This window comes from Nerophis ophidion, linkage group LG02, assembly GCF_033978795.1.
Source record: "Nerophis ophidion isolate RoL-2023_Sa linkage group LG02, RoL_Noph_v1.0, whole genome shotgun sequence".
NCBI lineage: Eukaryota > Metazoa > Chordata > Actinopteri > Syngnathiformes > Syngnathidae > Nerophis > Nerophis ophidion.
Window position 1 is genome coordinate 11373182 of NC_084612.1, and position 72089 is coordinate 11445270.

At 39.4% G+C, this 72089-nt stretch overlaps 1 protein-coding gene across 2 annotated transcripts; it reads left to right on the forward strand.

Moving 5' to 3' along the window:
• The first annotated feature begins 4659 nt into the window (after positions 1-4659).
• irx6a (iroquois homeobox 6a) lies at positions 4660-19312 on the forward strand. 2 transcript variants are annotated; one of them, XM_061877245.1, is made up of 7 exons: positions 4660-5152; positions 5719-6039; positions 10489-10598; positions 10805-11100; positions 16055-16681; positions 16762-16876; positions 18779-19312. In XM_061877245.1, exons 1-6 carry the CDS (start codon positions 5087-5089, stop codon positions 16869-16871), a joined length of 1530 nt encoding a protein of 509 aa, XP_061733229.1. In that variant the 5' UTR covers positions 4660-5086; the 3' UTR covers positions 16872-16876; positions 18779-19312. The 2 variants fall into 2 exon arrangements, with proteins under 2 accessions (XP_061733229.1, XP_061733234.1); XM_061877250.1 differs by having other exon boundaries at positions 4661-5152; positions 5769-6039.
• The last annotated feature ends 52777 nt before the right edge of the window (positions 19313-72089 follow it).

Sequence of the window (72089 nt, forward strand, 5' to 3'; positions counted from 1 at the left end):
GCCATGTACAATAAGACCGCCCACAAAACGGCGTATCCTGAAGCGACTGTCAGAAAGCGGCTTAAAGATGATCTGTAAAACATAATCTATGCAACATTTTGACCAAAGAACCACCATTACATGTTATGTAGGACCACAAGGAAGTGTTTCACATTTAGAAAATATATTATATTAATATGACTCCTTTTAATGCGACCTATAATCCAGTGTGCCTTATATATGAAAAAAGATAAAAAATAGACCATTTCTCTGCAGTGCACCTTATAATTCGGTGCGCCCTGCGGCCCAGAAAATACGTGATTAATCACGGGATTAATCATGATTCATCACAGGTGATTACTTGTTTGCATGACTAAAATGTGCTTTATAAAAAATCCCCAATATTAGTACATAAATGCAGTTTTATTGTCAGAATGTCATGGAGGAACATTTTTTTTCAAAAAGACGGAGGAAAAATATAATTTTGTTATAATAGGGTTTCTGAAGGACAAACATGACACAAACCTCCCTAATTGTTAAAAATCCCACTGTTTATATTAAACATGATTCTCTGATGAGAGTATTTGGCGAGCGCCGTTTTGTGTTACTAATTTTACTAAGTCTGTTTACATGTATACATTTCTTCAATGATACTATAGAAATACATATTTTTTGTCACTTCTTTTTTGTCTCATTTTGTCCACCAATCTTTTTATGCTGTGCGTTATGCTGTGGCATTTTGAGCTCTTTTAATTTCCTATGTCCTCCGTGTATTTCATTTATATCTGCGCTTCCCATGACACATTATCGGTACGTAATATTGCCTGCATTTCTGATAGTTGTTTGTGTGCCATGTTGTTCCAGACCACAGCAAACGTAACCCAGCTTGCATAGATTTTTATAAATCCATTCGAAGAAGACAGCCCGCCGTTTCCTTTAACTTGAACACACACATCTATACCTTTGGCCTTTATAAGCCAGTAATTCAGAGGAGTTATTTCCCCCTCTGAGAAGCCTACGTTATACTAATGTTTTCCAATGTTGTAAAAACGTGTAAAATAAATATTAAATTTCAACATGTCTGTCATTGAAGATTTGCTGCAGCCTGCAGCTGCAGTCATTTTGATACTAGGCTAATACAGCTAATATAGACACTTACATCATGTGTTGCCTTCATTATAATACTTTTAAAGTAATTTTGATAGTAGGCTAACATAGCTAATATAGAAACTTACATCATGTGTTGACTTCATTATAAGACTAAGACTTATACAAGACTTTTAAAGTCCTTTTGATAGTAGGATAATATAGCTAATATAGACATTTACATCATGTGTTGCCTTCATTATAAAACTTATATAAGGCTTTTAATTTTTTGCGGCTCCAGACAGATTTTTTTTTTATGTGTGTATTTCTGGTCCAATATGGCTCTTTCAACGTTTTGGGTTGCCGACCCTTGGGTTAAGGTAAAAGTGGTCAAAATAAAATGCACGATCAATCTAAGTGTGTACATGATTAATGTGATATTTTTTGTGATGAATCACACTCGTTAACTCGTTCATTTTGACAGCCGTAATTAAAATACATGCATTACTAAAATCCGCTACATATCTTTCTCTTTTTATTGGAGAGAAATTTTTCAACTTTAGCAGCAAAATAACCTATTTAGTGGCCTAGGGCAGCGGTTCTCAAATGGGGGTACGCGTACCCCTGTGGGTACTTGAAGGTAGGCCAAGGGGTCCATGAGATTTTTCAAAAATATTCTAAAAATAGCAACAATTAAAAAATCCCTTATAAATATATTTATTGAATAATACTTCAAGAAAATATGAATGTAAGTTCATAAACTGTGAAAATAAATGCAGCAATGTAATATTCAGTGTTGACAGCTAGATTTTTTGTGGACATGTTCCATAAATATTGATGTTAAAGATTTTTTTTTTTGTGAAGATATTTTTAGAATGATGTTCATGAATCCAGATGGATTTCTATTACAATCCCCAAAGAGGGCACTTTAAGTTGATGATTACTTCTGTGTGTAGAAATCTTTATTTAGAATTGAATCACTTGTTTATTTTTCAAAAAGTTTTTTGTTATTTTTATATCTTTTTTTCCAAATAGTTCAAGAAAGACCACTACAAATGAGCAATATTTTAATTGTTATACAATTTAATAAATCAGAAACTGATGACATAGTGCTGTATTTTACTTCTTTATCTCTTTTTTTCAACCAAAAATGCTTTGCTCTGATTAGGGGGTACTTGAATTAAATAAAATTTCACAGGGGGTACATCACTGAAAAAAAGGCTGAGAACCACTGGCCTACGGGTTAGAGTGTCCGCCCTGAGATCGGTAGGTTGTGAGTTCAAACCCCAGCCGAGTCATACTAAAGATTATAAAAATGGGACCCATTACCGCTTAGCATCAAAGACTGGAATTGGGGGGTTAGATCAACGGGCGCTGCCACCGCTACTGCCCACTGCTCCCCTCACCTCCCAGGGGGTAATCAATTGTGATGGTTCAAATGCAGGGAATAATTTCGCCACACCTGGTGTGTGTGTGTGACAATCATTGGTACTTTTTAACTTTAAAAGTCCCATATACACTGCCTGTTATGTGACTTTGAACTTGGGTCCTAAAATGCTAAATCCGACCTCGTATACGTACGAGATCAGCTCAATTATAAAAACCGTACAATAATAATAAACACAGCTCTTACTGTGGCACACTGCAGTAAGCCATGCAAACACAAACAGACTGGACAAGTTGGTAGAGAAGGCCAGTAACGTGGTGGGAGTGGAGCTGGACTCTCTGGTGGTGGTGTCAGAGAGGAAAAGTCCAGCAAAACTCCTAAGCATTATGGATAACACCTCCCACCCACAACACTCGCACCTTGCGGAGAGAATGAGCACAGTCAGTGGAAGGCTCGGACTCCCTAAATGCAACACGGAACGACACAGGAGGTCCTTCATACCGACAGCCATCAGACTGTATAATGTATATGTTCCTTGACTGCACTTAAATGTAGAATATATGTAGAATATATTTATACTATTCATATATTATATATTACATATTTAATATGTGCTATATATTATTTATTATTATTATTATTGTCTATTGTGAGCGAACTGTGGTGCTGAATTTCCCCCAGGGATCAAAAAAGTACTTTCTATTCTATTGTATTCTATTGTATTCTAAACTACAATCACAACAATTCACATTTTGCTCAATTAGTACCCTTCAGACACTGTCAATCAAAAACAAGCATTATTTTCATTACTGAGTCAAACCAATAGATCGGGGGTCGGGAACTTTTTTGGCTGAGAGAGCAAAGAAGCCAAATATTTTAAAAGGTATTTACGTAAGAGCCATATAATATATTTTTAACACTGAACACAACTAAAACTGGGCATTTTTAATTAAGACCAACATTTCTAAAGTATAATAGGTCTTTCATTCTTTGTAATAACGTTGTTATTCTGAAGCTAACTTAGGAGGGGGCGTGGCCTGCGGGTCTGCAGCGAAGCGGGGTGTTGCCAGGACCGGCCTCGAAATCAGCGACAGGTGTGTAAATTGCCCACCTGGGCCTTGTTGAAGAACCCCCAAGAGGGCTAGCCCTACCCTAACCAATAATAAATAAATTATTTCTTACCCTTAAGGCAACTTCTTGAACTGGTGCGGTAGAAAAAAGGATGAATGGATTCAAATGCATGAGCATTTTTATATTTTTAATGTTATTTTTAACACTGTGATTACAAGTGGAATTATTCATTACTTTTTGTGTTAAGTAGTGTCAGCTCAGATTTATCTGAGAGCCAGATGCAGTCATCAAAAGAGCCACATCTGGCTCGCGAGCCATAGGTTCCCTACCCCTGCAATAGATGGACTTGATTTTGCAAGATGTACCTAATGACGTGTCCCTAGGAGTCTTCTTATCTGACAGGGATCTCTCTCTCTCTCTTTCTCCCCTTCTTTCCTGTTAGACGTGACTCTTTAGCGCCCCCCGAAGAGAGAGACTATAACTGCAGGTGCGTCTCCAGGGACTAGGGGGGAGGAGGGTAAATAACACCATTCTTGACCTGAAGAATCAGCCAAGTCCACCTGTTTTATTGTTGGTTTTTTTGGACAAGTATCTGGGTCACGTGATTGCATCTAATGATTAAAAAGCCATATAAGAAGAAAAAAAATGTTTACTGGTGATTTAATAAAGCTTCATTTCACTTTGCCATCCTTCCAACTGAGCATCATTCAATTAAAAAGCAATCCTCACCTCCCCCACTCATCCACTCTAATATTTAATTACTGCATTTTTTTTTTTTTTCAGATTTCACCTCCCAGGCATATTTTCACTCGGCTCCTGCAAGTTAAACACGGGGCGTGGAGCATTCGTTAATTGACACAATTACGCACAGGCGCGTCGTGGTCACGCAGGTCCCCAGAGAGACATCAATCACTGCGTTACTGGCCTGCCAAAAAACAAAAACAAAAAAACAAAAAAAAAACATTCCTGTTCTCATCATTAATACATATCAATAACTTGAACATGAAAATAAAACATTTTGTATCCAATGACATTGTTTTTTTCCCCTAATTTTAGTGCCCTAGCCTCACTATCTGTGCATCTTTAAAAAATAAATAAAAAACCTTGTATTAGACATGATTGGCAAAAAGACTTTATCCCATCACTGGGATTACAGTGACGTCACGCAGCTCCCCTTGCATGGATGCATGCTAAAGAACTATTGAGGCACAAATAATAGCACAAGCACAGTCCATATCTTGCAAGTCTTTCGTTATCCTTTAAGCCTCCTTCCACAACAACATTTTTTTCCCCTTTAATGACGCTTAATTTCAGATCCTTAGAAGAGGAGGGGGATTATTCATTCATATAAAACAATCTGCAGCATGGTGCCAGTCTTCAAGTCCTATTCCCTCCTATATGTGGCGAAAGTCATGTATTATTAAGAGAGAAAGGGGGTGGAAAAAAAAAGAAAGGCCGTGTGGAAACGCGTGTATGCCCGTGGATTTGAGGTGGATTTTTTTTTTTTTTTTTTGTGGGGGGGAAGCAATCGATCTATCCGAGGCTTGAGGAGGAATATTGCTGATGGTTACAAAAGAAGGCGAGATGTCTTTCTCTCAATTTGGATATCCTTACAATGCAACCTCACAGGTAAGTCTCTTTTATAACTTTTTTTTCTTCTTCTTTAACTTAGATCGGTGTGTGTTCCTCCCCTCTCCACGCGTGATGTTGTCGTGCCGAATATTGACACACACACGCACCCCGTGTCCAATAACGCTGAATTATGAATGAACTTTTTTTCTCCCCCCTTGGTGACAATAGTGATGAATGTCACCTATTGCGCGCCGTGCGTAATTACGCACCACGCACTAATCTGGCGCGCAATCAAATCTCTACATTTTAGTTTTAAGGTACATGTTTTGCTGAGGTTAAAGTCTGAGCACTTTCTTTTAATAAAAAAAAAGAAAACAAGCATTATATATTCCATCCATCTTTCCATTTTTCTACCGCTTGTCCCGTTCAGAACTCGAAAATTCAAAATCCCCCCCAAACTTTGTCCCATTTCAGGAATTGTTACAAAAGTTACTTACCTCAATAAAATGTTTTTATTTTTTTATTTTTTTTAAAAAAGCTCCAAACTAACTGTCAAGTTTTTTTTTTGTTGTTGTTTTTTTTTTTCAATCTAAAATCTCCACCATTTATTTTTCTCTGTGCAGTTTTTCGTGTCGGCAAACCCCAGTACGACTTGCTGCGATTCGATTTCCAGGTCGGTACCGGACGGGTCCACGGCGGGGGCGCAGAACTCCACCTCCGCCGCGGCCGCGGCAGCAGCCGCCGCTGCCGCTGCCGCCGCCGCCGCCTCCTTCTGTTGCCCGCCTTACGAGAACCGGCTGCTGACGGGGAGTCGCTCGGAGCTCAACGCGGCTCTGGGCGTGTACGCCGGATCCCCCTACGCGGCGGCGGCTGCAGCCAGCCAGAACTACGCCAACTACTTCCCCTATGGAGCAGACCCTTCCGCCGCTATCTACTCCTCTCTGGTGGGCTGCACTCAAGAAGGGGGGAGGGAGTGGATCTGGATCAATTAATCCATTTTTTTTACACAGTGCAAACTTTCAAAAAGCCCCATTTGTTTGTATAAAAAAAACAAGAAAAAAAAAACATGCAAAAATATGCATAAAGCCTACTGTATATTTTATTATTTATTTGTAAAAATAATATTTATTAATTAATTTGATAGGGAAATTATAATACAAGTACTGAGAAAACAGACCCCTTTCTGTCCCTTCACCCCAAAAATACATTTTTTTTTACAAAAATACAAAAAAAAAATACAAAATTACAGAAAAATATTATGAGTAAAATAACAACACCTCCCCCCCCCCCCCCCCCCCCCCGTCCTACATTTCAGTCATAGTGGGTAGCAATGTACTGCCCTCCTCTTCACCCACCACAAGTATATAGAAAATAACATTAACTAAGTAAAAGGGGGAAAAAAAGTAACAACAAAAACAAAACAGAGAAGTGTCACTGAATAAAAACAACAACAACAAAGGGAAAAAAAGAGTTGAGGTAAGTGAAAAAGTTAATTGTCAACAGTGAGTGTCACGTTTATCGTATAGTGTCTTTAATTTAGCTATGTAACTAGTTAAGCAGCCTCAGGTCGAGTCAAATTTTTCTGGTGTACCCCTCAGATTATATCTAATTTTCTCTAAATCAGAAGTCACCAACCTTTTTGAAACCAAGAGCCACTTCTTGGGTACTGATTAATGCGAAGGGCAACCAGTTTGATACACACTTAAATAAATTGCCAGAAATAGCCAATTTGCTCAATTTACCTTTAATAAATAAATCTATATATGTAAAAAATGGGTATTTCTGTCTGTCATTCCGTCGTAATTTTTTCCTTTTACGGAAGGTTTTTTGTAGAGTTGAGGTAAGTGAAAAAGGTAATTGTCAACAGTGAGTGTCACGTTTATCATATAGTGTCTTTAATTTAGCTATTTAAGTTGTTATGCAGCCCCAAGTCAAGTCAAAGTGTTTTGGTGTACCCCTCAGATTATATTTAGTTTTCTCTAAATCAGGGGTCACCAACCTTTTTGAAACCAAGAGCTACTTCTTGGGTACTGAATAATGCGAAGGGCTACCAGTTTGATACACACTTAAATAAATTGCCAGAAATAGCCAATTTGCTAAATTTACCTTTAATAAATAAATCTATATATAAAAAAAAATGGGTATTTCTGTCTGTCATTCCGCCGTACATTTTTTTTCCTTTTACGGAAGGTTTTTTGTAGAGTTGAGGTAAGTGAAAAAGTTAATTGTCAACAGTGAGTGTCACGTTTATCGTATAGTGTCTTTAATTTAGCTATGTAACTAGTTAAGCAGCCTCAGGTCGAGGCAAATTTTTCTGGTGTACCCCTCAGATTATATTTAATTTTCTCTAAATCAGAAGTCACCAACCTTTTTGAAACCAAGAGCCACTTCTTGGGTACTGATTAATGCGAAGGGCTACCAGTTTGATACACACTTAAATAAATTGCCAGAAATAGCCAATTTGCTCAATTTACCTTTAATAAATAAATCTATATATGTAAAAAATGGGTATTTCTGTCTGTCATTCCGTCGTACATTTTTTTTCCTTTTACGGAAGGTTTTTTGTAGAGTTGAGGTAAGTGAAAAAGGTCATTGTCAACAGTGAGTGTCACGTTTATCATATAGTGTCTTTAATTTAGCTATTTAACTAGTTATGCAGCCCCAAGTCAAGTCAAAGTGTTTTGGTGTACCCCTCAGATTATATTTAATTTTCTCTAAATCAGGGGTCACCAACCTTTTTGAAACCAAGAGCTACTTCTTGGGTACTGAATAATGCGAAGGGCTACCAGTTTGATACACACTTAAATAAATTGCCAGAAATAGCCAATTTGCTAAATTTACCTTTAATAAATAAATCTATATATATAAAAAAATGGGTATTTCTGTCTGTCATTCCGCCGTACATTTTTTTTCCTTTTACGGAAGGTTTTTTGTAGAGAATAAATGATGAAAAAAACACTTAATTGAACGGTTTAAAAGAGGAGAAAACACGAAAAAATGAAAATTAAAATTTTAAACAGTTTATCTTCAATTTTGACTCTTTAAAATTCAAAATTAAACTGAAAAAAAGAAGAGAAAAACTAGCTGATTCGAATCTTTTTGAAAAAATTAAAAAAATAATTTATGGAACATCATTAGTAATTTTTCCTGATTAAGATTAATTTTAGAATTTTGATGACATGTTTTAAATAGGTTAAAATCCAATCTGCACTTTGTTAGAATATATAACAAATTGGACCAAGCTATATTTCTAACAAAGACAAATCATTATTTCTTCTAGATTTTCCAGAACAATTTTTTTTAAAGAAATTCAAAAGACTTTAAAATAAGATTTTAATTTGATTCTACAGATTTTCTGGATTTGCCAGAATATTTTTATTTTTATTTTAATCATAAGTTTGAAGACATATTTCACTAATATTGTTTGTCGAAAAAACAGAAGCTAAAATGAAGAATTAAATTAAAATGTACTTATTATTCTTTACCAAAAAAAAAATAAAAAAAATTGAACATTGATTTAAACTGTCAGGAAAGAAGAGGAAGGAATTCAAAAGGTAAAAAGGTATATGTGTTTAAAAATCCTAAAATCATTTTTAGGTTGTATTTTTTCTCTAAAATTGTCTTTCTGAAAGTTATAAGAAGCAAAGTAAATAAATAAATGAAATTATTTAAAAAAGTGAAGACCAAGTCTTTAAAACATTTTCTTGGATTTTCAGACTCTGTTTGAATTTTGTCTCTTTTAGAATTAAAAATGTCGAGCAAAGCGAGACCAGCTTGCTAGAAAATAAATACAATTTAAAAAATAGAGGCAGCTCACTGGTAAGTGCTGCTATTTGAGCTATTTTTAGAACAGGCCAGCGGGCGACTCATCGGGTCCTTACGGGCTACCTGGTGCCCGCGGGCACCACGTTGGTGACCCCTGTCTATCTATCTATCTATCTATCTATCTATCTATCTATCTATCTATCTATCTATCTATCTATCTATCTATCTATCTATCTATCTAACCATCTATCTATCTATCTATCTATCTATCTATCTATCTGTCTATCTATCTATCTAGCAAACGCTTGTTTGCAGAATTGGTATCAATTTTAAAAAGGACCCCAAATTTATTTTATCCTCAGGATGTCCCATCTAAAAATGACTTTACACCAGGGGTCACCAACGTGGTGCCCGTAAGGACCAGATGAGTCGCCCGCTAGCTTGTTCTAAAAATATCTTAAATAGCAGCACTTACCAATGAGCTGCCTCTATTTTTTAAATCTGATTTATTTACTAGCGAGCTGGTCTCGCTTTGCTCGACATTTTTAATTCTAAGAAAGACAAAACTAAAATAGAATTTGAAAATCCAAGAAAATATTTTAAAGACTTGGTCTTCACTTGTTTAAATAAACTCATTTATTTTTTACTTTGCTTCTTATAACTTTCAGAAAGACAATTTTAGAGAAAAAATACAACCTAAAAATGATTTTAAGATTATACCTGTATACCTTTTGACCTTTTAAAATTCCTTCCTCTTCTTTCCTGACAATTTAAATGCTCAAGTAAATTTATTTTTTTATTTTAAAGAATAATGACAAATTTTAATTAAATTTTTCATTTTAGCTTCTGTTTTTTCGATGAAGAATATTTGTGAAATATTTCTTCAAACTTATTTTGATTAAAAGCCCCCCCAAAATTCTGTCAAATCTAGAAAATCTGTAGAATCAAATTTGAATCTTATTTCAAAGTCTTTTGAATTTCTTTAAAAAAAATAATTCTGGAAAATCTAGAAGAAATAATGATTTGTCTTTGTTAGAAATATAGCTTGGTCCAATTTGTTATATATTCTAACAAAGTGCAGATTGGATTTTAACCTATTTAAAACATGTCATCAAAAATATATATTTATTGTGAGAAATCATTAAGATGATCAGTGTTTCCACAACGATAAATATAATTGATTATTTATAATAACATAGAGTTAAAGGTAAATTGAGCAGATTGGCTATTTCTGGCAATTTATTTAAGTGTGTATCAAACTGGTAGCCCTTCGCATTAATCAGTACCCAAGAATTAGCTCTTGGTTTCAAAAAGGTTGGTGACCCCTGCTTTACACCGTCATTTATTTGTCAAAAAACTAAAATCTGTTTTAAAGTGATATGCAATAACCTCCTCCAACTTTCATGTTCGCTCAAATTAAACTGGATGATTAATCTGCGTTGATACACGATTAATGGATAATATTTTGTGATTAATCACATCCGTTAACTCATTTAATTTGACAGTGCCAGCAATCTTTATTACTTTTTATGAACCAAAACGCTAAACCCCCCTTAATTTTGTATTGCTATAATTTTGCGTATAAAATGTTGCATAAAAATTAATGTTGTTTTTTTTTTCCCTGGCAGAATCCGCAATACGACATGAAGGAGAGCACGGGCACTTTGCACTCGGGCATCAGTCAGACAGCAGCCTACTATCCCTATGATCCCTCCCTGGGCCAGTATCAGTATGACAGGTGAGATTTATGTTCCGATTTTTTTTCGGTCCACTTTGTGTAATTTAAGCCCGGGCGAGCGTCGCTTGCCAAAAACCCTTTCCACTTTTCATTAGTGTGCCGTGTTCCTGTCAAAGGTCAGGGCGTTAGCTGCGTTTTAGGTGTATATCGAGCGGTCAGACACGGGCGCTCTTGTGACGCTCTACGGTCTACCTTTCCTGTGTCAGATACGGGACGGTGGACTTCAACAGCACGGCCAGACGGAAGAACGCCACCCGGGAAACCACCAGCACCTTGAAAACCTGGCTGTACGAGCACCGCAAGAACCCCTACCCCACCAAGGGCGAGAAGATCATGCTGGCCATCATCACCAAGATGACCCTCACCCAGGTCTCCACCTGGTTCGCCAACGCCCGCCGGAGGCTGAAGAAGGAGAACAAGATGACGTGGTCGCCCAAGAACAAGGCCAACGACGACAGGAAGGACGACATCGGCAAGGGCGACCAGGACTGTCTCACCAAAGGTAGGAACTGCACATTTTGAGACATATCCGGTATCATTTAGTTGTGCATGGGCAGAATAATAGGCAATTCCATTTTGGTGCATATCAAAACATTTATAAAGCACACACCCAATTTTTGGACTAACTTAATTCTGTACATATTTTAAAGACCTACTGAAACCCACTACTTCCGACCACGCAGTCTGATAGTTTATATATAAATAATGAAATATCAACATTGCAACACATGCCAATACGGCCGGTTTAATTTACTAAATTACAATTTTAAATTTCCCGCTGAGTTTCCTGGGCTTCACGGTGGCAGAGGGGTTAGTGCGTCTGCCTCACAATACGAAGTTCCTGCAGTCCTGGGTTCAAATCCACGCTCGGGATCTTTCTGTGTGGAGTTTGCATGTTCTCCCCGTGAATGCGTGAGTTCCCTCCGGGTACTCCGGCTTCCTCCCACCTCCAAAGACATGCACCTGGGGATAGGTTGATTGGCAACACTAAATTGGTCCCTAGTGTGTGAATGTGAGTGTGAATGTTGTCTGTCTATCTGTGTTGGCCCTGCGATGAGGTGGCGACTTGTCCAGAGTGTACCCCGCCTTCCGCCCGATTGTAGCTGAGATAGGCGCCAGCGCCCCCCGCGACCCCGAAAGGGAATAAGCGGTAGGAAATGGATGGATGGATCAGTTTCCTGTTGAAAACGTCGCGGTATGATGACGCTTGTTTGTGACGTTATTGGTTGTAGAGGACATATTAGCTAGCACCACTTGCGGCTCAAAGTCGTCTCTTTTCAACGCGCAATTACACAGTATTTTGGACAACTGTGTTGCTGAATCTTTTGCAATTTGTTCAATCAATAATGGAGAAGTTAAAGTAGAAAGATGTAGGTTGGAAGCTTTAGCCTTTAGCCACACAAACACACGGCGATTCCTTGTTTAAAATTCCCGGAGGTGAAGCTTTACTATGGATCAGAGCGGTCAAGCGAACATGGATCCCAACCACTTGTCAACCGGCAGGTTTCGGTGAGAAAATTGTGGTAAAAAGTCGCCTCTTACCGGAGATCAGCGGATCTTGCGCCGTCCATGCAGCTGCTGTAATTTCTCTTAGAAACTGGCGTCAACACACCCGTGGACACACCCCTCCGACTATCAGGTACTATTTAACTCACTAAAACACTAGCAACACAATAGAAAGATAAGGGACTTCCCAGAATTATCCTATTAAATGTGTCTAAAAACATCTGAATCACTCCCAATGCAATCGCCTTTTTTTAAAAAACTTTATTTATTTATTTTTTCTAGTCCTTCACTATCAATATCCTCATCCACAAATCTTTCATCCTCGCTCAAATTAATGGGGAAATTGTCGCTTTCTCGGTCCAAATAGCCCTTGATGCTGGAGACTCCCATTATAAACAATGTGAGGATGTGAGGAGCCCTCCCACCGGTGACGTCATCGTCTGCGACTTCCGATAAAGGCAAGGCTTTTTTATTAGCGACCAAAAGTTGCGAACTTTAATCGTCGATGTTCTCTACTAAATCCTTTCAGCAAAAATATGGCAATATCGCGAAATGATCAAGTATGACACATAGAATGACCTGCTATCCCTGTTTAAATAAGAACATCTAATTTCAGTAGGCCTTTAACCACTGAAAATACTTCAATGGTACATACCACCTAACGCTAACTAACATCCGTCCATTCGTACGTCATCCCTGATTGATTAGAAAGAATCCTGCTAATTAACCAACAACATTTCAGTTCGGCTCAGTTTTTATTTGTTGTGCCTTTTGTTTGAGGTATGGATGTGTTACGGGTGTCGGCTTTTAAACTTCATTTTATGACGCTTTGAGGGGCTTTAAGATCATCGCTAGCGCAGCTCAACTTAACTCTCAATAAGTGCAGAATTTTCCTTTCAAGGGCTAAAACATTGTTACCTTACTGTAGCAAAAAAAACTAATACATTTTTATGCCGATCAAATCATTTATTTTCATTCTTTACCGTTTGATTCTTTAAGGTTTCAATTGTGCAGTTGTACCAGGAATGAAGTAGCCTGCTATTTACTGAACAAAAGCGTGACCAAGCTTAACCTAATACAACTTTTTATTTGCTTGATACGTGAATCCCGACATAAAATTGGTATTGTCTTTCAATTTTAATTTTTCACCCCTTATGAGCCAGAATGTACCTAGCTAACAAACTTATTTTTATTCGACTCCCTCATTCTAATAACATTTTGTGTCATCCTTCATGAACCAGGAAGTACCAAGCTAACTAAATCACTCTTATTTTAATAACGTTCAGAGTCGTTCTTCACGAACCAGAAGGTACCGAGCTAACTAACTCACTTTTATTTTAATAATGTTTTGTGTCGTCCTTTATGAACCAGAAAGTACCTAGCGAACTTACTCACTTTTATTTTAATAATTTTTAGCGTTGTCCTTCATGAACCAGGAAGTACCTTGCTAACTAACTCACGCTTATTTTGATAACGTTTAGCATCATCCTTCATGACCCAGGAAGTATCTAGCAACTACCTCACTGTTATTATAAAAATGTTGTGTATTGTCTTTCATTACCAGAAAGTACCTAGTGAACTAACTCACTTTTACTATGAAATATTGAGCGTCATCCTTCATGAACCAGGAAGTACCTAGCTAACTAATTGACTTTTTATATAAAAATGTTTTGTGTCATGCTTCATGACCCAGGAAGTATCTAGCAAACTAACTCACTTTTATTATAAAAAATATTTTGTGTCGTCCTTCATGAATCAGAGAGTACCTAGCTAACTAACTCACTTTTATTTTGATAATGTTTAGCATCGTCCTTCATTAACCAAAAAGTACCTAGCTAACTAACTCACTTTTATTTTAATAATGTTTTGTGTCATGCTTTATGACCCAGAAAATATCTAGCGAACTAACTAATTTTTACTATAAAATATTTAGCGTCATCCTTTATGAACCAGGAAGTACCTACCTAACTAATTGACTTTTAATATAAAAATGTTTTGTATCGTTCTTCATGAACCAGAAAGTACCTAGCGAAGTAACTCACTTTTATTTTGATGACTTATAACTTTTAGCGTCGTCCTTCATAAATCGGGAAGTACCTAGCTAACTAACTCACTTTTCTTATAAAAATGCTTTGTTTCATTCTTCATGAACCAGGACGTACTCAGCTAACTAACTCACTTTTACTCTAATAATGTTTAGCGTCGTCCTTCATAAATGAGGAAGTACCTAGCTAACTAACTCACTTTTATTATAAAAATGCTTTGTTTCATTCTTCATGAACCAGGAAGTACTCAGCTAACTAACTCACTTTTATTCTAATAATGTTTAGCGTCGTCCTTCATGAACCAGGAAGTACCGAGCGAACTAACTCATTTTTATTATAATAATTTTTTTGTTTCATTCTTCGTGAACCAGAAAGTACGTTGCTAACTAACTCACTTTTATTTTAATGTTTTGTTTCGTCTTTCATGAACCAAGAAGTATCTCGCTAACTAACTCACTTTATTATAAAAAAATGTGTCGCTTCATTCTTCATCAACAAGGAAGTGACGAGCTAACTAACCCCGTTTAAAAAAAACAAAAAAAAACATTTATCGTCGTCCTTCATGAACCAGGAAATATCCAGCGAAAGAACTCACTTTAATTGTAAAAATATTTTGTGTCTGTAATATTCATAGCCAATGAAGACCCTATGTTGGATGAGTGGCATTTTAATCAGAAATCTGTTTAGGCAACTACATGCTCAAGGTGGCCAGGGAGGGGTCCTAGCTTGGATACAGGAAGTCAGTAGGAGAGACAGTTATTGGTAGAGAAGTTGGATGTAGATGACCTGTTGGAATAAAAACACAACTCAAAGCCTGAAGAAATCGTCCTGCAGTTTATTCAGTACATGGGAATATTACAGTGTCGTCTTTCATGAACCAGGAAGTATTTAGCTAACTAACTCCCTTTTATTTTTGATAACATTTAGCATCATCCTTCATGTACTAGGAAGTATCTAACTAACTAACTTACTTTTATTATAAAAATGCTATGTATCGTTCTTCATGAACCAGGAAGTGCCAAGCTAACTAATTCACTTTTGTTATAAAAATGATTTGTTGCATCCTTCGTGAACCAGGAAGTATCGAGTGAACTAACTCCCCTCTGTTTAAAACATGTTTTGTATCGTCCTTCATGAACCAGGAAGTACGTAGCTAACTAACTCACTTTTATTTCAATAATGTTTAGCGTCATTCTTCATGAATCAATAAGTACCGAGCGAACTAACTCACTTTTATTTTGTTGATGTTTTGTGTCATGCTTCATGAACCAGGAAGTAACTAGGGAACTAACCAGATTTTATTATAAACTTGTTTTGTATCGTTCTTCATGAACCAGAAAGTACCTAGCTAACTAACTCATTTTTATTTCGATAATGTTTAACGTTGTCCTTCATGAACCAGGAAGTAACTAGGGAACTAACCAGATTTTATTATAAACATGTTTTGTATCGTTCTTCATGAACCAGAAAGTACCTAGCTAACTAACTCATTTTTATTTCGATAATGTTTAACGTTGTCCTTCATGAACCAGGAAGTAACAAGGGAACTAACCAAATTATATTATAAAAAATGTTTTGTATCGTTCTTCATGAACCAGAAAGTACCTAGCTAACCAACTCATTTTTTTTCAATAATGTTTAACGTCGTCCTTCATGAACCAGGAAGTACCTAACTCAGTTTTCTTTCAAAAACATTTTGTGTTGTCCTTCATGAACCAAGAATTAGCCTGCGAACAATTACACCAACTAAATACTTAACACTTATTTATTTTCTTTCTAAAACTGTTCTCCCCACCTGGAAAGGTTGTTCATTATTCTACCAACAATTAGAACCAGGAAGTAACCTGCTGTTGTTCGTAGTCCTTATCCTGCTTCCGAGCTCACAGTTGTCTTCACATTCCGCAGATTCCAGCGACTGCAAGGAAGAAAAGGACTTGCACTTGAGCGATTTGGACGACATGGACGAGGACGACTGCGACAAGCTGGAAAGCGAATGTGAAAAGGTGGTCTCGGACGAGCGGGACCTTCATAGGTCCCTACCTGGCTCGCCCCCAAAGAGAGACTGTTCCTCGGAGCTTCACCTCAACGTGGTCAACAGCTTCCACCACGCCTTCCCCTGCGCCGTCAAACCCGGCCTCCCTTCCCTTCCGCCCGACTTCTTGGATCCGTCGAAGACCGCTTCCACCACAGGGACATTGACCCTGTCTCACTTTGAAGCTTCAGACAAACCGAGGATTTGGTCTCTGGCTCGTACGGCGGCTTCGGGTGTCATCCTGAGCCCCCAGCACGTACCCGAGCTGAGGAACTCCAGCGGGGACTGCCAGCTCCAGCGGTTGGCTGGCGCTCCTGGCGGACAATGCGGGCTCATGAGAGGCCTCCAGGATGTCCCCGGTGCTGTGAACCCCTTTCCCGAGAGCCCCTCTTTGCACTCCAAAGTCTACGGCCCTGGCAGCTACAATCACAAGGGCCTGCAACTGCACTGTCCGTCCTACGCTGCGCTCCCTGACGCATGCCAGTACTCCACCTCGGAAGGTACGTCCGCTTTAGTTGTCACTTTTTCAAATTGTTGGTCTTTCCAAGACTGTATTTGATTTTCTTCCGCGCCTGCGTAGGATTCTCCAGCAAGGCGGCAGACACATCCCAATCATCAGAACTCAGTGACGCCTGTGCGAGCATGCATGAAGACAAGGCTGCGGCATTCAGACCTGCGATGAAGAGGTGAAGCAGGTGGGTGTCGCCCTGAAACTAATCCTTCGGAATCAAGAAGGACCTATCATTAGGTACACCTCAACTGTCTAAGGCAGGAGTCGGCAACCCAAAATGTTGAAAGAGCCATATTGGACCAAATATACAAAAATAAGCCTTTCATAAGTGTTGTAAAGAAGACAACATATGATGTAAGTGTCTATGATTATCGGCAGTCACTCGAAGGAGTATGACGATCCTTCTGGTAGGGGTGTATCCCTTTATGGAGGATGCCTGTGTATGACTTAGTTCTACGTGGGGAGACTGGTGCACAGACAGTCACCACACGATCCTTGACAGAAACGGGTCAGGGTCCAGTGGCATGGAGTCCAAGATGACTGGGGACCCTTTTCTGCTGCAGCCTTCTTCCGCCATTGCAGCCGTTGTGGTAGTCCTTAAATCTACCATCTTCAGCCTGCTCCGCCGTTGAGGTCTTCACCATATCCCTGGCTAGGGGGCAGTCAGGTACTAGGCCTTTGCCGAGGGCCACCTGGGGTAACGGTAGTAAAGGGGTTTACTTCCTAGTACCCCAAGACCCCATGGAGGAGCCTCCACTGCTGGATATATAAGTGTCTATATCAGCCTACTATCAAAATAACTATGTGTCGCAGGCTGAAGAAAATCCTCATTGACAGAAATGTTCAAATGTAATATTTATTCTACACATTTTTACAAAATTAAAAACATTACTAAAACGGAGGCTTTTCAGAGAGTGCGATAACTCCTGGAAATGACTGGCTTAGAATGATCAGAGGGTAAAAGATGTGTGTGTTCAAGTTGAAGGAAACGGAAACTGCAAATAAAATGAGCTCAAATATAGCTACAAATGAGGCATAATGATGCATTATGTACATACCGTTAGCATAAATATAAAGTTAGCATCGATTAGCTTGCAGTCATGCAGTGACCAAATATGTCTGATTAATAATGTCAACAAAGCTCACCTTTGTGCATTCATGCACAGTAGGGCTGCGAATCTTTGGGTGTCCAACGATTCGATTCAATATCGATTTTTGGGGTCACGATTCGATAATATATCGATTTTTTCGATTCGACGCAATTCTCGATTAAAAAACGATATTTTTCCGATTCAAAACGATTCCGTATTCATTCAATAGGATTTCAGCGGGATCTACCCCAGTCTGCTGACATGCAAGCAGAGTAGTAGATTTTTAAAGAAAAGCTTTTATAATTGTAAAGGACAATGTTTTATCAACTGATTGCAATAATGTAATCTGGTTTAAACTATTAAAAAAAACAAAAATTTGACTTATTTTATCTTTGTGAAAATATTGGACACAGTGTGTTGTCAAGCTTATGAGATGCGATGCAAGTGTAAGCCACTGTGACACTATTGTTCTTTTTTTAATATTTTTATAAATGTCTAATGATAATGTCAATAAGGGATTTTTTAATCACTTCTATGCTGAAATTATAACTAATATTGATACTGTTGTTGATATTATTTAATTTTGTTTCAGTACTTTTGGTTTGTTCTGTGTCGTGTTTGTGTCTCCTTTCAATTGCTCTGTTTATTGCAGTTCTGAGTGTTGCTGGGTCAGGTTTGGTTTTGGAATTGGATTGCATTGTTAAGGTATTGCTGTGTATTGTTTTGTTGGATTGATTAAGAAAAAAAAAAAAAATTCTTTTCAAAATGAGAATCAATTAGTGTTCGAATCGATTTTTTCCCACACCCCTAACGCACAGTATAAAATGTTTATTGATAGATTATTATCAAGGCAAACAATGATACATACTAGATCTGATTAGTAATGTTGTGGCCAGTCACTCAAATAAAACAACATGATCATACTTTAAGGAAACTTTTTATTGTTTTTTTTGTCAATTTAACATCCTATTTCTTCTTTTTGTTATCCCCTCTAGATGAACGGAAGACATCCCACGATAACAAACTAGGGAAGTTAATTATGCACTAATGGACATACTGGTCTCAGTGGGACATTTGCAGTGTGGAACATTTTGCACAACTTTTTTTTTTTTTTTTACATATACGGTATTGAGGACTTTATGCAAAAACCATACAAAGGTATGAGAAATGTGTGTGGCAATCGCTTATTTGTGTATTTATTTTATTTATTGTGGAAATGTTTGTTGAGTGACTTTGTGTCTCCTCTAAGTGTTCTGTTCAAAAAGTGTATTGTTGTGCATTTGTCTTCAAAAAGAGACAAAAATGGCCACTTATTCAGTTCAATGTGTTGTGTTATTGTGTAAAAATGTGAACAAATTCTGTGTGTTTTTTTGTTTTGTTATTTTTTTTTCTAAAAATACATGTTTTTTTTCCAAGACTTTTCTGTGTCATGGCTATTTAAAGACCTGAGGGGGCGCGCTTTCAAAGACCGGAAGAAGTAGAGTTGATCAAAGTTGATCGTCTCCACTTTGACGCGCGTGAGCCGAATCCACGAGTTGCAGAAGAAAGGCGTCCCGGTCTCCGCGCTGACATCCTCTAATCGCTAGCGGCGCCGAGCGCTTTGTAGCCGGGACGCCGGAACACATGCTTGAATGATGGCGCGTCCCCGGTGTGCTGCACTAACTTGGCATTGTGTTCATTAAAAGGTCATTTGTAGCATCAAACCATTCACACGCTCCATCAAAGTTGCTTTGATTCGCCTCGTTTGCCAACAGCCCATCTCGTTACAACTAATGACGCGCTCCAAGTTGATTACTAAAAAGACGATCGTAAAACTTTTTTCACTGCAGAAGATTGAACAAATGATCAATAACCCGTTCCAGTGTGAAACTGGACTTGTCTTGAAACTTTTACAGAAAATTTCGAAATAAGATTTGTAGATTCTACAGAATTGGTTTTCAAACTCCTTTTATTCGAGTACGACCTAAGAAAAATCGTGGCTCTCCGAGTACCATTATCATTACCAAAGTACAGTAGCGTAGTAGGCCCAAGTATTCAATAAAACAAGACAGATGTTTAATTTAACAAGCATAGTCAATACTTGTGGCCACTGTAACAATACACACACTTTGATTGATTGATTAATTGATACTTTTATTCGTAGATCGCACAGTTCAGTACATATACCGTACAATTGACCACTAAATGGTAACACCCGAATACGTTTTTCAACTTGTTTAAGTCGGGGTCCACGTTAATCAATTCATGGTACAAATATGTACTATCAGCATAATACAGTCTTCACACAGGTTAATCATCATAGTATATACATTGAATTATTTCCTTTTTTTCCATTTTGGAGGTTGGGATGAGGAGCCTTGGTTGATATCAGTACTTCAGTCATCAACAATTGCATCAACAGAGAAATGGACATTGAAACAGTGTAGGTCTTACTTAGTAGGATATGTACAGCCAGCAGAGAACATAGTGAGTTCAGATAGCATAAGAAAAAGTATATACATTAGAAATACATTTGATTATTTACATTAGGTTATTTACAATCCGGGGAGATGGGATGTGAATGGAGGAGGGTATTAGTAATGGGTTGAAGTTACCTGGAGGTTTTGTTTTAGAGCGGTTTTGAAGGAATATAGAGATGCACTTACTTTTAACACATTTGAACACTAACACTGTGTTGGGATATAAGAAAAAAAGCCATTTTAAGTGTGAAAACACGAATAGCCTAAATGTAAATAATACAGTTCCTTTAATTGGTGCGAAGAAAAATGATGCATGAAGAATTTTATTTAAAAAACTGCCTCCCCAAAACATATTGTCACCCTTTTTTTGTGTGTGTAAAACAATGTTTATACTACTTGAATTTACAAACTTGAATTTACAAACTTGAATGCACGATTGAGACTAAAAACAAGGGGAAATTAGTTATTTAATATTTTCTGGCACAACATTGCTAATCCATAACTTAAATTAGGGTAAGGCACATTCAATGCTGTGGAAGGTAACGGTGAGGTGGAACATTTTTAGGGGTGCACAAAAAAATACATAATTTTTTGGTGTTCCCCTGCAAAATGAGCTAAAAAAAGTTAGCGTACTAATAATGTCATGATTACAGTCACCACGAGTAAAAATGTAAATATTTTAAATCTGATGTGAATACCAGCATGTTAACATTATCATGCTGGCAAGATAGTAGCAAACTATTTAATTTGTAGGTGTATATCTGCAAAATGAGCTAAAAAAAGTTAGCATACTAATGTTAGTATGATGACAGTTAGCACAAGCAAAAAATAAATATTTGACTCTGATGTATATACCAGCATATTAACAATAACATGCTTGCAAGATAGAGTTCAGTAGCAAATTATTTGATCTGTATGCAAAATTAACCAAAAAAAAGTTAGCATATTAATGTTAGCATGATAACAGTTAGCACAAATAACAAAGAAAATATTCGACTCTGAGGCGTATACTTGCAAAATTAATTCCAAGACCAGCATATTAACATTAGCATGCAGGCAAGATAGAGTCCAGTAGCAAAATATATCATTTTTTGGTGTATATCTGCAAAATGAGCTAAAAAAAAAAAAAAGTTACCATACTAATGTTAGCATGATAACGGTTAGCTCAAGCAAAAAACTCAATATTTGACTCTGATGTGAATACCAGCATGTTAACATTAACATGCAGGAAAGATAGAGTCCAGTATCAAACTATTTAATTTGTAGGTGTATATCTGCAAAATGAGCAAAAAAAAAAAAATGCTAGCGTATTAATGTTAGCATGATAACAGTTAGCACAAATAACAAATAAAATATCCGACTCTGAGGCGTATACTTGCAAAATTAGTTCCAAGGCCAGCATGTTAACGTTAGCATGCAGGCAAGATAGAGTCCATTGTCAAACTATATCATTTGTTGGTGTATATCTGCAAAATTAGTTAAAAAAAAAAGAGGTTAGCCTACTAATGTTAGCATGATAACAGTTAGCTTAAGCAAAAAACTAAATATTTGACTATGATGTGAATACCATCATGTTAACATTAACATGCTAGCAAGATAGAGTTCAGTAGTCAACTATTTAATACGTACACTGTAGGTGTACTATATCTGCAAAATGAGTGAAAAAAAAAGTTAGCATATTAATGTTAGCATGATAACAGTTAACACAAGTAACAAATACAATATATGACTCCGAGGCGAATACCTGCAAAATGAGTTCCGAGGCCAGCATGTTAACATTAGCATGCAGGCAAAGATAGAGTCCATTGTCAAACTATTTAATTAGTAATTGTAGATCTGCAAAATGAGCAAAACAAAGTTAGCATATTAATGTTAGCATGATAACAGTTAGAACAAGTAAAAAATAAAATATCAGACTCTGATGTGAATACCACCAGCATGTTAACATTAACATGCAGGCAAGATAGAGTCCAGTAGCAAAATATATAATTTTTTGGTGTATATCTGCAAAATGAGCTAAAAAAAAAAAAGTTACCATACTAATGTTAGCATGATAACGGTTATCTCAAGCAAAAAACTAAATATTTGACTCTGATGAGAATACCAGCATGTAAACGTTAGCATGCAGGCAAGATAGAGTCCATTGTCAAACTATATCATTTGTTGGTGTATATCTGCAAAATTAGTTAAAAAAAAAAAGAGGTTAGCCTACTAATGTTAGCATGATAACAGTTAGCTTAAGCAAAAAACTAAATATTTGACTCTGATGTGAATACCATCATGTTAACATTAACATGCTAGCAAGATAGAGTTAAGTAGCCAACTATTTAATACGTACACTGTAGGAGTACTATATCTGCAAAATGAGTGAAAAAAAAAGTTAGCATATTAATGTTAGCATGATAACAGTTAACACAAGTAACAAATACAATATATGACTCCGAGGCGTATACCTGCAAAATGAGTTCCGAGGCCAGCATGTTAACATTAGCATGCAGGCAAAGATAGAGTCCATTGTCAAACTATTTAATTAGTAATTGTAGATCTGCAAAATGAGAAAAACAAAGTTAGCATATTAATGTTAGCATGATAACAGTTAGAACAAGTAAAAAATAAAATATCAGACTCTGATGTGAATACCACCAGCATGTTAACATTAACATGCAGGCAAGATAGAGTCCAGTAGCAAAATATATCATTTTTTGGTGTATATCTGCAAAATGAGCTAAAAAAAAAAAGTTACCATACTAATGTTAGCATGATAACGGTTATCTCAAGCAAAAAACTAAATATTTGACTCTGATGTGAATACCAGCATGTTAACGTTAGCATGCAGGCAAGATAGAGTCCATTGTCAAACTATATCATTTGTTGGTGTATATCTGCAAAATTAGTTAAAAAAAAAAAGAGGTTAGCCTACTAATGTTAGCATGATAACAGTTAGCTTAAGCAAAAAACTAAATATTTGACTCTGATGTGAATACCATCATGTTAACATTAACATGCTAGCAAGATAGAGTTAAGTAGCCAACTATTTAATACGTACACTGTAGGTGTACTATATCTGCAAAATGAGTGAAAAAAAAGTTAGCATATTAATGTTAGCATGATAACAGTTAACACAAGTAACAAATACAATATATGACTCCGAGGCGTATACCTGCAAAATGAGTTCCGAGGCCAGCATGTTAACATTAGCATGCAGGCAAAGATAGAGTCCATTGTCAAACTATTTAATTAGTAATTGTAGATCTGCAAAATGAGAAAAACAAAGTTAGCATATTAATGTTAGCATGATAACAGTTAGAACAAGTAAAAAATAAAATATCAGACTCTGATGTGAATACCACCAGCATGTTAACATTAACATGCAGGAAAGATAGAGTCCAATAACAAACTCTATAATTTGTAGGTCTAGATCTGCAAAATGAGCAAAAAAAGTTTGCATATCAATGTTAGCATGATAAAAGTAAAAAACTAAATATTTGACTATGAAGTGTATACCTGCAAAAAAAGTTCTAAGGCCAGCATGTTAACATTAGCATGCAGGCAAGATGGTGTCCAGTTGCTAACTATATCATTTGTAAGTGCAGACCTGCAAAATGAACACAATTTTTTTTAGCATACTAATGTTAGCATGATAAGTGCTAGCATAGGTAAAATAACTAAATATTTGACAGTGAGGTGAGAAGATAACGGTGAGGTGGGAAATTTGTAGGGGTGCACAAAAAACTTGATATCCGAATCCTAGTTTGTATTAATCACGATTCTAAATCGATTCATAATTTTCAAAAATCATTTGATACAATCAAAATAAGAATCTGTTTTTTCAAATGTGTTTTTAGACCATCTCCATGCGGCCAAAAGGATCTTTTCTAACCTGTAACCCGTTTTGAAAAAGTTTCATTAATTTATTTTACTGGACTCTAACTTACCAGCATGCTAATGTTTACATGCAGGTATACACCCCAGAGTCAAATATTTTGTTTTTACTTCTGCTAACTGTTATCATGCTACCTTTAGCATTCACACTTATTCTTATTCTTATTTAATACGAATAAGTGGATTCTAGCTTGCCAGCATGCTAATGTTTATGTGCTGGTGTACACCCCAAAGTCAATTAGTTAGTGTTTTACTTGTGGTAACTGTTGTCATGCTAACATTAGTATGCTAACTTTTTTTTAGCTGATTTTGCAGATATACACCTACAAATTAAATAGTTTTCTACTGGACTCTATCTTGCCAGCATGCTAATGCTTACATGCTGGTATTCACCTCAAAGTACAATATTTAGTTATTTTACCTTTGGTAACTGTTATCATGCTAACATTAGCATGCTAGGTTTTTTTTTAGCTCAATTTCCAGGTGTACACCAACAAAATAGATAATTAGTTACTGGACTTTATCTTGCCAGCCTGCAAATGCTTACATTCTGGTATTCACCTCAAAGTCAAATATTTAGTTATTTTACCTTTGCTAACTGTTATCATGCTAAAATTAGCATGCAAACTTTTTTTTAGCTCATTTTCCAAGTGTACACCAACAAAATATATAGTTAGCTCCTGGACTTTATCTTGCCAGCCTGCAAATGCTTACATGCTGGTATTCACCTCAAAGTACAATATTTAGTGATTTTACCTTTGCTAACTGTTATCATGCTAACAATAGCCTGCTAACTTTTTTTTAGCTCATTTTCCAGGTGTACACCAACAAAATATATAGTTATCTACTGGACTTTATCTTACCAGCTTGCTAATATTTACATGCTGGTATTCACCTCAAAGTCATATATTGTGTATTTTACCTTTGCTAACTCTTATCATGCTAACATTAGTATGCTAACTTTTTTTTTTTTTTAGATAATTTTGCAGGTGTACACTTACAAATTATATAGTTTGCTACTGGACTCTATCTTGCCTGCATGCTAATGTTAACATTCTGGCCTTTGAGATAATTTTGCAGGTGTACACCTCAGAGTCAACTATTTTGTTTTTTACTTGTGCCAACTGTTATCATGCTAACATTACTATGCTAACTTTTTTTTTTAATTTAATTTAGCAGGTGTACACTTACAAATTATATAGTTTGCTACTGGACTCTATCTTGCCTGCATGCTGATGTTAACATACTGGCCTTTAAGATAATTTTACAGGTGTTCACCTCAGAGTCCAATATTTTGTTATTTTACTTGTGCTAACTGTTATCACGCTAACAACTGTAGGCCAACTTCTTTTCTTTCTTTTTTTTTGCTAATTTTTCATATATGCACCTAAACATTATATAGTATGCTACAGAACTCTTGCTAGCAATCTAATGTGAGCATGCTAGCTTTTGAGTCAATTTTGCAGGTGCACATCTCAGAGTCAAAGGTTTGATTTCACACATGCTAACGTTAGCATGCTAGCTTTTTCTGCTAATTCGACCGGTATACACACCTAAGAGTCACATTTTTTGGTAATTGACGCTAACTGTTAGCATTTCAATTAAACTTTTCTGAATTCTCGTGCAATTTCTACTGAAATTGTTTTTTTTTTGTTAGCATTTAAGCTACAATTCTTCATGTTTTTTCCCCCTTAATATAACTTTGCAGTCACTATTATCGAATAAAATAAAACAAACTTCCCAGACACACTTGCTTTATATTAAAACATTATAAAAACACATGACGTGTGTGCTATATATCTTTTGAGGCAAAACAAAAGATCTTAAACAGAATATTGAGATTTGGCAGAGGAGGGCGTGGGGCGGGTGGTCCACTTTTTTTGTGCGACATGTCTAATCTGAGGTCAGACATGAAATCTGCGGTTAACTTCCATGTTTGCCAATAATAATGCTAAATTTCTTTACGCGGCCTCCACTAAATCGCCCTAATACACTTCATCTTGCCAAATTACATTTTTCACGAGAGAGGGGAGGGGGGAAGAGGACGCATCATGGCTGCGTTTAAGAGAGGGGTGGGGGCTGCATGCCCACCAGTGTAATCCAAAACAGATTTGAGATAATCTGAGAATAAAGCAGAAAAATATACATACACACACGCACAAAAAAACAGGACATGAATATTTAAACGGAAATAATTAAAAATCTGTCATGAAGTGTGATGATGACCTCCTTCATCAAGCCGAGGTCACGCTTGTTGATCTTTTCCAGTGAGGAGGCCAAGAGGCTGACGTTAATCATACTTATTCTCTCAGATTAAGCGGCTTCTAAACACGCCACATTAAGTGTCTTCCCACCTTGATTTGTTCACCATTGCCAACATTTAAACATTATTTTGTGACATTACTTTTAAACAAACAGCATTAATAAACCCTTAAACTCCACTTATTAGACATATGATGGAATTTTACAAATTTATCAGTTACCAAATAACCATTTTTTAAAATTATTTTCACTGTCCATAAAGATGGGATTTTATCGTATTTCATTTTTATTAATTATTCTATTCACATTATTTACATATATTTTTACACGACTTAAACACGCACCAAAACACTGCATATCAGTTTATTATTTATTAATATAGTAATTTGTTTGACATAATATAAACATACTTGAAAACTCAGCTATTACGTAGGATTAAAAATTATTCGTTCTCGAGAAAAAAATTGCGATATTTTATGAGTGATGATACAGAAAAAACAGATAAATATCATCATCAACATACAAAACAACACAAGTGACATGCAGGAAAATTGTGCTCAGTTTGTTGGACATTAATTTATCACTGTGCTGAATATTGCTTTTTTTTTTAAGTCATTAAATTTTATTCCTTATATTAATTGATTTAAAATCAAAACTAATTACTAATAATTCATAAAAATAAAAAAATAAAAAATAAAATAAAATAAAAAATATATATATACATACCTACATACAGATACATATATACATACATATATATATATATATATACACATACACATATACATACTTACATACACGTATATACATACATATATATACACATACACGTAAACATATATATATATATATATATATATATATATATATATATATATATATATATATATATACACACACACACTTGTCCAGGGTGTACTCTGCCTTCCGCCCAAATGCAGCTGAAGTCGTGAGTACATTATTATTTTACTTCATTAAACGTTCATACTATTTTGTTATTTTGTTATATTGTTAATATTACATATATGTTATATTTTATTATGCTACTATGGTAATTTTTTTGGTCTACTTTATACCTGCATTATCCTTTCCATCCTTACCCTTTTCGTCCTTTGTAACTGCGCTACTGTGTGGAACAATTTCCCCTGTGGATCAATATAGTTTGTCTAAGTCGAAGTATATTATCTGATGAAATAGATTATTGAAAATATGATTTTTGAAATATATACAAACATAAATATGTTAACATTATTATGTATATTTTTTATGTTATCATGAATATTCTATATTATTTTTAGATATTGGGGGGAGATTTTTGTGTTAAAAAAAATAAGGCAAAAATAATGTTTTAATTGGTTTAAATACATTCAAAAATATTTTAGGAATACAACAAATAATTTAATATAAAAAAAGTCAAATAATAAAGTGGTATCAATTGACGTTTTTTTCCTACAGTTTTTGTTCTATATTGCAGAAAAACAAAGCCAATTTGTCTCGAAGTGAAATCCATCTCCAGGTTGTGAGCGTAATGTGGGAACACGGAGGGTTCGATGAAAAGTTTGACAAAGAGTGTTTCCACCGTGCGCTCCTTCATCCGTCTCTTCCACGACGGCCTAACTTGTGACAAAGTGCATCCTGATTGCGGCTTAATGAGCCGGCCATGGCCCGCCTTGTAAAAAGAATCGCAGTTATTGTGACGCGACAGCGGCCGGCCTCTCGCTCTAAATAGGAAGCACGGCAGAAACAACAACAACAAGGAGAAGAACACAAACAATCGTTTGGGCCGCAGGCGGACAAAGGAAGCATCATGGAGGTGCCGTCGGATGTGTCCCACGCTGGCCGGCTCAGGGTTCAGAGCCGGGGGACAATAAACACACTTCATTACGTCTCGTCAATGCCTTGGCCACGCCGCATTGTTTGGGTGCATGTCTACCGCCATGGAATTCCTAATTGGCGATGTTCGCTACAAGGTCCCCGCTAATGAGTTTTGTCAAAGACAATCAAGAGCTCCCTGGAACTTCCAGCAGAAGGGATGAAAAGATGGCTTTATGTTCCGGGGCCTCCTCTTCTAGCCCGTCTTTGACCCGCTCTTCGTGTCCCAAAACATCCGGGCCCATGTTCCCGAATCAGCACCGCGCTCTGATCCGATCCAACGTGAGTGGCGCAAATTAACGCCAGTGTGTCGCCGTTTCCCAGGGCCTTGTTTGCATTTGGACCTCGGTCCTCGTATAGCCTGTGGGGATATACTGCTGTCCCCCCCCCCCCCCCTCTGGCCCCGGTTCAGATCAGGTCTTGACTATGGTTGTACGGGACACCAATACAGGTACAGAGGGGCAAAAAATTATGTAGTCAGCCCCCGATTGTGCAAGTGCTCCCACTTAAAATGTTGACAGAGGTCTGTAATTTTCATCATTGGTACACTTCAACTGTGAAAGACAGAATATGAAAAAAAAATCCAGGAATTCACATTGTAAGAATTTTAAAGAATTTATTTATAAATTATGGTGGAAAATAAGTATTTGGTCAACCATTCTCACTGATGGAAGAAGGTTTTGGCTCAAAATCTCACGATACATGGCCCCAATCATTATTTCTTTAACACGGATCAATCGTCCTGTCCCTTTAGCAGAAAAACAGCCCCAAAGCATGATGTTTCTACCCCCATGCTTCACAGTAGGTCTGGTGTTCTTGGGATGCAACTCAGTATTCTTCTTCCTCCAAACACGGCAGGTTGAGTTTATACCAAAATGGATACATGGATGATACAGCAGAGGATTGGGAGAATGTCATGTGGTCAGATGAAACCAAAATAGAAATTTTTGGTATAAACTCAACTCGTCGTGTTTGGAGGAAGAAGAATACTGAGTTGCATCCCAAGAACACCAAACCTACTGTGAAGCATGGGGGTTGAAACATCATGCTTTGGGGCTGTATTTCTGCTAAGGGGACAGGACGATTGATCCGTGTTAAGGAAAGAATGAATGGGGCCATGTATCGTGAAATTTTTAGCCAAAACCTCCTTCCTTCAGTGAGAGCTTTGAATGGTTGACCAAATACTTATTTTCCACCATAATTTACAAATAAATTCTTTAAAATTCCTACAATGTGAATTCCTGGATTTTTTTTCACATTCTGTTTCTCACAGTTGAAGTGTACCTATGATGAAAATTACAGACCTCTGTCATCATTTTAAGTGGGAGAACTTGCACAATCAGTGGCGGACTAAATACTTTCTTGCCCCACTGTATAGAAGCACGGTACTCATTTGGTTCGGGACCCTTTGGGACTGTGCGACAAGGGGGGGCACTTTCGTGACTTCTGCGGTGCTTTCTTTGTGAACTTCTGGATCTACCTACCGGGAGCCTTTTGGCCACGGAGACCAGCTGCTGGGTTTTTGCCACACCCATAGTTGCCAACCCTCCCGGATTTTCCGGGAGACTCCCGAAATTCAGCGCCTCTCCCAAAAACCTCCCGGGACACGTTTTCTCCCGAAAATCTCCCGAAATTCAGGCGTAGCTGGGGGCCACGCCCCCTCCAGCTCCATGCAGACCTGTTTTCACGTCCCCTTTCCCACAATATAAACAGCGTGCCAGACGTGCCTGCCCAATGACGTTATAACTGTAGAATGATCGAGGGCGAGTTCTTGGTTTCTTATGTGGGTTTATTGTTAGGCAGTTTCATTAACGTCCTCCCAGCACGGTAACAACACACAACAACAGCAGTCACATTTTCGTCTACCGTAAAGCAGTTTGTTTGCCGTAAATAGCAATTTTGTGACACTCTTGAACAGGACAATACTGCCATCTACTGTACATGCATATGTGACAATAGCATCTAAGGCTTTTAGATAGTGCAGTGCTCAACTGCGCACATAACAAGGGAACGAAGCGGAAGAACGAGGAAGATACAGCACGTTCAGCATGGTTAGAAAATAATGACAGAGAATAGAACAAGGATGGACAATTCAACCCTTAACTCAACAATGAGTAGATGAGTGTTATGTGTTTGTATATGTGTAAATAAATGAACACTAAAATTCAAGTATTTCTCTTAAATATATATATATATATATATATATATAATAAATATGTATATATATATATATATATATAGGTAGAATTCACTGAAAGTCAAGTATTTTTTATGTAAATATACTCCTCCCCTCTTAACCACGCCCCCTACGACGCCCCCCCACCTCTCGAAATCGGAGGTCTCAAGGTTGAAGAGACTTGAAGAGATGCGGATGAAGAGACAGGGTGCCGGGACGGACAAGCTTCACAGTGTCTTGGCTGAATGAGCAGGTATTGGACGCCTCAATCTCTTTGGACGTACTGGGACGGCGTGGCACAGTTGGGAGAGTGGCTGTGCCAGCAACCTGAGGGTTCCTGGTTCAATCCCCACCTTCTACCATCCTAGTCACGTCCATTGTGTCCTTGAGCAAGACACTTTACCCTTGCTCCTGATGGGTCCTGGTTAGCGCCTTGCATGGCAGCTCCCGCCATCAGTGTGTGAATGTGTATGTGAAAGGGTGAATGTGGAAATAGTGTCAAAGCGCTTTGAGTTCCTTAAAAAGGTAGAAAATCGCTATACAAGTATAAACCATTAACCATTTTTACCATCCTCGCTCATCCATGCGGACTAGGACTGGACACTGGCTGACAGTTGGTGGGCGGCCGAGGGTGGAGTCGGCTCTCTTGGTTGCTTTGTTGGGTCTGCTCCTGTCTCTGGTCATGCTCACCCCACCCCAGCAGACGATGGCATGGAACACCGCAGATGCCACCACAGTGTATGTTTTTGTTGTTGTTGTTGTTTTACTGTTGTGACTGGGTGTAGAAGTGGCACTGCTGGAGTGGCAGCTGGTTGCATCAGCCCTGTTTTTCTAATGTCTTTAATGTCCTTCAAGTTCTTTGATGTTTGCCTCTTACACACATGTTTATGTGTGCTTTGGCTATGAGGTTTTTTCCCCTTGGCCTCAGTCTGGATCCCCTCTCCAGGGGCCCATGCTTAGACTGAATACCCACCCCCCTACTCCCGCCCTCGGGGATGAATAAAGTTGATTAAAAACGGTGCTATGCTCTGTTTGAAAAGTACAGGTTCCAAAGAATGACGTGGCTGGTTTTGCGAGAAGATGAGCATGTTCGGCAGTGCACAATCACAGAGTGCTTACAAGCAGACACAGTGTGTTGTCAGAAAAGGGGGAATAACTATTCTAACAATTAGACTTGGACTTCCATTTATTGTCATTCTAATTTGAACTTTACAGTACAGTATAACAACAAAATGTTGTTAAATTAGGTTGTTGTAGTGCAGGGTAAAGGAACAATAAAGTGTAGATATAAATAAATAGATTTACTGTACAGATGAATATATAGCACTTTTGCATATGCATGCACGTTTATGGATGTATGTTAAATTGTCTTTATATTCCAGCGAGTTCCACCCTTTTCCGGGCGAGAACCATGGACTCTGACCCGGCCAACTCCGGGTTGGGGAGGAGACCCTGCCCCAAGTGGAGGAGTTCAAGTACCTTGGAGTCTTATTCACGAGTGAGGGAAGATTGAATCGTGAGATCGATAGGCGGATCGGGGCGGCGTCTTCAGTAATGCGGACGCTGTATCGTTCCTTTGCGGTGAAGAAGGAGCTGAGCCGGAAGGCAAAGCTCTCAATTTACCGGTCGATCTACGTTCCCATCCTCACCTATGGTCATGAGCTTTGGGTTATGACCAAAAGGACAAGATCACAGGTACAACCGGCCGAAATGAGTTTCCTCCGCCGAGTGGCGGGTCTCTCCCTTAGAGATAGGGTGAGAAGCTCTGTCATCCGGGAGGAACTCAAAGTAAAGCCACTGCTCCTTCACATCGAGAGGAGCCAGATGAGGTGGTTCGAGCATCTGGTCAGGATGCCACGCGAACGCCTCCCTAGGAAGATGTTTAGGGCACGTCCAACCGGTAGGAGGCCACGGGGAAGACCCAGGACATGTTGGGAAGACTATGTCTCCCAGCTGGCCTGGGAACGCCTCGGGATCCCCCGGGAACAGCTGGACGAAGTGGCTTGGGTGAGGAAAGTCTGGGCTTCCCTGCTTAGGCTGCTGCCCCCGTGACCCGACCTCGGACAAGCGGAAGAAGATGGATGGATGGATTCCAGCGAGTTAATCTGTTTTTGGGGGATTATGATGATAATGTAACTAAATAATTCAAAATTCAACTGTCGGAAAGTAAAATGAAATATTTCAGCACATTATGATTATATAAAACTACTGTAAGAATAATAATAACAAGTAAGAAACTATTAATAAAAAAGGCCAATCAGCAAAGCAGCAGTTTTATCAGAAGATTGTCTACTTGTCAAACCAATGCTACTCTGTGTTGTTTCTAAGTATTTACTGGTAGATTTTCATTGGTTTCATTTTCAGAAACACTTGCAGCTATGCTGTCCATGATTGCTTTCTAGCCGTGCAGAGTCAGTGTATTCTGCAAATTGTTAGTGAAATTCAGCGAGGGTTCATTTTCCGCGCTTGGACTCTGACTGTGTAGCTAACTGGAAGGACTTGCAAATGGTCCTCTGGGGACGCCGGCAGTTTGGATTGCCGTGTTTTCTCAGAAAACACACTCGGGGCGGCTCGGAGACTGGAGTCAAACACAGCTCAGATCATTTCGAGCTTATGAAAATATCGTTTGTTCCCCCCGCAGCTTCTAACAGGATTCATATTCAAGACTTCACTTTAGGAAATATAGACGGCTGATTTACCTTTTTTTAAAGCCTCCATGTAAGCTTTCCTGAGGACCTGATGAAAAGGTCAAAAAACGCCTTAAAGAACCAACTGAAATGTCCCCAAATATGCTTTTCCATGACCCTACAGTGCTCCGCGACACACCTAGTCAACTAAATCATTCCACTGCATAGTCAAAGATCCTATAGACAGGAGCTCTTTGATGTTTTTAAAGACCAAATGGAAAAGGCTGGTCTAAGATCCTTTATGTAATAGGGAGAATTCGGCTGTTTTGAGGTACCTGCAACAAAAATGCTTGTCAAAGATCCTTTGTATGACAGGATAAATCTGATGGTTTTAAAGACCTCATGCAAAAACACCAGCAAAAGATCCTCTATAATACAGGGAGCACTTTACTGTTTTTAAGGACCTACTGGAAAATGCTAGTCAAAGATCCTGCATGGGACAAAGCAAATGCTGCAGTTTTGAAATACAGTGGAACTTCGATTTACAAACCTAATTGGTTTCTGAACATGGTTCCCCATAAGAAACAATGTAAACATGAGCTTTGACAGAAGTCTCTATTTAATAATCATTTTAAATAAAGCACACTTTCAACAAACTAATACAAGGTGTCAAATGTACGGCCTGAGTGTGCCAAGCATACAAATCTAACTGAAATTTTTGAATGAAGGAAAAATCAGTTCTAAATGTGTCCACTGGATGTCACAATAGCAATTCTTTGTACAAAATAAGTCAAGGAAAATGATCAAACTACATAAATATCGTACTGTAATCGGATTTTGATATCATTTTGATATATTGAGTTGTCCATCTGTGTTGGCCCTGCGATGAGGTGGCGACTTGTCCAGGGTGTACGCCGCCTTCCGCCCGAAATAACATCAAATAAAGATAGAATACTATTAACTGAACATTTAAGAGTTAAAAAAAACAACGACATTGTGATTTGTACAATTCCAGAATGCGCTATTTTTAGACAAAGAAAATAATCTGTAGTTGTCTTTATTTTTAAGTTGTCGTCCCGTGATTTTACCAGTCTGGCCCACTTGGGGGTACATTTTTCTCATATTCGTTCTGTTGTTGTTGTTTCCATCTAAAATGAGTTTGACACCCTTGAACTGATATATACTGTATTCCGCCCGAATGCAGCTGAGAGAGGCACCAGCACCCCCGCGACCCCAAAAAAGGGAGAAACGGTAGAAAATGGATTTATATATATATATATATATATATATATATATATATATATATATATATATATATATATATATATATATTTATCCATATTTATATATACACATACACACACACACAAACACATATATATATATATATCTATATATATATATCTTCCCACAGGAAATTTTTTTAACGACCCGCGGCAAACTATAAAAATATTATTTCAGAAAAACAAAATCATATTTAAGTATAGTTAAAGGGCATACAGATGAATTGTTTCGAGAAATAAAGTTAAGAATTAATTGCTAAAAAAAAAAAAGAATGGATCAAATTCTATGTTGTTATGAATTATTGCCTTATGGAAGGCTCCAACTACTTCACATCAAATATTCCACTTTGAAATATTTTTTGGGGGGAAAATATTGCCTATTTTGTGTGTTTGCCATAAAAAATCTAAGTTTTTCTATGACAAAAGGGCATTAAACAAGCCAACAAAAATCATTAAAAAAACAACAAAAACCTTTACAAAATAACGAAGAGATAGATCTAAAGTTGATTTTGAACACTTGAGTGGGGCCTTTCGGATCCCTGGGAATTTTAGTCAAACACATACATACATACATACATACACATATATATATATATATATATATATATATATATATTTATATATATATATATATATATATATATATATATATATATATATATATATATGTGTGTGTCTTGATTGGATTATCCAGAGAATAGTGCTCGATACCGTGGTAGAGCGCAATATGTAGGTGTGGGAAAAATCACAAGACTACTTCATCTCTACAGAACTGTTTCATGAGGGGTTCCCTCAAAATCTCCTGATGATTGAGGGAACCCCTCATGAAACAGTTCTGTAGAGATGAAGTAGTCTTGTGATTTTTCCCACACCTACATATATATATATATATATATATATATATATATATATATATATATATATATATATATATATATATATATATATATGTATACACACACACGCACGCACACACACACACACACACACACACACACACACATATGTATATGTTGTTTTTTAACTTTATATGGACAGAGAGCTCTGAAGTAGATCTAGAGATTTAAGCTTTAAAAAAAAATAATTATTATACATGACTTACTTTTAACATTTTTATGACTGAGACCCTTTTGGGTCCCTGTAACCAAACTTGGGGGAGCCCTGAAGGTTAAGAAAAACACTTATGTATTGCATTGGTTTTGAAAATCTAAAATAACAAAATGGCCCCAAGATGTTTTGATTTTTCAGTGTGCGGCCCTCAGTGGAAAAAGTTTGGACTCCCATGGTCAATGCTGAAAGGGAACTTTCTGATGCTTTGAGGTACCTGCAACAAACGTTTTAGTCAAAGTTCCTTTATATGACAGGATAAATCTGGTGGTTTTAATGAACTATGTCAAAACCACTAGACAATTATCTTCTATATTTCACTTTTGTGAAAAAACAAGTCAAAGATCCTTTATATGCTAGTCTGTTGTTCTGCAAAAACACAGATCAAAGATCCTCTAAATAACAGGACAGCTGTTATTAACTACATTTCTGAATGTTCCTTCTTTACATGATGAAATCCAGTGTATGGTTCCTGAATGTGATTTAACTCCTTGGTGGAGGTAACCAAACAGGTAAAGAAGGCAAGTCTTGCTCAGTAAAGGACAAAACATACAACATCTGCGCATGAAAAGATCTTTGCTGAATATTTTGTTTGTAGCACAATTGTGTTAAAGGAAGTTCCTTTTTTTGTTCTTATCGTGTTTGTTGTGTTATGTTTTTCTTTTTTGTCCTGCTTGTTGACCTCTGAGGATGGCGTCAACATAATCTTCTGTGTCATTTTAATACTTTGGAATAATACCAGAATCTCATCTTTAATCCCGCTCGCTCCTTCTGTTTTTCTTCCCCGTTCTGCTGTGGCTTGTGTTGACCTTTTTGTTTGCTCTTTGCATTCCTACAGTACGTCTTTGCATGCTGTTAGCATTTGTACGTCTATGTATGCTGTTGGTAATTGGAGCCTGAAAAAGGTCATTAATTCCTAACAAGATTGATTTTGATTCATTATTAACTTTTCAACAGTGACAGTTTGAAAAAAAATCAGACTAAAATACCCAGATTACTGAAAGGCCCCACTCAAGTATTAAAAATCAACTTGAGATATATCTCTTTGTTATTTGGTAAAGGTTTTTATTGTATTTTTTTGTAGTTTTTTAATGATTTTTATGTCTTTTGATCTCCAATTTTAATTTTACATATATGGAAATATGTCATACCTTAACCATGTGTTAACCAGTGACTTGCGGTGAGGTTCATGGCTGGTGAGGCACAGACTTCATCACAGTCAAATTTATAAACATATGAGCCCTATAGAGCAGTGGATTTCAACATTTTTTCAGTGATGTACCGCCTGTGAACATTTTTTTAATTGAAGTACCCCCTAATCAGAGCAAAGCATTTTTGGTTGAAAAAAGAGATAAAGAAGTAAAATACAGCACTATGTCATCAGTTTCTGATTTATTAAATTGTATAACAGTGCAAAATATTGATCATTTGTAGTGGTCTTTCTTGAACTATTTGGAAAAAACTTGTTGAAAAATAAATAAGTGATTCAATTATAAATAAAGATTACTACCCATAGAAGTAATCATCAACTTAAAGTGCCCTCTTTGGGGATTGTAATAGAGATCCACCTGGATTCATGAACTTAATTCTAAACATTTCTTCACAAAATCTTTAACATCAATATTTATGGAACATGTCCACAAAAAAATCTAGCTGTCAACACTGAATTTTGCATTGTTGTATTTCTTTTCACAGTTTATGAACTTACATTCATATTTTGTTGAAGTATTATTCAATAAATATATTTGTAAAGGATGAATTGTCGCTATTTTTTAGAATATTTAAAAAAAATCTCACGTACCCCTTGGCATACCTTCAAGTACCCAAAGGGGTACACGTACCCCCATTTGAGAACCACTGCTATAGAGTATCTTATTCACCATTTGATTGGCAGTAGTTAACGGGTTATGTTTAAAATCTCATACCAGCATTCTTCCCTGCTTGGCACTCAGCATCAAAGGGTTGGAATTGGGAGTTAAATCACCAAAAATGATTCCTGGCCGCTACTGCTCACTGCTCCCCTCACCTCCCAGGGGGTGAACAAGGGGATGGGTCAAATGCAGAGGACACATTTCACCACACCTGTGTGTGTGTGTGTGACAATTAGTGGTACTTTTACTTAATGTAACAGGTACTTTAGCTAGTATAGTAGAAGTTCTCAATATTTGGGCTAATCAGAAGTCTAGATTACGACTCGGAGAGAGTAGGACGGACACAATTAAATACTTTAAATCAGTGGTCCCCAACCTTTTTGTATCCGCGGACCGGTCAACGCTTAATAATTTGTCCCGCGGCCCGGGGGTGGGGATCTTTTTTTTTTTTTTTTTCTTGTCATGAAAAAGGGACGTTTTTGTCATGAAAAAGGGAGGTTTTTGTGGTTGGTGCACTAATTGTAACTAACTGCTTTAAATGATACTGGTGTTATTTAAACATGTACGGTGCAACAACTAGTGGACAGGCATTAATAGGAATGGCCATTCAAAACAAAAGAAAAACACAGAAAGGAATCTCAACAAACAATGTTGGTTTAGTTCAGATAATTCATAAAAAGTAATATCAAAAGTTCTTCAAGTTTATAGGAGCCATATGAGACTGATCACAGTCCATTTTTGCATTCGCAGTTCATAAAGCCACACGGGTTCGGGTTGTGGATATGGCAGTTTGTAGTGAAAGTTTAGTTTATGGGCAGGTTGTACTGTAGCAGGGGGCACCAACCTTTTTGAAAACAAGAGCTAGTTCTCGGGTACTGAGTAATGCGTAGGGCTACCAGTTTGATACACACCTAAATAAATTGCCAGAAATAGCCAATTTGCTCAATTTACCTTTAATAAATATATGTATATATATAAAAAAAATGTGTATTTCTGTCCGTCATTCCGTTGTACCTTTTTTTTCCTTTTACGGAAGGTTTTTTGTAGAAAATAAATGATGAAAAAACACTCAATTGAACGGTTTAAAAGAAGAGAAAACACAAAAAAAATTTAAATTAAATTTTGAAACAGAGTTTATCTTCAATTTCGACTCTTTAAAATTCAAAATTCAACCGAAAAAAATTAAGTGAAAAACTAGCTAATTTGAATATTTAATTTATTATAATAAATATTAAATTATATATAAATTATAATAAATTTATAATAAATAATTATAATAAATAATTTATGGAACATCATTAGTAATTTTTTCCTGATTAAGATTAATTTTAGAATTTTGATGACATGTTTTGAATAGGTTAAAATCCAATTTGCACTTTGTTATAATATATAACACATTGGACCAAACTATATTTCTAACAAAGACAAATCATTATTTCTTCTAGATTTTCCAGAACAAAAATTTTAAAATAAATTCAAAAGACTTTGAAATACGATTTAAATTTGATTCTAAGTATTTTCTAGATTTGCCAGAATATTTTTGGGGAATCTTAATCGTAATAAGTGTGAAGAAATATTTCACAAATATTCTTCGTCAAAAAACAGAAGCTAGAATGAAGAATTAAATTAAAATGTATTTATTATTCTTTACAATAAAAAAAAATACATTTACTTGAACATTGATTTAAATTGTCAGGAAAGAAGAGGAAGGAATTTAAAATGTAAAAAGGTAAATGTGTTTAAAAATCCTAAAATCATTTTTAAGGTTGTATTTTTTCTCTAAAATTGTCTTTCTGAAAGTTATAAGAAGCAAAATAAAAAAAATAAATTAAATTGTTTGAACAAGTGAAGACCAAGTCTTTAAAATATTTTCTTGGATTTTCAAATTCTATCTGAGTTTTGTCTCTCTTAGAATTAAAAATGTCGAGCAAAGCGAAACCAGCTTGCTACTAAATAAATAAAATGTTAAAAATAGAGGCAGCTCACTGGTAAGTGCTGCTATTTGAGCTATTTTTAGAACAGGCCAGCGGGCGACTCATCGGGTCCTTACGGGCTACCTGGTGCCCGTGGGCACCGCGTTGGTGACCCCTGTACTGTAGCATAAAAAATGCAGATGGCCTTAAAACTTCACAATACTCAGTCACCATATTTAAGTACCCAAAATAAAGACTCGACATACATAAAAATTCAATCAGATCAGAAACATTGGAGGAAACAGGATTAAAACCCGATGCTAACCGCCCATAGAAAATACATGGGTACGGCTAGTAGCTACGATTAGCAAACAAATTCACTTACCAACATCGACACACTCTTTCGTCGCAACTCGGCCCTGATGGTCGGCACCTATAAGTTTACAATCAGTTGTAAAATGTTGCACGGTTGTTTTCACGATATGCAGGCAAACGACAACTTTAAAACATACCGGCTTCAGATGTCCCAAGCCTAGTCGAGTAGTGCAAGAATGATCTGTGGGATCACTAGCGCCCTCTACCACCAGGAGGCCGGAGAACAGGTGCCTCACATAGTCCGTCTTCGCAGCCGTTTTATGATTGCCCAGCACAAGAAATACGTTACACACATACAGTTGTTGACAAAATACACTGTACATTATATACTTCAGCTAACTAAACCATGGAAATGTATAATATAATTCATACAGCAATACGGTCTCACTGCACAGCAGCCAGCAGTTAGCCGAGTCATTGCGCAATCCATGGTGACGGTGAGGCTCAACTGGCTGTGACTCACCGCAAGTCTCTGCTCAGTATTTGAACGGCAAATGTGAAAATTCAGCGATTTTGAATAAAAATAATCCACAATTGGTGAAGTTAAATGGAAAATAACTTTATAGTATAATCACTGGATACCATCCATCTTCTACCGCTTATTCCCTTTTGGGGTCGCGGGGGACGCTGGCGCCTATCTCAGCTACAATCGGGCGGAAGGCGGGCTACACCCTGGACAAGTCGCCACCTCATCGCAGGGCCAACACAGATAGACAGACAACATTCACACTCACATTCACACACTAGGGCCAATTTAGTGTTGCCAATCAACCTATCCCCAGGTGCATGTCTTTGGAAGTGGGAGGAAGCCGGAGTAGCATACATATAACAATATAATTATTATTTTTTTCTTTTAAATTTGTTTTCCTTTCCATGATGGCAGGTGAGGCCCCGCTTCACCTGCCTCCCCTGACTGCACGTCACTGGTGTTAATGTAGTAAAACAAATACATTTGAGTGTGTAACTGTCGTGTGACCACCAGTTGCTAGGCAGAACTCGCGGTGTTTATAACAATAAAAAATAATGCAAAATCAACAGTTAATGTGATTGTTGTCATCGTTATAAAATCGTCCATTTGGAAAAAAAAGAGCCGCAATTGTCTCCAATTTACCGAGCGTGTGCCGACAGGGGTGCAACGTTTGACGGATGCAGAGTCCCCCCCCTGTCCCGCCCGGCCCCCTCCTCCATTTCCAAAGAGAGTGGCAGTGGCACCTTTAATGAAGTGCATGCTCTGCACCACCTGGACACTCGCTACTCCCACTGCATTAGTTTCTCAGGCTGTGGAAAGCAGGCTTAAGATGGAACGTTGTGGCGGCGACAGACCTTTTCTGCACTGTTTTGGGCCTCCTCAGTCAAACTGTGAATGACTCTAATGGATTCTCCACACCTGCTGCGGAAGCGGCACAGTCATCATTTTGAAATATCACAGTGTTTATCGTAAATTCAGAACTATAAGCCGCTACTTTTTTCCAACGCTTTGAACCCCGCAGCTTATAAAATTAGATCCGGTGGCCATGAATGACGTACTGGCTGTCCAGAGTCGGGACCCAGGATGAACCGCTCGTCCAGAGTCGGGACCCAGGATGAACCGCTCGTCCAGAGTCGGGACCCAGGATGGACCACTCGTCCGGAGTCGGAACCCAGGATGGACCGCTCGCCTGTGTATCGGCTTGGGACATCCCTGCGCTGCTGATCCACCTCCGCTTGGGATGGTTTCCTGCTGGCTCGCTGCTGTGTTGGATCCGCTTTGGACTGGACTCTCGCGGCTGTGTTGGATCCATTATGGATTGAACTTTCACAGTATCATGTTAGACCCGCTCGACATCCATTGCTTTCGTCCTCTCCAAGGTTCTCATAGTCATCGGTTCTTCCGAGGATGTTGTAGTCGTAATGATTTGTGCAGTCCTTTGAGACATTTGTGATTTGGGGCTATATAAATAAACATTGATTGATTGATTGATCATTGTCACCGACGTCCCACTGGGTGTGAGTTTTCCTTGCCCTTATGTGGGCCTACGAAGGATGTTGTAGTGGTTTGTGCAGCCCTTTGAGACACTAGTGATTTAGGGCTATATAAATAAACATTGATTGACTGATTGATGCAGCTAGGGGCCATAATGATTTGTGTTTAATAGCTTTCATTAAACCCAAGCAGACACTCAAATTATGTAGTTTTGTTTGAAGGGTGTTGGGGTGTTGAAAATGTTCTTCTGCTTTAATACCTTAAACCGGAGGTAAAACCGTCCATTGTGAATCTCACTTCTCTTCTAAAGGATTCTTCATTTAGCTCTCCAAGCAGCATTTGTAAATTTTACAATATAACTAAAACAATTCATACTCACTAAACCGTCCCATGTGCGATGTCTGTAGGAGTTTTTTCATGCTTGTTTGTACGCGCTATCGTAGTGTAACGAAGCAGTGTTAGCAATGGCAAATATGCTAACACGTTTACGTGTGTCTGTGTTAGGATTATCAACGTACAACGGCATTCTTTTTGTATTGTTGCAGTTTCACAAATTCCTCGGTAAATTCACCAAAAGGTCACCAATGAGTTTTTGAGTGTGTTTAGCTGATTGGAGAGCAAGCTTCTGCAGCTATTGGGGCCTGAGGATGATTTCTGTTTTGTTTGATCAGCCGTTTTACTGCCGTGTTGCATAGGTACCATTTGGAAACAATTAAAGTACGTAAATAAACATTTACTAAATCTTTCTGTGTAAATGACTCATTTCACAAGATATATATCTGTGGCTTATAGTCTGATGCTGCTAATATATGGAAAAAATATATTTTTCTTCTAACATGTAATTGTGGAGGGGGGCATGGCCTGCGGGACTGCCACAAAACGGGGTGTGCCTGACCTGACAGGTGCGCAGATTGCCCAGGTGGGCCTTGTTATCTAATCACCTGTCGCCTTTATTAGCAGCAGCCGGTTTGAGACACGTTGTTGGAGCTGGAGAGAGAGCGATAGAGAGAGAGAGCGAGAGACGAACTGAGAAAAACATTTTTGCTGGAAAGCAGAACACTTGCACCTTGTGATAAAAAAATAAAACAGTGTTGTAACCCTGATCCGGGCTCTTGTCGCAAAGCAAAATATGTCCTGGGCCAAAAATCACTTTATATTCTCTACTGCTCGCTAGTGTTACCATATCTGAGTTATTGTGCAGAAATATGGGGAAACAACTACAAATGTGCGCTACATTCGTTAACTGTTACAAAAAAGATCGATTAGAATAATACACAATGTTGGATATAGAGAACATACAAACCCTTTATTTATTGAGTCAAAAATATTAAAGCTCGATGACTTGATAAAATTCCAAACAGCTAAATTGATGTGCAAAGTAAATTATAACCTGCTACCTAAGAATGTACAACAATTCTTCTCAACTAAAGAGGAGAAATATAACCTTAGAGGAAAATCTAACTTAAAACATTTGTATGCACGTACAACACTTAAAACTTTTAGCATATCAGTATGTGGAATTAAATTATGGAATGGATTAAATAAAGAAGTTAAACATTGTACTGATATGACCCAGTTTAAGAGGATGTTTAAATTAATAGTGCTTAAAAAGTACAAAGAAGAAGTATTATGAGAGACACTTTCAAACTTTTTGAAAATAAGATATTCTTCATCTTAGTATGTTAATGACTGAAATAATTAAGTACATGTTAGAAAACTGCTGTGTTACTCACTCACAGATGTCATTTTGCTATTTGATATTTTGCTGTAAAGAAGGTCAGTGAATGAATGTATATATTTGTGGGCGCTCTGAAGTGGAAAAGGGGTAGGATTAAATAAGCTTTGCTTCTTCCTCCTCCTTTTCGGACATGATGTATTGTGAAATGATGAAATGATGAAATTACCTGATGTATAATGTTGTATGTATGTCATATTCGAAATAAACTAAGAAAAGAAAAGAAAAGAAAATGTTGGGTGGTCCAAGGAACCTACTGGAGGGCAACCTCCACAGTAATATATATATATATATATATTTGCATTATGCATTCCTTAGGTAAAATTATTTTCTTTTGTTCATGTTTAAAATTGGTTTAACTTACTTTTACACTATAAAAACATTCTTAGGCACATTTGGTTAAGCTTTTTTTGAGGGGGCGACAGACTGTACCAATTGTGTTGTTCCGGATCACAGGAAATTGGAGCCTAACCCAGCTGGCAACACCCTGGATTGTGTTCAATTCAACAATAACACCATTGGCTAGCTTATGTTACCATTAGTGGAGTAACAAAACATATATGTGTTAAAATTGTCTATATTTGTCACAATTACTAATTTATTTTTTTTATCGGATCGAATAAAACGATCGACATTCACTCACCCTGTCTCGTCAACACGTACGCGCAGTTGTGATAGAATATACATTCAACGATAGCTACTGCTAACTCTCCGAATCGGTTTCATTAGCTAACAACACCCGCAGCTATTGTACGTGAATGTGTTAAGTACGTACGTAGTTACGTCACAGAAGCCGGAATTAATGGGAAAGTTAGCGCCCTTTCGGTATCTGCGTAAATGTTGCAAACGGCGCGTTTAAATAAGAACTGATGACTAAAAATACCTCAAGTTTTTTACTTGCGTCTGAAAACAAGAATTACGACCAAGCCTCAAGTCGGGTTTCGGGAATGTGACACTCGCTGACGTGAGAAAAAGATTACAAGATTTTGGCGGTAACGCAGACGAGCTAACACGTTAGCATTGCGCTGTGGACGTCCCAGCATGCACCGGGAGTGTAGAGCATCACACAGAGGACACCATTTCAGATGCTTGTAAAACACAATCCCCTATTTTTGTTTGTCTTTTTCATGGCCTATTATCATCTTTTTATTGGCCTTCTTACTCCAGCGAGAAAGTGACACCTTGTATTTACAGCCCTGGACAGAAGTCACTTTTAATCTCATGTAACCCCCGCCAACCCCCCTACTGTGACCTGTTCCTGCGGCAACCTGAACCCTTATATCTCATCCTGGTAATAAATGATCCTTCAAAAAGCCTGCCGTGCTTCTCTAAATATAATAACGGAGACATTTATTTGGGGAGACACGCAGGGAAAGACATAGGAGTGCCAATCAATGACCTCCCTCTGCTGGCTATAGGCGGGACTACATCAACAATCAATTCAAATAAATATGACTTTTGGTCAATTTTGTTGCAACTGAAGTTTAAAAAAAAATAGTAAAATCATGTGGATGTATTTTTAAATCTCCAATAATAGATGTTTTTCATAAAAATGCAATTTTACACACACCCAGAAAAATAAAGCAATATTATCATATTCATTTTTATTTCATATTATACAACAATATTTTTTCATCAGATTTTTTAAATCAGATTAAAAATTCTAAAAAAATCTATTTTAGATTTTTAAAAAATATATCTGAACAAAAAAAATAATTTTACTGATACAATCTAACAAATATATATTATATGCTGGGCAGCACGGTGGTAGAGGGGTTACTGCATGTGCCTCACAATACAAAGGTCCTGAATAGTCCAGAGTTCAATCACGGGCTCGGGATCTCTCTGTGTGAAGTTTGCATGTTCTCCCCGTGACTGCGTGGGTTCCATCTGGGTACTCCGGCTTCCTCTACCCTCCAAAAACATGCACCTGGTGATAGGTTGATTAGCAACACTAAATTGGCCCTAGTGTGTGAATGTGAGTGTGAATGTTGTCTGTCTATCTGTGTTGGTCCTGCAATGAGGTGGCGACTTGTCCAGGGTGTAACCCTCCTTCCGCCCTATTGTAGCTGAGATAGATACCAGCGCCCCCCGCAACCCCAAAGTGCATACTTGCCAACCTTCCCGGATTTTCTGAGGGACTCCCGAAATTTAGCACCTCTCCCGAAAACCTCCCAGGACAAAATTTCTCCCGAAAATCGCCCGAAATTCAGGCGGAGCTGGAGGCCACGCCCCCCTCCAGCTCCATGCGGACCTGACTCAGCAATGTTGTGACCCTCTTAAACAGGACAATACTGCCTTCTACTGTACATAGAATAGAATAGAATGTACTTTATTGATCCTTGGGGGAAATTCAGCACCACAGTTAATAAATGATATAATATATATATAATATATTATATATATAATATATGAATAATATAAATATATTCTGCATATATTCTACATTTAAGTGCAGTCAAAGAACACATGCATTAGGGAGTCTGTTCTGAAGCCCACAGTAAAGAGATGTAACTTCATCACGTCGCCTGGTTATTGACTCCAACCCAATATATTACACCGTCGACGAGCAAAATGAAGAAATACACTTGCAAGTTCCAAAACGAATGAAAACAAGAATTTCAGTTCATCCAGGAGAGTTCAAAGGGGAAGGGGTATGTTGCCTGTAAATTTTGTACAACAGACTTCTCCATTGAACACGGCGGCCGAACGGATAGTCAGTCAGGAACGGTCGGCGAAGCACAAAGCGTCCGCAGCGCAGCATCGTTCACAACCCAGTATTATGGCCCACCTCGAAAATGGAGACCCGATGGTGTATCTTATGCTGAGACAAAAATGGCTATGCTGATAGCTGGAAGCAACATCCCGTTCTCATTTGCGGATGTCTACAACAAATCCGTGAAGGATATGTTCCCGGATCGCTCGCCAGTAACAAAGGTTACTGAAATAGTGAAAGGTAAGTGTTGTTGTTGTATTTTAGTAACCAGCAAGCACAGTACACTTAGTAGAACTACTGTGTTTTTATTACTGTGTATTTGATAGGTGCCGTCGGAAATTCAACTATTTATTTTATTTATTAATATAATAAAATAAATATATATAGCTAGAATTCACTGAAAGTCAAGTATTTCATTCATATATATATATATATATATATATATATATATATATATATATATATATATATATATATATATATATATATATATTTATATTTATATATATGAAATACTCAAGTTGGTGAACTATACTCCTCCCCTCTTAACCACGCCCCCGACCACACCCCCAACACTCCACCTCCCGAAAGCAGAGGTCTCAAGGTTGGCAAGTATGCCAAAGGGAATAAGCGGTAGGAAATGGATGGATGGATATTTACATTGTAGATTGTCACTGAAGGCATCACAACTATGAATGAACACGCCCAGTTATGTACTTAACAAAAAAAGGGATAAATAACTGAAAACATGTTTTATTTTGGAGTTTCTTCAAAATAGGCATCCTTTACTCAGATTACTGCATTGCACACTCTTGGAATTCTCTCAATGAGTTTCAAGCACACCTGTGGAGTGAACACCATTTCAGCGAGAGAATGCCAAGAGTGTGCAAACATGTAACAAAAGCAAGGGTGGCAATTTTGAAGAAACTAGAATATAAAACATGTTTTCGGTTATTTAAACTTTTTGTGTTAAGTACATAACTCCACATGTGTTCATTCATAGTTGTGATGCCTTCAGTGACAATCTACAATGTAAATAGTCATGAAAATAAAGAAAACGAATTGAATGAGAAGGTGTGTCCAAACTTTTGGTCTGTTCTGCGTATCAATGTCTTGTGCCTGCTGGGTTTATATATTTATCTTAACAATGTGAAATGTGAAATAAATGGTTCTATCTTGACATATCTGCTTTCATATTTCTTGTTCTATATTCAACTGCTTATTTTTTTGGTTTTCTTAAATGCACCTAATAGAACAGTAACTTTTATTTTGGTCACGCTTCACGTTTGATAACAAATAAAGTGTTCTATTCTATTCAAAAATACGTTTTTTCCGTGACAAATTTTAAACAAAAAAAAGTAACATTGTGCTGTTTGGGAAGTTGTTACATCCAAAAATACTGTGAGTAATATTTGTTTCAAGTGTATTGAAAGTTATTTTTGCAATATGTTATTTTCATGTGTTTTGCTATAGTTTTGTTTAAAAGGCTGCCAATAAACTATGTATAGCAGGAGTGTCAAACTCAAATACAGAGTGGGCCAAAATGTAAAACTGAACAAAGCCGCGGGCCAAGGTTGAACAAATGAACCTTTTAAGAGGGATCCACAAAAGTTTTGCATTGAATATTGAACAAGCAGGGCTTATATAACTTTATAGTGACATGCAAAGTCGAGTTTCAAATTATCCCTCCAGCCATCCATTTCCTACCGCTTGTCCCTTCTGGGGCCGCTGCAGCCTATCTCAGCTGCTTTCGGGCGGAAGGCAGTGTACATCCTGGACAAGTCGCCACCTCATCACAGGGCCAACACAGATAGAGAGAAAACATACACACTACGGCCAATTTAGTGTTTCCAATCAACCTATCAATAATGATTTAAAAATATCAATGGCATATCAAATAAAATTTAAATAAAAATTGGAGGGGGGGGGGCAGGTTTGGTGGTAGCGGGGGTGTATATTATAGCATCCCGGAAGAGTTAGTGCTGCAAGGGTTTCTGGGTATTACGTGTGTTACGGTGCAGATGTTCTCCCGGAATGTGTTTGTCATTCTTGTTTGGTGGGGCTTCACAGTGTGGCACATATTTGTAACAATGTTAAAGTCGTTTATACGGCCACCCCCAGTGTGACCTGTATGGCTGTTGACCAAGTATGCTTTGCATTCATTTGTGTGTGTTAAAGCCGCAGATATTATGTGACTGGGCCGGCACATTGTTTGTATGGCGGAAAAGCGGACGTGACAACAGGTTGTAAAGGACGCTAAAGGAAGTGCCTTCGAGGCACTCCCCCAATATTGTTGTCCGAGTGGAAATCGGGAGAAATTCGGAAGAATTGCTGCCCGGGGAGATTTATGGGAGGGGCAGTGAAATTCGGGAGGGTTGGCAAATGTGTTGTTACAGCGGCACACCCCTGTATAATACCGGCGGGCCAGCTCTAATCTTAATTTGATATTACTTTAAGGGGCAAATGAAATCACACGGCGGGCCAAATTTGGCCCACGGGCCAGAGTTTGACACCCGTGATGTATAGTGTTTGGATAGTCTTTATAAAGACATGATTAACTTATGATGAAAACATACTTTTTTGTTTCCTTCTAAGGTTTTTTAGGGAGTGAAACCACCAATTTCTTCCATTTTGTGTCAACACAATCTGCATGTGTGACCCCCCCCATCTTTTTGATACCCTTTTCTATATCGGGAGATTGTGGGCACATTTTCCTGCCGATGCCAAAGCAGCACATATTAAATTTGTTACTAATTTTGAACTTGGCCGAGCTGCGACGGTGACCGCCAAACAAACATTTAGACTTTTAAAAAAAAAAAGAAAAGAGCGTACCTCTGCATGGTAGAAATGTGTGAGAAAAATATAACACCCCAAGAAGCCTGCTTTTTTTGTTGCCCTCTGACTTTCGCTTTAACCTTTGCGCTGTGCAGGAATAACAACGACGCTGTGCTGGTAGACACTTGGACACGTTTCATTTAACGCCTCGTGCGTCCGCAGAGATGTGCAGCGTGTCGAGCCGCCGTGTGAAATCACTGCTATTAGCATCCAACACAGAGTCATGTGGATTTCAATCTGCAGCCTCCGAGCCGGGTTTGGTCTCAGCCTAGCTGTGATGTCCTAGTGCACCAGCAGGCCTGGCTTTGGCAGCCAGTGTTGGCTTTCATCCTGTCACCCGTGGAACTGCAGTGACCTCTAGAGACCGCTACCTCCACATACAGTCAGGTGTGCAGGCGTGCTGAGGTGCACAAAGGCTCATCAAAGTCAAGCGTCGACCGTATCAATCAAAACAACACATTATTAACAATCAACAATGGTCGTCTGTTTATAGATCAATTTTATCCAAGAGGAGATTAAGGGCGTTGCAGCGAAGTGGACACTACAGAGTAGGCACGGTAATAGCATATGTTCATCATAGCATGTGTGTTTCTGACTTTGCCTCAGGCCAGCATGCTTGAAACCCAGGATAAACAGGTACTAGTACCTGGTAGTGCTTGGTTTAGATCAAGCCTGGGCATTTATTTTGACTCGGGGACCACATTTAGAGAAAAAAATGTGTCTGGGGCTGATATATCTATTTTTAGGAACACTAATACAAAACCTCACAAATATGTCTGATTGAATAAAAACGTTAAAACCAAAAACGTTAAAAAAGTTATGACATACCGCCTTAAAAAACGTAATGGAATTTTAAATTTTTTTACAAACGATAAAACACTGAATATTGACAAAATATGAATGTCACACCCGCTTTCGATCGACGTATTTTACAATCAATTTGAAATGCATCAAAAATGCAAAACACAGTGAAATATGAACGCCAAGGCTACAAAATCAATCAATCAATCAATCAATCAATGTTTACTTATATAGCCCTAAATCACTAGTGTCTCAAAGGGCTGCACAAACCACTACGACATCCTCGGTAGGCCCACATAAGGGCGAGGAAAACTCACACCCAGTGGGACATCGGTGACAATAATGACTATGAGAACCTTGGAGAGGAGGAAAGCAATGGATGTCGAGCGGGTCTAACATGATACTGTGAAAGTTCAATCCATAATGGATCCAACACAGTCGCGAGAGTCCAGTCCAAAGCGGATCCAACACAGCAGCAAGAGTCCCATCCACAGCGGAGCCAGCAGGAAACCATCCCAAGCGGAGGCGGATCAGCAACGCAGAGATGTCCCCAGCCGATACACAGGCAAGCAGTACATGGCCACCGGATCGGACCGGACCCCCTCCACAAGGGAGAGTGGGACATAGGAGAAAAAGAAAAGAAACGGCAGATCAACTGGTCTAAAAAGGGAGTCTATTTAAAGGCTAGAGTATACAAATGAGTTTTAAGGTGAGACTTAAATGCTTCTACTGTGGTGGCATCTCGAACTGTTACAGGGAGGGCATTCCAGAGTACTGGAGCCCGAAATGAAAAAGCTCTATAGCCCGCAGACTTTTTTTGGGCTTTGGGAATCACTAATAAGCCGGAGTCCTTTGAACGCAGATTTCTTGCCGGGACATATGGTACAATACAATCGGCAAGATAGGATGGAGCTAGACCGTGTAAAATATACCCACCTACAATCTGATATATCTGATATTGGCTGAATTCCCCCCAGGGATAAAGTACTTTTTATTATGTTTGATTCAGTTTTATTCTATTCTATATATCAATAAGCTTTAGAACTTTGTTGTGAAAATCTCCTTCCGCTTCTGTGGAAACGCTTCCTGCCCACACTGCTTGGTACCTCGTCTGAGCTGCTGTTACATAGATGACCATATTAACTATTTAGATGACCATAGTAACTAATTAGATTACCATACTGTGGAGAGACGGAGCCGACGAGCCGACACCGGGCTGAGAGGAGCAGCAGTCCTGACCAAGATGGAGGCCAGGAGGCGGGGCATGCAGCAGAGAGGAGAGGCGTGACGCACTCGGAGCGGCGCTGCAGCAGCAATCAGAGTCAGGTGCGTACACAACACACCTGTGCTCAATCCCTGCATCTTGTGCTGCAGCATAAAAAGGGCAGGGGCTCATCGTCTTCCGGGTCTCGTTCATTGTGCTCGTGGTCGGTCTTGTCAGGTGGTTCTTTCTCCTACTTCTGCCACGTTCGTCCTTCCCTCGCCCTTTTTAACCCAATGCGGCCCCCGAATTGTTTAAGGTGGACCCTGACTTAAACAAGTTGACAAACTTATTCGGTTGTTCCGTACAATGGTAACATGTATATGTACTGAACTGTGCAATCTACTAATAAAAGTTTCAATCAATCAAAAAATAGAGTCAATAAGTTTGGGGACCACTGGGTTAGAGTGTCCGCCCTGAGATCGGTAGGTCGTGAGTTCAAACCCCGGCCGAGTCATACAAAAGACTATAAAAATGGGACCCATTACTTCCCTGCTTGGCACTCAGCATCAAGGGTTGGAATTGGGGGTTAAATCACCAAAAATTATTCGCAGGCGCGGCCACCGCTGCTGCACACTGCTCCCCTCACCTCCCAGGGGGTGATCAAGGGTGATGAGTCAAATGCAGAGAATTATTTCGCCACACCTCGTGTGTGTGTGACAGTGTTTGGTACTTTAACTTTAACTTTTACTTTAAATAATTCTACCTCTAAATCACCTAAAGAATGCTCTAATACTTCCATAACCTGTATAATAACCAAACTGTTATTGAAAGAGTGAACACTGGGAACTCTTTTTCTATCGTAGTGACACATTGGCATACTTTGGTATTAGCTAAAAATGGCTAATTACGTCAAGAGAAAAGCTACAAAATCACGAAACACGTTTGAGTTTGTTATGCAATCTGTCCTGACTGAAAAACATGAACAATCATATCACGGTATCTGTAGTGTCTTAACCCACATTTCATGTTTTGTTTGTACACAGCTAGCATGACAATGTATGCTGTCTTTCATGACACACACGTGACCGGGTTGGTGTATCATGATCAATATAAAGTGTGACTCACTCAATGGACCGTAGCCTCTTTGGTCCAGCTGGACTGGTATGTTTTTTTTCCGGTTTATTTGGATAGGCACGCCATTTATGTCGAAATACCTTGGCTTCAAATTCCACATTTCGCAGCCTTGAGTCACTTTCACCTGACTTACTCGGCTTCCATCCGTACCAACCATACTTGCCAACCTTGAGATCCATCCATCCATCCATTTTTTACTGCTTATTCCCTTTGGGGTCGCGGGGGGGCGCTGGTGTCTATCTCAGCTACAATCGGGAGGAAGGCGGGGTACACCCTGGACAAGTCGCCACCTAATCGCAGGGCCAACACAGATAGACAGACAACATTCACACTCACATTCACACATTAGGGCCGATTTAGTGTTGCCAATAAATTTAACCCCCAGGTGCATGTCTTTGGAAGTGGGAGGAAGCCGGAGGGAACCCACGCATTCACAGGGAGGACATGCAAACTCCACACAGAAAGATCCCGAGCCCGGGATTGAACCCTGACTATTCAGGACCTTCATATTGTGAGGCAGACACACTAACCCCTCTTCCACAGTGGAATTGGATTGCATTGTTATGGTATTGCTGTGTAGTGGTTTGTTGGATTGATTAAAAAAACAAACAAAAATAAGATTTTTTAAAAATGAGAATCGATTCTGAATTGCACAATTTTTTCCCACACCCCTAAAATATATATATGTATGTATATATATATCCATCCATCCATCCATTTTCTACCGCTTAATCCCTTTTTGGGGTCGCGGGGGGCGCTGGCGCCTATCTCAGCTACAATCGGGCGGAAGGCGGGGTACACCCTGGTCAAGTCGCCACCTCATCGCAGGGCCAACACAGATAGACAAACAACATTCACACTCACATTCACACACTAGGGCCAATTTAGTGTTGCCAATCAACCTATCCCCAGGTGCATGTCTTTGGAAGTGGGAGGAAGCCGGAGTACCCGGAGGGAACCCACGCATTCACGGGGAGAACATGCAAACTCCACACAGAAAGATCCCGAGCCTGGATTTGAACCCAGGACTGCAGGACCTTCGTATTGTGAAGCAGACGCACTAACCCCTTTTCCACCGTGAAGCCCGTATATATATATATATATATATATATATATATATATATATATATATATATATATATATATATATATATATATATATATATATATATATATATATATATATATATGTATATGTGTATATGTGTATATATATATATATATATATATATATATATATATATGTATATAAATATATATATATATATACATTTTTATCGTCAGAATTTGATACAGGAAAATCTTTTGAATGTTTTTACTTAAATTACATGTATTTGTTCAAACAATTATTTCATTAATCCGTTTTAATACATGATCATTGAGATGATAAATTGTGATTAATTGCAGAAGTTAGAGATAACATTGACAGCCCTAATGTGAACACTATTGCTTTGATTGGTTGGTTACTTGTTGCAAGGCAGAATTGGCCGGTTCTAATTAAAAAAAAAAAAAAAAAAAAGAAGAAGAAGCCAAGAACATGAAGTGAGCCACAAAAAAAGCTACAACACCCAAATTAACATTTATATGCAGTTTAATGACTGCTGTTATATTGACTCTAATAAATAATGAAAATTGCCCTTCAATACAAAATGTCACACAATCCTGTCTTTCTAATGTATTTCAAGCATTTCAGACCAAAGTGCAGGAAGTACTTAGATATAAAGTACAGATTCAAAAGTAAAAAGGTATTTTCAAACAAAAAACGGGTGAAACTCTTTCCACTCTTTAAGTCAGACTAATACCATTTTACGCTCCGCATGGTGAATAGAAAGAGCTTTGATAACGTCGCAGATGGAATATTCTCCCACTCCTTAGTCCAGCCTACCTCCGGTTGCACTATGGAAGAAGCTGGGAGAAATGATTATACGGCATCTTCAAACATGCCGAATGATTCGTTATGGAGACTTTTTACAAAAACAATTCCCCGAGTGGAAAGTGATTCTGAAGAAAATGTTCCAAGAACATAAATGTGAAAAATATCTGATGCAGACAGAGTTTCAGTCCTTTCCATTATGACGTCATAGCGACATTTGATATAATATCCATCCATCCATCCATCCATCATCTTCCGCTTATCCGAGGTCGGGTCGCGGGGGCAGCAGCCTAAGTAGGGAAGCCCAGACTTCCCTCTCACCAGCCACTTCGTCTAGCTCTTCCCGGGGGATCCCGAGGCGTTCCCAGGCCAGCCGGGAGACATAGTCTTCCCAACGTGTCCTGGGTCTTCCCCGTGGCCTCCTGCCGACTGGACGTGCCCTAAACACCTCCCTAGGGAGGCGTTCGGGTGGCATCCTGACCAGATGCCCGAGCCATCTCATCTGGCTCCTCTCGATGTGGAGAAGCAGCGGCTTTACTTTGAGTTCCTCCCGGATGGCAGAGCTTCTCACCCTATCTCTAAGGGAGAGCCCCGCCACACGGCGGAGGAAACTCATTCCGGCCGCTTGTACCCGTGATCTTATCCTTTCGGTCATGACTCAAAGCTCATGACCATAGGTGAGGATGGGAACGTAAATCGACCGGTAAATTGAGAGCTTTGCCTTCCGGCTTAGCTCCTTCTTCCCCACAACGGATCGATACAACGTTCGCATTACTGAAGACGCCGCACCGATCCGCCTGTCGATCTCACGATCCACTCTTCCCCCACTCGTGAACAAGACTCCTAGGTACTTGAACTCCCCCACTTGGGGCAGGGTCTCCTCCCCAACCCGGAGATGGAACTCCACCCTTTTCCGGGCGAGAAGCATGGACTCGGACTTGGAGGTGCTGATTCTCATTCCGGTCGCTTCACACTCGGCTGCGAACCGATCCAGTGAGAGCTGAAGATCCCGGCCAGATGAAGCCATCAGGACTACATCATCTGCAAAAAGCAGAGACCTAATCCCGTGGCCACCAAACTGGATCCCCTCAACGCCTTGACTGCGCCTAGAGATTCTGTCCATAAAAGTTATGAACAGAATCGGTGACAAAAGACAGCCTTGGCGGAGTCCAACCCTCACTGGAAACGTGTCCAACTTACTGCCAGCAATGCAGACCAAGCTCTGGCACTGATCATACAGGGAGCGGACCGCCACAATAAGACAGTCCGGTACCCCATACTCTCTGAGCACTCCCCACAGGACTTCCTGAGGGACACGGTCGAATGCCTTCTCCAAGTCCACAAAGCACATGTAGACTGGTTGGGCAAACTCCCATGCACCCTCAAGAACCCTGCCGAGAGTAAAGAGCTGGTCCACAGTTCCACGACCAGGACGAAAACCACACTGTTCCTCCTGGATCCGAGGTTCAACTATCCGGCGTAGCCTCCTCTTCAGTACACCTGAATAAACCTTACCGGGAAGGCTGAGGAGTGTGATCCCACGATAGTTGGAACACACCCTCCGGTCCCCCTTCTTAAAGAGAGGGACCACCACCCCGGTCTGCCAATCCAGAGGTACCGCCCCCGATGTCCACGCGATGCTGCAGAGTCTTGTCAACCAAGACAGCCCCACAGCATCCAGAGCCTTAAGGAACTCCGGGCGGGTCTCATCAACCCCCGGGGCCTTGCCGCCGAGGAGCTTTTTGACTACCTCAGCAACCTAATCCCCAGAAATAGGAGAGTCCACCACAGATTCCCCAGGCACCGCTTCCTCAAAGGAAGACGTGTTGGTGGGATTGAGGAGGTCTTCGAAGTATTCCTTCCACCGATCCACAACATCCGCAGTCGAAGTCAGCAGAACACCATCTGCACCATACACGGTGTTGATAGTGCACTGCTTCCCCTTCCTGAGGCGGCGTATGGTGGTCCAGAATCGCTTCGAAGCCGTCCGGAAGTCGTTTTCCATAGCTTCCCCGAACTCTTCCCATGTCCGAGTTTTTGCCTCCGCGACCGCTATAGTTGCACACCGCTTGCCCGTCGGTACCCGTCCACTGCCTCCGGAGTCCTATGAGCCAAAAGAACCCGATAGGATTCCTTCTTCAGCTTGACGGCATCCCTCACTGCTGGTGTCCACCAACGGGTTCTGGGATTACCGCCACGACAGGCACCAACAACCTTGCGGCCACAGCTCCAATCAGCTGCCTCGACAATAGAGGTTCGGAACATGGTCGACTCGGACTCAATGTCCCGCACCTCCCTCGTGACATGTTCAAAGTTCTCCCGGAGGTGTGAATTGAAACTCTCTCTGACAGGAGACTCTGCCAGACGTTCCCAGCAGACCCTCACAATGCGCTTGGGCCTGCCAGGTCTGTCCGGCATCCTCCCCCACCATCGCAGCCAACTCACCACCAAGTGGTGATCGGTAGAAAGCTTCGCCCCTCTCTTCACCCGAGTGTCCAAAACATGAGGCCGCAAATCCGATGACACAACTACAAAGTCGATCATGGAACTGCGGCCTAGGGTGTCCTGGTGCCAAGTGCACATATGGACACCCTTATGTTTGAACATGTTGTTCGTTATGGACAATCCGTGACGAGCACAAAAGTCCAATAACAAAACACCACTCGGGTTTAGATCCGGGCGACCATTCTTCCCAATCACGCCTCTCCAGGTTTCACCGTCGTTGCCAACATGAGCGTTGAAGTCCCCCAGTAGGACAAGGGAATCGCCTGGGGGAGCACTTCCCAGTACTCCCTCGAGTGTACCCAAAAAGGGTGGGTACTCTGAACTGCTGTTTGATGCGTAAGCACAAACAACAGTCAGGACCCGTCCCCCCACCCGAAGGCGGAGGGAAGCTACCCTCTCGTCCACTGGGTTGAACTCCAACGTGCAGGCTTTGAGCCGGGGGGCAACGAGAATTGCCACCCCAGCCCGTCGCCTCTCACTGCCGGCAACGCCAGAGTGGAAGAGAGTCCAGTCCCTCTCGAGAGAACTGGTTCCAGAGCCCTTGCTGTGCGTCGAGGTGAGTCCGACTATATCCAGCCGAAACTTCTCTACCTCGCACACTAGCTCAGGCTCTTTCCCCCCCAGTGAGGTGACATTCCACGTCCCAAGAACTAGCTTATGTAGCCGAGGATCGGACCGCCAAGTGCCCTGCCTTCGGCTGTCGCCCAGCTCACAATGCACCCGACCTCTATGGCCCCTCCTATGAGTGGTGAGCCCATTGGAGGGATGATCCACGTTGCCTCTTCGGGCTGTGCCCGGACGGGCCCCATGGGAACAGGCACGGCCACCAGGCGCTCGCCATCGTGCCCCAACTCCGGGCCTGGCTCCAGAGCGGGGCCCCGGTGACCCGCGTCCGGGCAAGGGAAATCTGAGTTCATTTTATTGTAATTCCATAGAAGTCTTTGAGCTGCTCTTTGTCTGATCACTCACCTAGGACCTGTTTGTCTTGGGAGACCCTAACAGGGGGCATGAAAGCCCCCAGACAACATAACTCCTAGGATCATTGGGACACGCAAACTCCTCTACCACGGTAAGGTAGCAGCTCAGAGAGGAGTAATATAATATCTTTCAGCAATATATCAAAGGGCAATATAATAATATAATAGTATATAATAGTATATAATAATATAATATCTTTCCTTAATATATCAAAGGGCAACCTTCGTTGTTTTTTTTTTGTGCAAAACTCCCAATTGATTGTTTCTGTTTTTTGATAGCTTTTCAGGATCTATTAGCCTTTGTTTTTCGGTTGAATTAATTACTAGATACTTTACGAGATGACTTTGTTTAAGTTATCGGTTTAACAAAATGTTACTTGATGAACTGTGTAACACTTTGTGAACACTTGACTTTTCCTGGAATACTAGTCGTCCTCACAAGTTACAAAACAGTCGTAATTTTTGCCGTTTGAGATGCGTGTTACGGATAATGTCACCATGCAGCACTTAGTTGTCATGTTTATATTTTTTGTCGGATTAATTAGCAAATGACAAGTGGGTTCACAGGGAAGTGAAAATTATTTTTTGTTTACCCATTATTTTACGTCAATACTTTTTTTGAAATTTTGATTGCACTTCCTTAAATCTAAGATGGCTTAGCTTTTTCAGTTCCAGCAATGATCGAAATGACCATAATGGCGCTGAAATTCGGGAGTCTCCCGGGAAAATCGGGAGGGTTGGCAAGTAGATAGATAGATAGATAGATAGATAGATAGTACTTTATTGATTCCTTCAGGAGAGTTCCTTTAGGAAAATTAAAATTCCAGCAGCAGTGTACAGAGTTGAGATCAATTTAAATAAAAGTATGGCGCCAATGTCTCACTCTTCCTTCTTGCTGGCTTCTACAAGCAGTAGTTCATCCTCTCTATATTCAGCTTCAAAAAGATAAGGCTATGAATCCTCATTTGTCCAAAAATAGTTGTATTTGTTGTTTGTTATACCATATCTGCCATGATTAGAGCACACGCTTATGTTTGTTAGAACCCACAGTTGTTACCATTGATCAAAATGATTAAAATAAGGTACATATTCCACATATTACATATTGTTATGAACGTGTCTGTTACTACATTATATATAGACTTGCAGTGTGTATATAACATGTTGATGGAGGATTTTGAAGTTGTTTTAGAGATGCTTTGAAGGCTGCAACATCCTCTAAGCGTTTTTTTTTATCATCTTTAAAATCCAAAAAATGACATGTTTGTTTTTGTCTCTCATAATGATTGTGAACGATAAGCAAAATTGCAAAATAAGTGCAGTTACCCTTTAAATTCTCATGGATTTTTCGGTTAATTGTTTTAAACACATGTTTTTTGAGTTCATGCCGCTGACAAAATGCCCCAAAAAAAAAAAAAAATTTTTTTTTTATACATGTATTTATATAGCTCTTTTTCTCTAGTGACTCAAAGCACATTACATAGTGAAACCCAATATCTAAATTACATTGAAACCAGTGTGGATGGCACTGGGAGCAGGTGGGTAAAGTGTCTTGCCCAAGGACACAACGGCAGTGATTAGGATGGCGGAAGCGGGGATCGAACCTGCAACCCTCAAGTTGCTGGCACGGCCACTCTACCAACCGAGCTATACCGCCCCCCCAAAAAAAACTAAAAACATTGCTCTACTTTTGAAAATTATTTGGGATAATTTTGTTGACCATTTTTTTTAAGCTTGTTTAATTTTTTTTTTAAGTTAGTTAGGGTGTTACTAACGAGACGCAAGCCCGATAGAGATTGACCAGTCATAGCAAATCTCAAAATTTGGACCGCTTGTTGGAAATTATTTGGGATTTTTTTTTTTTTTTTTTTAAAACACCTCTGTTTTCGTCAGATTAGTTTGTGAATTACGAGTTTACCTAGCTGACGGAACAAAAGATTGATTAAGATTTACTAATCATAGCAAACTCAAAATGTTGGACTGCTTCTTAATGATGTTTTTCGTTACTCATTTTTGTTGTTCTTGTTGTTCTTGACATGGTTTTTGTCTTGTGAACTTCATGTTTTGGTTTGAAAAATAACTCGCCTCTTGTTTCAGGTCACTTGCTCTTCCTTTTGTGTCATCAGTCTGACGTCATCCCTGATCCCTGATTGTTTGCACCTGTTCCCCATTACCCCCATGTGTCTTATAGTCCGCGTCTCCCTTTGTTCTGTGCCAGAATGTCTCGTTGTCTCGTGCAATTCCAGACTCATGCCCAAGCCTTGTCTTTGAGTATCCTGATCCTGAATTTCTTTGTTGGTATTTTGAGTTTCCTTTTTTCCTCTTAAGCGGAGTGATTTTTGGTTCAGTTTATTCTTACAGTTCCTTCTTTTCCTAATTTTTGAGTCATTTTTCTAGATCAGAAAAAGTGTAGAAGTTTGCTTTCCCATTGTTTCTCCACTCTGCATCTGAATCCTATTTTTGATCAAGTCCTGACAACTAGGGGTGGTACAGTTTGGTTGGTAGAGGGGCCGTGCCAGCAACTTGAGGGTTCCAGGTTCGATCCCCGCTTCCGCCATCCTAGTCACTGCCGCTGTGTCCTTGGGCAAGACACTTTACCCACCTGCTCCCAGTGCCACCCACACTGGTTCAAATGTAACTTAGATATTGGGTTTCACTGTTAAGATCCGCTGCTCAAATCTCACATTAGTTAGTTTTGAGTAATTTGTGTTTATCTTCTTGATTCATGGACGCTTCCGAGTCTTAGTTTGTGCACTTCCTGATTTTGTTTTTGTCACCATGGCGACTTGATTTGTTCACCTGCCTTTGTTTGCACACCTGGTTTTGATTAGTGACTCCATATTAACCGACCTGTTTCATTTACTCGTCCCGGTCTCGTCAAGTTTGCTACACTCTTTTCGATGTCTTCGTGGACTCCTGACTTTGGTAATAATCCGTTTTGATACTTGCTAGCTTCCACGCCCAGCCTCTTTGTGTTCTAAAGTGTTTACTCACAGATGCTTTCGCGCTTAGCCACCTTCTGTTTCCCTAGCTCACACGCTAGTAGATGTTTGTTTACCTTTTTCCTTAGCACCAGTGTTTTTTTGTTATTAGTCTGTTTGTAGTTAAATAAATCTGTTTTCTTACCTGTACGCTGTACCATTGCCCGACTGCATCTTTTTTTTTTTTTTTTTTTTTCCCAAAATGGCGCTGCTGTAGTGGCTGCTGTAGGCAGGAGCTCTGTGCTCTTGTATCATCATTTTGTGTTTCCCTCTTGTTTTCATGTGTTATTATATTTTTTTGCCTTTTGGTCCGGGACCCTTTGGGACTGTGTGACAAGGGGTGTCACTTTCGTGACCTCTGTGGTGCTTTTTTTGTGGACTTCTGGATCTGCCTCCCGGGAGCCTTTTGGCCATGGAGACCAGCTGCTGGGTCTCTGCCACACCGGAGTCGCTTTGGAGGGACTGGAGGAGATGCGGATGAGGGGACAGGGCTGCGGAGCTGGCACTGAGCGCTGGGACGGAGAGGCTTCGCGGTGTCTTGGCTGGGTGAGCAGGTGTCGGACACCTCAGTCTCCTTGGACGTATCATCGCTCATCCATGCGGACTGGACACTGGCCGGGAGTGGAGTCGGCTGTCCTGGTTGTTTTGTTGGGTCTGCTCCTGTCTCTGGCCATCCTGATTGATACTGATTGATTGATACTTTTATTAGTAGATTGCACAGTACAGTACATATTCCGTACAATTGACCACTAAATGGTAACACCCGAATAAGTTTTTCAACGTTAATCAATTCATGGTACACATTCATGGTACACCACCCCAGCGGACGATGGCGTGGAACACCGCAGAGGCCACCACAGTGGATATGTTTCTTTTACTTTTTATTCACAGCTGTATGTAAAAGTGTCTGGTTATATCTGCTCCTTTAATGTCTTTAATGTCCTCTGTGTTCTTTGATGTTTGATGTTTCCCTCTTACACACATGTAAGAGGGATGTGTACTATGGCTATGAGTTGTGTTTTTTTTCCCTTGGCCTCAGTCTGCACCCCCTCTCCAGGGCCCAGGCTAAGACCGATTTTTTATTTTTTTATTTTAATCTTCTATTCCCCCCCCCCTTGTTTACCTGTATCTCATCATTTTTTGTAAGGGGCGCTGGAAGCCGGCAGACCCGTCAGCGATCCTGTTCTGTCTCCCTTTAATGTTTGTCTGATCTTGAATGGGATTGTGCTGAAAATTGTAATTTTCCTGAAGGAACTCTCCTGAATAAATAAAGTACTATCTAATCTATCCATCTAATCTAAGCACCCCTTACGCACGATGCCACGAAGACGTAACATTTCACTATGTAAAAGCGCTTTGAGTCACTCGAGAAAAGTGCTATATAAATATAATTCACTTCACAACTACAGACAGCTGGATCAAACCACTTCAGTGACGTTTTTAGGATTTTTTCCTTGTTGACATTGTGAACCGTTTTTTTTCCCGCAAGGGGACAATGAAGGTCAACCTGCCAAAAAAGCTGCCCAGGCGTCCCAAGCGGTGTTTCCAGCGGTGTGTTTACGGTGCACGCGGCGCGGCGCTTCCCCCATTAGCGGCGTACAGTAGCGGGGGTTGATGCACAGATGCCCTGAGCGCTGCCATACGGCTGATGGCTCATTAGAGGTGCGATGGAAGACATGAATCAAAGCGCAGGAGAGGAGAGGAAACAATCAATCTGCCTAATGGGAATCCCCTGTGAGAAGGTGGCGGGCCAGCAGTGGCGTTGCCGCGTCTGCTTTTATACGTGACCTCCCAGCTCCGAGGACGTGCCGCTAAATAAAAACGTGTGGTACGTATCCGTCAGTGAAAGATGGGAATTACAGCGTCGGTTAGCATACAGTGGGGCAAAAAACGTATTTAGTCAGCCAGCGATTGTGCAAGTTCTCCCACTTCAAATGATGACCGAGGTCTGTAATTTTCATCATAGGTACACTTCAACTGTGTCACGCCTGTAAGTTTATGTTTTGGTTTTGGTCAGGTTATGTTTAGTTTTTTGGACATTTAAGTTCTGTCTTGGCACTTCCTGGTTTGTTTCCGTCTCCATGCCAACTCATTACTTTTCACCTGTCATGTCACGACCCTGTCCTCAGCCTCACACCTGTTTTCACTAATTATCATAGTTACTTAAGTCACTCTTTTTCTTGTCTTCATTCTGGGATCTTCACACACGCTACCCATGCTGCAACCTCCTTCACGCCCACGTTTATCTTCTTCATGCCTTGCTACGCTGTTCATTTTGTCCAAGTAAATCTTTGTTTATAGTTCACAGCCAATTGTTTATTGTGCGAAGTCAATCAATCAATCAATCAATGTTTACTTATATAGCCCTAAATCACTAGTGTCTCAAAGGGCTGCACAAACCACCACGACATCCTCGGTAGGCCCACATAAGGGCAAGGAAAACTCACACCCAGTGGGATGTCGGTGACAATAATGACTATGAGAACCTTAGAGAGGAGGAAAGCAATGGATGTCGAGCGGGTCTAACATGATACTGTGAAAGTTCAATCCACAATGGATCCAACACAGTCGCGAGAGTCCAGTCCAAAGCAGATCCAACACAGCAGCGAGAGTCCCGTTCACAGCGGAGCCAGCAGGAAACCATCCCAAGCGGAGGCGGATCAGCAGCGCAGAGATGTCCCCAGCCGATACACAGGCAAGCAGTACATGGCCACCGGATCGGACCGGACCCCCTCCACAGGGGAGAGTGGGACATAGAAGAAAAAGAAAAGAAACAGCAGATCAACTGGTCTAAAAAGGGAGTCTATTTAAAGGCTAGAGTATACAAATGAGTTTTAAGGTGAGACTTAAATGCTTCTACTGAGGTGGCATCTCGAACTGTTACCGGGAGGGCATTCCAGAGTACTGGAGCCCGAACGGAAAACGCTCTATAGCCCGCAGACTTTTTTTGGGCTTTGGGAATCACTAACAAGCCGGAGTCCTTTGAACGCAGATTTCTTGCCGGGACATATGGTACAATGCAATCGGCAAGATAGGATGGAGCTAGACCGTGTAGTATTTTATACGTAAGTAGTAAAACCTTAAAGTCACATCTTAAGTGCACAGGAAGCCAGTGCAGGTGAGCCAGTACAGGCGTAATGTGATCAAACTTTCTTGTTCTTGTCAAAAGTCTAGCAGCCGCATTTTGTACCAACTGTAATCTTTTAATGCTAGACATGGGGAGACCCGAAAATAATACGTTAAGTAGTCGAGACGAGACTTAACAAACGCATGGATAATGATCTCAGCGTCTTTAGTGGACAGAATGGAGCGAATTTTAGCGATATTAAGTCCTTTAGTTTATGTCCGTCCATCATTTCATGCCATCGAGCAGGTGTTTTTGTTTCACGTTTGTACTGTGTAGCCAAGTTTTGTACCTCCATGGTGAGCGCTTTTTGTTGTTTGTTTATTAAATAAATGCCATGTACTCACGTCCACGCCTCGCTCGTGCTGATCCTCATCTGCGTCGTAGAAACAATCCATGTCCAAGCCCAGTTCCTCCAAACACGACGAGTTGAGTTTATACCAAAAAGTTCTATTTTGGTTTCATCTGACCACATGACATTCTCCTAATCCTCTGCTGTATCATCCATGTATCCATTTTGGTATAACCTCAACTCAGCGTGTTTGGAGGAAGAAGAATACTGAGTTGCATCCCAAGAACACCACACCTACTGTGAAGCATGGGGGTGGAAACATCATGCTTTGGGGTTGTTTTTCTGCTAAGGGGACAGGACGATTGATTCGTGTTAAGGAAAGAATGAATGGGGCCATGTATCGTGAGATTTTGAGCCAAAACCTCCTTCCATCAGTGAGAGCTTTGAATGGTTGACCTAATACTTATTTTCCACCATAATTTACAGATAAATTCTGTGAAATTCCTACAATGTGAATTCCTGGATTAATTTTTTCACATTCTGTCTCCCACAGTTGAAGTGTACCTATGATGAAAATTACAGACCTCTGTCATCATTTTAAGTGGGAGAACTTGCACAATCGGTGACTGACTAAATACTTTTTGCCCCACTGTATGTGTGGCCAGGTCTTCTTTGTAATGTTCCCCTTCAAGGTCGGCTTTGGGAAACGTTAATCCGAGGACAACTTATCCACTCAACGCGACGCCTTTTAAAAAAATCGAGTTATGCTAAACAGTGGATGTTTTTTTTTTTTTTTTTTTAACCTTTGACCTGGGCTTAGAAGGATAATGTCCCAGGCAAGGAGAGTTAGCGTCCATGAATCACGCTGACGTGATTCCAAAATTGCTTGGTTGCAGGGAACTCCCTTTAGTGCCGCTCGGACTTTCATCAAATTGATTTTGTGAGTACAGCCTTTTAGCAGCTATAAGCTTGAAATATGAAGCCTTCATTGCTCAGAGCGTTTCATTATTTTATTTATTTATTTTTGATACCGCGGCCCCCGTGACTAATGATCCAGGGAAAGGGAGCGTGTTTGAAATAGTCCTCGGCAAGCCATTTCCATAATTAAACACCGCTAATTATAGACTCTTTGCCCGGCTTTAAACAAACAGTCGCTTTCATTCCCGGAGTTATGCAAATGAAGACGACGGCCGCGGGATGTGTTCCTCGAGATGCGACGACTGTGGCGGGGAAATACCCTGCATTCGTGTGTTGTTTTTGTTTTTATTATTACTACAGTAAAACCCTCATTTAATTTCATTTCATTTTTTCATTTTTCTTTTTTTTTAATCTCCTTCATTGATGTGCATCTTTCATCCATAGACAATTATACCTCAATTTTACAATTTTTACATCCACACACAATCCTTGAGAAGGAGCAGAATGAAGAAAAATCTTATATTTTCCTGCCCCCTTTGACATAATACGTAGTCTTACTTAATGATTATCATATAAACCAGTGGTCCCCAACCACCGGCCCGCGTACTGGGCCGCGGCTTGGTTGGTACCAAGCCGCAGAATAATTTATTTATTTATTATTATTATTTTTATTTTTATTTTTATTTTATTAAATCAACATACAAAACACAAGATACACTTACAATTAGTGCACTAACCCCCAAAAAACTCCCTTTTTCTTGACAAAAAAAAAAAAAAAAAACGCCGGGCCTCGGGACAAATTATCAAGCGTTGACCGGTACACAGCTACAAAGGGTTTGGCGACCACTGATATAAACCAACAAATACATCCAAAAGTAATAAAAACAATCAAAAAACACACAAGAAAAACACAACAAGTGCAAAACTTCATGAAGTATAAACCGAACAAAGAAAATAATAATAATAATAATATACACATTACGGAATGATACAAAACAAATACAAAACCAGACAAAAAATTATAAATAAAAAGTAAAAATGTTAACACTTATGGCTGTCCATATGATCTTATTGTTCTATCCCCATATATTTTTTTCAATTGGAATATATTTTTACAGTCTTTTATCTCATTGTAAAGAGAATTCCACGGTTTTACCCCCACCATTGATGTGCACATTTGTTTTAAAGTTGTCGTTGAATACTGATGTTTGAAATGACCTTATCCCCACGTCTGCGGTCCCCTCCAAGGTTTCTCATTGTTCCATTGATTGAGTTTTTCCTTGCCCGGATGTGGGATCTGAGCCAAGGATGTCGTTGTTCCTTGTGCAGCCCTTTGAGACACTCGTGATTTAGGGCTGTATGAATATATATATATATATACTCGTGGTAAAAAGTTTACATACACTTGTAAAGAACATAATGTCATGGCTGTCTTTAGTTTCCAATAATTTCTACAACTCTTATTTTTTTGTCATAGAGATTTCTCAATTTTTTATTTTTTTGGGCCTCACATCTTTCTTAGTTTTTTAAAAATTCATATTATTTTTATAAACTCAGGAAATATGTCCCTGGACACATGAGGACTTTGAATATGACCAATGCATGTTTCTGTTACTACTTGGTATCGGATTGATACCAAAATTTGTGTTATCATCCAAAACTAATGTAAAGTACCAAAGTGATTATTACATTTTAAAAGAAGTGTAGATAGAACATGTTAAAAGAGAAAGAAAGCATATAATAAAGTAAATGAACAAGTAGATTAATAATTCATTTTTTACCACTTGTCCTTAATTTTGACTACATAATAGAATGATAAATGACACAATATGTTACTGCATATGTCAGCAGAGTAATTAAGAGTGAAGTGAAGTGAATTATATTTATATAGTGCTTTTTCTCTAGTGACTCAAAGCGCTTTACATAGTGAACCCCAATATCTAAGTTACATTTAAACCAGTGTGGGTGGCACTGGGAGCAGGTGGGTAAAGTGTCTTGCCCAAGGACACATCGGCAGTAACTAGGATGGCGGAAGCAGGGATCGAACCTGCAACCATCAAGTTGCTGGCACGGCCCCTCTACCAACTGAGCTATACCGCCCCAACCAAGCTATACCGCCTTTGTTTTTTTACTTACTCCTAAAAGACAAGCTGTTTTGTATGTTAACTATTTTATTTAAGGACACAATTGCAATAGGAAACATATGCTTAATGCTCCGTAATATTTTTGGTTAAAATAAAGCCGATATTGCAATTTTTTGTGGTTCCCCTTTATTTAGAAATTTACCAAAAAGTATCAAAATCATTTTGTTACTGGCACCGGTACCAAAATATTGGTATCGGGACATGTCAGGTTCAAACACTGATGACATCTATTAAACAGACAAGAAGCAAGGAACCATGCAGAGACGGAGTTTAATTTAGCTCATGAGGAGAACGCATGGAGCTGCACACTTAGTCACAGTCTCGCCCTACGCTCTAAGGTTCAGCTCCCGCGTCCCTCTATTTATTCAGGAGTTCCACAGTCAACATAACTGAGGCCGCCTCTCAAAAGGAGTGGTCACATATATCATGCACAGCAGCTCCAGGACGCACAATACGTGACGGAATGTGCTGGGGCCTTGTGATTTCCTTCCACCTGTTCGACGGGCTACCAACGGGCAGGCGCTACAGGTGCATCAGAGCCAGAACAAACAGGCTCAGAGACAGCTTTTTTCCCAGAGCTGTCACCATCTTGAACTCTAACTTATAATAATAATTCACCCCTATACAATACCTTACCCTAAAACCCTACTTCGAGTGCAATACGTCCGACACTGATTGTTATTTATTACTCCGGTTCTCTTGTCTTGTTCTGTATATTGTACAGCATTTTGTATTTCTATAGTGTTGTGTATATTTTACGGATTGCTTATTATTTTTATTGGATAGTGGTCTGTTTATTTAAATTGTTAGTTTTTCCTTTATTGCCTCTTGTGTTATTTTATTTTCCCCATATTTCTTCCCACTACCGCACCTTAAATTGGAATCATTAATCTCGTTATATGCAAATGTAATGACAATAAAGTCCATTCTATTCTATTCTATTCTATTCTATTTCGCCTTGTATCGGCTTTGTCTGCGTGCTGTCGTTTTGTCTTCGTTGAGGTCCTTGGCTGTTAGCGGGCTAAAACAAAGATAACATCTGCGGCTGAGGCCACCCTTCAGACAACACGTTTTTGTCCTTGCACAGATAGAAAAAGCACAATACCTAATAACTATAGCAATGGACTATAATCATTCAAAAGTTATGTGATAATATATACATGATTATCCTAACAGGACAACACAAGTTCAGATATATGAATTCCAAAGGCAAATTTGATGCTAAGGCTACTTAGCCTGCATAAAGTCTGTGTGATAGGCCACAGCATGCATCCATTCATCCACATATCCGTTTTAATGTGAAACACCCTGCATTTGCATAATTTTTCTGACAATAATACAAGAATATCAGGCGACTGAATGCATGTTTATTGATGAATATGCACGAAAGGCACACAAAAAGCACAAAATTAAAAAAGGAGCAAACAAACATGGTGGCGCTGTCGATGATAGCGCCCGTCGATTTATCAAGCTTTGACAGCATGCCACTAAAAGTCATTATGGCGGACAAATAAGAAATGATATATGAAGATTAACACGGCGTCATTTGTTGGAAGGAGCCGCTGCCTCGCAGTAATTCACACGTCAACAGCGTTTAAATTATTAAAAAGATTGGAAATCATAATTGGCCTTATATATTTTCATTCTTCTCCGCACAAATGTCTGGCCGAGGGTACTTGACATTCTCCAGCGGTTTGTAATGTAAATGACACCCCCCCCCCCCCCCCCCCCCCCATCCCCCCACCCTTCCTATCTTAACAGCAGAGTGATTGACTTCTGAATGCAAGCCGGCAACAGGTGGGGGTCAATTATCATTTTGAATAATCGAGTGCGAGCCGAGTGTGACACATTTTTATCTCTATGCATTTCAATGAAGTCGGCGGCGGTACATAAAAGGTTATCACCTAGGAAACATATTTGCCCGGGCGCCAGTTAAACAGGCGGAGGAGATGGGCATAGATATTCAATTTAAGCAGTCAACCCTGACCTATAAATATTTCAACCAAAAAAAAAAAAAAAAAAAAAGAAATCCCTCCTCCTCTCTTTTGATTCCATTTGAGCTGCAAGGAAAGGCTCGCTGGGAGAAAGTCCAACATTGTCGCTTATCCATCACCCGGGGGAGTTGGAGGGAGGGGGCTGAGAAACAGATTAGGAGTGCATTCACACTTGTCATGTTTGGTTCGGTTTAAAAGCAACTCTTCATTCTGATCAAGGCCCGCTGGCATGATTTTTTTTTTTGGTCATGTGACCAAAGGCTGCAAAGTATACAACATATAGGGGTTTTAAAAAAAAGGATTTTCGAATAAATTGTAATTCTTATTTCTAAGAGCTAGTTGTTTTTTGAACTGTAAAAATACCATTTCTCAATTTAAAACGTTACTACTACAACATTTCTACCGATTTGATAAATTCCAACACCAACTCATTCAGAACATTCAATTTATTTTAACATTTTCATAAAAATTCCCTCTTTTTCTGAAATTCCCATTGAAATCAATGGGACATTGTCACGGCCCGGGCGCATTCCAATATGTAAAATATGTGCGGGCACATGCGCGCGCAACTCCGGCTGTAGCAGACGGCTGATGTCAATCTGCAATCAATCAGCACTGTCGCTGATGAGCCTCCTGGGCTTCTTAAGCCAGTGAAAACCTATGTTCCGGGCCAGAACGTAGTTTCCTGTTTCGTACAGTAAGCCAACTTGTGTCAAGCTCTATGCTCTCTCTTTCTCTCTGTTTTTTCCTCCTTCGTGTTTAATTTGTCTCATGTTCCCGTGTCGTTCCAGCAGCATTCTTCCGTTCCCTGACGAGGAGCTGTGTGTCTCCTCTCCCTTTATTCCTTTTGGTTTGCCTCGCTGCCTCTTTAGATCCCAACACTCCTGGTAACACTCATCAGATAATCGCTAAACACAGTCAGTTTTGGATTAATTTCACACTACATACAATTGTAAATATTAATAAATAGAGCTATAACTGCGTCCCTGCATTCTGTGTCGTCTTCTTCCCCCCTGTACCGTGACAGATATTCTTCAAAGTTCCACAACTCCTATATTTTTCATTCAATTATAACCATTCAAATTTTAGAATATTCAGCCTGTTCAGGAATTGTGTTCTCTCTTTCAACAATTATATATATATATATATATATAAAAAAATCCCGGATTCCTAGTATTCCCAGTTTTTAGAGACATTTTCCCCATTCCAAATGAATTTTCTGTAATGTTCTACCCGGATGCAGAGGGACAACTACGGACGAAAGCGTGAGGTATGAGATGATTTATTGTCCATAAATCATGCAAAACTCAAAATATACAGAAACATGTTTTATAGCATTAGCGCTAGGTTATTACTTGTTTGGGTGTAATTTTATCAGACAAAAACGGTTTAATTTTAAGTAATGTAGAAATCTATCAGTTGTTTTTCTATTTTAGGGAGAAATGTAGTTGTGGAGGGCGGCGTGGCCTGCGGGCCTGCCGCAGAACGGGGTGTGCAAAGACCGGCCTCGAAAACAGCGACAGGTGAGTAGATGGCCCAGGTGGACCTTGTTATCTAATCACCTGTTGCCTTTATTAGCAGCAGCAGGGATGAGACATGGGGTTGGAGTTGGGGGCTGGAGAGAGAATGAGAGACACACGCCTACGTTGTGGCAAAATAACATAATTTGGGTATTTGAGTTACCATATTTCCTTGAATAACCGCCGGGCATGTAATATGTGCCTGCCATGAATTACTGCCGGGTAAAACTCGCTCCCCAAAATTAATAAACGAATGCTTACTTTTACCGCCGGATCAAATTCGTGACGTCACGAGTGACGCATCCCCTACCGTCATTTTTAAAAAAGCAAATAAGTCTATTTTGTTTTTACTGTGTGTAAAACACAGCCATACAGATCACACTAATGGTTGTGATATAAATGATAAATGATAAATGGGTTGTACTTGTATAGTGCTTTTCTACCTTCAAGGTACTCAAAGCGCTTTGACACTACTTCCACATTTACCCATTCACACACACATTCACACACTGATGGAGGGAGCTGCCATGCAAGGCGCCAACCAGCACTCAACAGGAGCAAGGATGAAGTGTCTTGCTCAGGACACAACGGACGTGACGAGGTTGGTTCTAGGTGGGATTTGAACCAGTGACCCTCGGGTTGCGCACGGCCACTTTCCCACTGCGCCACGCCGTCCCAATATGTATAAAACAATTTTAACACTCTTACTAATATGCGCCACACTCTGTGAACCCTAACCAAATAAGAATAACAAACACATTTCTGGAGAACATTGGCTCTGTAACACATTATAAACGCAACATAAGAATTACTCAGAATGCCTTGCATCCATGACTCCATGAGAATTTTGTATTATTATTCTTTTTTCATCACACTCAATTTTTTAATTTATGCCATTGGTAAGTACAGGGGTGAAAAGAGATTTTAAAATAACTAGCACCTGCCTACTTTTACAAGCGCAGGAGTGAGAAGAGGTTTTAAATTAATTAGCGCCCCGGCGGCTATTCAAGGATATACGGTATGTAATATGCAATGTTCGGCAAATTACTTTAAAAAATAAAATTCTTAGTAACGCGTTACTTTCCAAAAAAAGTAATTGAGTAACTGACTAAATTACTCTATGATAAATATAATTACCTGGGAAAGTAATTCCATCCATCCATCCATTTCCTACCGCTTATTCCGTTTGGTGTCGCGGGGGTGCTGGTGCCTATCTCAGCTGCATTCGGGCGGAAGGCGGGATAATTTAGTTACATAAAATGAAATCTGGCATATGCAATTGAGAGATGTTTCATGAGAGCAGAGTGTGTGCTTACATTTTTTTACAATTTCACTATTGAACTTGTTGTGCTTCTGACGCTGTTTTGTTGACATATTGTACAACCACATCAAAAGTAACGTTCCATGTTACATCAAAAGGTATCAGGTAACGGCCGTGTAACGTATGTTAAAGTAAGTAATCAGTTTACTCGTTACGAGTAAAAGTAACGTCGTTATTATGCAACGCTGCTTTCCTAAAGCTGGTTATATGTCACAAAATCTGCCCAATCAAATCTTTATTTTTAGCATTTGTTCTTTAATGTGCAGCGTTTGGTCACATGACACACAGAGTAGTACCTCAGTTTTCGGACCCCTCCACTTTGCGTTTGAGTCGGCAAAATGTTGCTCCGGTTTTGTATCAACCAAACATTGTATGTTCGAGTATCATTTTGCCCAAACAAAGAACTCCCATGTGATTTAGTACGACTCCAAAGTGAGCCACG

What these genes read in the sequence shown, in the direction of transcription:
- irx6a (XM_061877245.1), top strand. Translation starts at nt 5,087, where the DNA reads ATGGTTACAAAAGAAGGCGAGATGTCTTTCTCTCAATTTGGATATCCT. An exon ending in CCGCTATCTACTCCTCTCTG is followed by an intron (nt 6,040 to 10,488) that starts GTGGGCTGCACT and finishes TTTCCCTGGCAG; the next exon opens with AATCCGCAATACGACATGAA. An exon ending in CCAGGACTGTCTCACCAAAG is followed by an intron (nt 11,101 to 16,054) that starts GTAGGAACTGCA and finishes CACATTCCGCAG; the next exon opens with ATTCCAGCGACTGCAAGGAA.